The 60948-nt window shown below is 41.7% G+C and overlaps 1 protein-coding gene across 2 annotated transcripts; it reads left to right on the forward strand.

Moving 5' to 3' along the window:
- Nucleotides 1–23089: 23089 nt before the first annotated feature.
- On the forward strand, nucleotides 23090–60287 carry TSC22D2 (TSC22 domain family member 2). Of its 2 annotated transcripts, XM_084847278.1 has the most exons (4): nucleotides 23245–26001; nucleotides 42628–42699; nucleotides 55423–55474; nucleotides 58729–60287. In XM_084847278.1, exons 1-4 carry the CDS (start codon nucleotides 24071–24073, stop codon nucleotides 58987–58989), a joined length of 2316 nt encoding a protein of 771 aa, XP_084703404.1. In that variant the 5' UTR covers nucleotides 23245–24070; the 3' UTR covers nucleotides 58990–60287. The 2 variants fall into 2 exon arrangements, with proteins under 2 accessions (XP_084703403.1, XP_084703404.1); XM_084847277.1 differs by lacking the exon at nucleotides 42628–42699 and having other exon boundaries at nucleotides 23090–26001.
- Nucleotides 60288–60948: the final 661 nt, after the last annotated feature.

Genomic DNA, 60948 nt, shown 5'->3' on the forward strand with positions numbered 1-60948 from the left:
ATGGCTGCCATGGGGGTGGGGCTTACCCATTCATAAAATGTTTGCCATGGTGGGCATGGTCAGTCACAAAACATTCATTTTCCAAAGACAAACTGGTGAGTCTAAAAGAAAAGTAACTTGCCCAAGAACCTAAATACAAGGCACAGGTGAGTAATGAGCTACAAAATACAAAGCCACTCTTTGGAACCCAAATAAAGATGGTGCTGGAGGGCAGCCCTTCAGTTTGCAGCATGCAAGCTTCCCAGTTAAAAATCATATTTAAAAAAATATTAGGAGATAAAATAAATATCAGAAGGGGATTAAGAGAGGTTGAAGACTGCAGTGGCAGAGGGCTGCAAAAGGTGAGATGTATAAAAATAGAATTGAGTGGGGTAGTATTCACACAAGGTAGGGTGGATACTTACGCACTGCCCAAAAAGAGGAAAGGCAGCTGAGATACCACTAACCCTTGGAGAGTGGACAACACCACCAGAATGGATGACTATTCACAGAGAGTCAGGAGCTGCTAGATCTGTGAGCAGCTGCCCTAAATGATAAACCATCAGGGCCAGCCCAAGACATTTTTCTGCATGAAAAATGATGGCCCTCCCCACAAAGTCAAGGTGTACAGTGGCCAAAGCCAATCAAGTTATTTTGGCACCTGAGGTAGAAAATCCCACAAGTGCCTCTCTCCCACCCTGGCATATGAATTAAATGAAATGTAAATGAAATGTAATTAAATTAAATTAAATAACTAACTAATTTGCTGGCCTTTCAGGACACCCCAAATAAGCTGCCCGAGACATCCGCCTCACCATGCGTAATGGTAGGGCACATCAGCATGGTTAACGACTGAAGACCAGGTAGCAGCCTTCTCAGTGACCCTTCTGGACTGAACACTGAATCTTTCTGTGCAGGATGGAGTTCCCCACCTCTGTTTTACCACATACTCAGCCCAGAAGCCCACTAGGTGACTGTAATAAACAAACCTGATATTCTGATGTAGATCACCATTGCCCCCTAGAGTGTCTGGTAAGTTGGCTCCATGCCTGGACACATGAATGGGCTTATCCCACCTCTTGTTCTCTGATATGCAGCCAAGACTTTACACTCTTTTTTTAATAATAGGCTAACTGGTTCAAACAGGTTGGCTGTTTTGGGATGTATGTTTAGGGTCATTAGGAAGGTGGGTCCGGCCACTGAGTAATTTTCTGATTTGTTGGCTACACCACTGACATCAGAAACAGAGGGTATCACATCGACTGGGTTTGCACAATCAGCAGGGGGAAAGAAGCCACCATGGCTTCCTCTCCCACCCCCGTGTGTGCCACTCGTGTGCCCACCATTTGCCTAATTACCCATGATGCAGCGCAGGTTATTGTGTCATCCGAACCTGTTGCGGCACACAGCAGGGGTGGCTTCTAAACCACCCCACATCCCCTACAAGCCAGGGGTTGTGGGGTGGCTTAGAAGCTACCTCCGCTGTGTACTGCGCCGAGGTACAGATAATACAATAACCTGCGCCTCATCGTGGGTAATTAGGCAAATGGCAGGCATGTGAGTGCAAGGGGCAGGGGAAGGAGCCATTCTTTTTCCCCCACTGATCATGCAGGCCTGGCCATTATTAGACAAAGCAACAATCAGTCTCCACTAAGTGGCTTACTTTTCCCATAAAAGAGTTTGCTCGCTCCTCATTGGAGGCCAAGTTGCTCTCTCTGAGACCATCCTCTCCACAATTATCTCTGCACATGCTCTGGAAGCTGACTCTACTCAAGTGGGTAACATATAACTAGCTAAGTTAGATGTACTTTATTGACTGTTTGGAATTCTGCATGTGATTGTTGCCTTACTTGTTTTTTCTTCCCCCCACCAAAAATAACCACTTCCTTTTTAATGTTTGGATATTTGGCTGTGTTGTTTTAAAAGGGGACTCTCTTGCCCATGTGACAGGGCTGGCCTTAGAGCTAGGTGAAAATACCTCCAAAATATTTCCACCTTGTCTGGATTAAGCTTTCATCCCAAAACCACCTCCAACCAAGCACCTATTCAGGAGATCCACAACCTCCCTCAGAGGTAGAGCTGCATGTCATCTGCATATTGGTTACACTGCAGCCCAAACTTTCCCTAGCAGGTGACTTCCCCTAGCCGTTTTATGTAGACGTTAAACAGCACGAGGGACAAGATGGTATCCCACAAGCCAAAGGCCACGATGGAGAGCAGAAGGCCCCCAGAACCACCTTCTGAGACCGACTGGCCAAGCAGGATCAAAACCGCTGTAAAACCGTGCCCTTTAAACCCAGCCCAGCCAGGCAATCCAGAAAGATACCAGCTGATGGTATCACAAACCGCTGAGAGGTCCAGAAGAACTAACAGAGTTGTGCTCCCCCTGTTAATTCCCTGGCATAAGTCTTCCACCAGACCGACTAAGTCTGTTCCTGCTTCATAACCATGACCGAGGCTGGATTGGAACAGATCCAAATAAACAGTATCTTCTAAGACTACCTGGAGAGCTAATAAAGTCTTTGCCCTACCAATATTTTTAAAAGAAATATATGTTTTTGTGTGAATAATTAGATTGGAGACTGGAGTGTCAGTCCTGTAGAATACGTGGGCTCATGTAGGATACAATTAGTAGATGAAGCTGATGCTTTTAGTACAGGAGGAAGAATGTGGATGGCCTTTGAGTCACTGGAGAAAATAATTAGACCTGGGAACTGAAGAGAAGGAGTATGAAACATTTAGGAACTTTGATGCTGTTAACTACCTGATTACAGGTAATTATTTTCAAATGCATATCGTATGTTTTGTACATCTTACACACACACACACTAATGGAATCATATTTTTAACGGCTGCATAAGTTGTTGATTGCTTTTATTTTAAATAACTAGCTCAATAAACTTTTTCCCCCCAATTAGTGATATTTTTAAAGTTCCATACGAATATCCATACTTAAGCAAAGAGGACTGTAGTTCATCCATAGGAACTCCCATAAGTACTGCACAGTTAACAGTGCGATCCTGTACATGTCTACTCAGAAGTAAGACCCACTTAATTCAATGGGGCTTATTCCCACATAAGTGTGTATAGGATTGCAGGCTAATTATAGAAGATAAGGAGGATAAGGCTATATATTGATTTGATGGCTATATATTACCTCCGGTGTCAGAAGCAGTATACCTCTGAATACCAGTTGCTGGAGACCATGAGCGGGAGAGGGCTACTGTACCCATGTCCCACTTATGGGCTTCCCATAGGCATCTGACTGGCCTCTGTGGGAAGAGAATTCTGGACTAGGTTGGCCTTTGGTCTGATCCAGCATGGCTCTTATGTGTTTAAATATACAAATTTAAATACATTTATTGTTTGGCAAACATGGGTTTATTTTTTGTTAATTCATCAATGGAGTCTGATAAGGGAAGCTGGCATCAGTGGCTGGCACTGTTTCTAGACAAATGTAAGAATGTGCAGATGCATTTTTTGAGAAGGGAGATGAAGTTTCTAAAGTAGGGGTATTACTCACTATAATTACACCAATATAGAGGCAATGTAATATATTGGGCTAAATGCAGATGAGAATTGCACCATACTAAACAGTAACATACATGAGAGAGTAGTATCAATAGAACTGCCAGATCCGTACCTAGACCTGATATATAGCTGCTCTCTCACACACACCTTTATTTATATAGCTATCATTCTTTGCTTCTGAATGCATCCTTATCAAGAAAAAAGGGGAAGTCACTGTATGTGTGCCAAACAAAAAAAAATGTAAGGGAGAAATGTAATAAAGGCCTACCTTTGACCCTGAGAGTAAAACAGGGGTGAGAACTTCTTTCAGCCTGAGGGCCCAGTTCAGTTTGGGGGAGGCTCCAGTGGCTGCATTTCAGTGGTGGGTGGGGTCAAAGATAAAAGAGTGGGATTAAAAATTCCTTTAAAAAAACCCAGAGTATTATAGCTTAAAGCTTTTACTGCCAGTAACTAAGCCTTAGGAGAAGGATGTCAACCTTTTAGAATGGGGGTGGGGGAATTGGCGCACAAGCTGGGAATCCATCAAATGATTGGTGGGGGGGGGGAGGAATGGGGCCAGGGGAAGGGGCAAAGCCATCTGGGGAACCCCAAGGGGCCGGATTGGGGGAGGGCTGGATTTGGCCCTTGGCCCTGAGGTTCCACATCTCTGGAGTAAAACAAACCACCAGTGAATGTTGCACCCCATTAATGCTTCACAGTATTTTCAGAAGAGGTATCAGCCCCAGGTTGGCCCAAATGTGTCACTGCTCTAAAAGAAGCCCTTCCAAATGTTTGTATTATAGATAAGACACCAAAAACGGAGTAAATGAGTACTGAGATAGACAGGCTTGAGATGGCATTTCTAGCTTAGATCATCAGTGTAATGTCCTACTATTAGTCACTAGTATTACAAGTAATGCTAGGATTGACATGCTTTACTGCCATTGTAGAATTTTACACCTAAAATTGAACTGAAGTTGAGCCAAGTCGAATGGAAGGGTCAATAATACGAGATGGCAGAACACTTATTTGTTGATTATTGTGTAAACTGAACCAGATATTTGAGTTTACTACTAGCTAATAAAAGCAACTGTGTCGGGATAGGCAACCAGTTGCTCTTCAGATATTTTGGATCCCAGCTCCCATCAGCCACAACTAGCATGGGATAATGGCAGTTGTAATCCATACTATGTGGAGGGCACTTGAACTTGACACGTGGAAACATGATCATCCGGACTAGAGGCTCCGCCAACTCTAATTCTTAATAATTAATAATTATTGTGCGCTTGTGATTCCTTGCTCACTGTTGTTTCCAGGTTCTTTAGATGTCATCATGATCCTCCAGTTTCACTTCTGTTTTTTAAGAGCACTTTTCTGGGGGGTTTTACAGTAGGGAAAATGGGGTATTATTTCTGAAAGCCAAAGAAAGGTTATTTTCCTACTTGTGTATTTGCACTATTCCGCTATAGCAGCGGAAAAGCAGGAAAAGAAAAGCTCTTTGTATAGAGCTCGGATCTCAATTCTGTGATGAACCTGAAAGTAGATATAGCGATTAACAGCCTCATGTAGAAAAGCACCACACCTGTTCTTAAAGTGTCTGAAACAATACCAAAGGTAGAATCGCCACTACCTTAACCTGGTAAGGTACGTGCAGTCCAGCCTTTCATTAGTACAACAGACTGCAGCCACATTATCATCATGAGTATTTATTCACATCATTTAAATTATTAAATATGGAGTTGGAAAACAGGTCCCTAATAGCTAGTGGTCATTATAACCCCGTATTATCCTACAGAGCAATTTCTGTTTTCAGAGTATGACAGGCAATTATAAAGTACTACCAAATTAACCTATGAAAAACTTTCAAGTAAACATGCACAGGATTGGGCAGTTTCAGGGAAATACATTCCGCTGAACTCCCTGGGCTGACTTACAAGCAAAGGTGTTGAAGATCATTATAAAATAAGTAGGATAAAATTTGGTAAGAAGTCAGCTGCAAGTGAAACCAGAACAGAATAATAAATACTAGTCTTACCAGTGGTGATAAAGAGCGTTTTTTCACTTTTTTTTTTGCATATGTTGAAGAATACGATTTAAGTAAGTGCAAAATGTGTGGCCTAGTTTAATTAGCTTTGCTCTCATTTGATACTGCAGGAATTAAAACATCCACCCAAGGGATGGTAGTGTGATAAGGGGAAACTTTAAAATATGAAGGGAAATACTATCCCATTAACCTAAGAAAAACTTAACAGCTGATAGGCAAAAGCTAGTATTTATAGAGACAATGAATGAAAACATGTTCATTTCCCAGGAAAGATGGATTTACAAAATCTTGTAGTGAGTCACAGTCAACCTGCATAGGAACATATTTATGCCATGGTACAGGATCTGTAAAGTCTACCAGAAATAATGGGATTTTCTCAAATCTTGCCAATTCTTAGTAAATTCTTAGTTACATGAGACGCATTTGCTGCTGGTTTGTATCTGGGATATCTGAAAATATTTCTATTGCTCTTTTAACATGGACTACATTAAACTTGATCTGGGATTCTATTTGATCATAGGATTGGAATGCTGAACATGCTCCAAGCTAAAATAGGTATGAATCTCAGTAAATAAGAAAAACGTAGGCTTCATGCTACTTCAAAGACTGTATTCTTTCTTCTCCTGTGTATGTTTTGAAAGAGCTTCATCTGAGAAGGGGCTTATACATTCAGGCAAAGGGTTTCAACTGAAAAGACAAGGTCTGATTGCTATTGTATGATAAATCTCACCACAGGGAAGAGGTCCATGTGCACCACAAACACCACCTTCAAACAAACCTACCTTGCATGCCCTCCTTACTACAGTCTAAAGCAGGGGTGCAGAAGCTCTTTCAGCTTGAGCGCCAAATTGGTTGTTCTGCGTTTCCCCCCTGCTTTTCCTATACTATTTCATAACAGGGAAAATGTGGCATTTTCTCTTCTTGTGCCATGAAAGCACCAGTGCCAGCTCGTGTACTTGTGCGATGGTGAAATTAGGCACTGTGTGTGGATGGTTGCAGAGGGTGCAGTTATGATGATTACAGCAGTGACGATAATGGGGTGGGAGTGTCACCCTGCTGTGCCTGCACCGTTCCACCTCCTCGTCATTCATTACTGTTTGGCCGCAGAGCAGCAGTGTGGCATTGCACTACTACAGCATGGCTGAGAACACATATCGCTAGTTGTCTGCCAGCTGCCACTCTGCCTGCCCGCAATGTCTGTAGGATTTCTTGGTGACACCAAGTGGTTTCTTGGCAGCACCATGGGGTTTCTTGGTGGTAGTGAAAGGGGATCCAGAGGGGAGCTTGCAAGTCGCCATGGTGCCCTTCCCTTGCTGTGACAATGGGCTAGTTGCTGAGCACAGAGAGAGACTGCTGGGCATGGTGGCACACACAAGCAGGTTGGCGTTAGCACGGAAATGGGGAACTACTTCCAGCCCCACGGTTGGCAGTGGTTTACAGTACAATTCCAAGGCACCATCACTTTTGTCCATATTTCCTCAGGTTGATGGGAGCAGAATTGCTAGGCATGCTTGGGGATTTCTGGGCTGGGCAAATCTCTTCCATAGAAAGGAGTTAAAAACACGCCGGAGACACAAATCGCCTATTCTGAGTGAGAGAGCATCTCCCTTGGTGTGTTATTATCCTGATGACCTGTGAATAAAAGGCTTGCTAGCTAGTTGTCTTTGAGCATAAGGTGGGCTTGAATGGCCCAGTATTGGTTCCCCCCACCCCAAGCAGAAGTTGAGCCCTCTGCATTTTCCCCTTTGTCCCTGTCCTCACCATCTGAACTCATTTCATTTGCTAATACCAAAAAAGATTTCCTACGTGAGCATTAACCGGTCACTAGGGGCAACTTGATTATGTATACTTGTCAGTATTGTAATTTTAAAGGAGGGAACAGATAGGGCGGGCATGAGAGAGTTGGTTGGGCTGCAGGAGGGGAAGATTAGCTCTAGGAATCATATCATGATGTTCCTTGACAGCTCCATAACCTGAGGAGCCAGCAGTCAATGTATGGAATTTTGCAGAAGAGTACTGGGCATTGCTGTTGTTACCTACTCCCTCAGCAACCTCACTGAATTCCCCCCCCCCAAGACATGGCTTTTGGTTGACTGCCAGAATGCCGCCATGTCAGCCATTCCGTGTTGCACCATTTGGCTGTTTCATGATCATGGCATGGCAGCATGCCACTCTGCCACTCTTACGAACTCCCACCACGTTGTGCTATGCTGGCAAATAATATGGAATGACGAGGAGGCGGATAGGTTCAGGCGTGGCCGGATGACACTCCCACCCCGTCATAGTCACTGCCGTCATCATCATAACTGCACCCCTGCAACTGCCCACACACAGCAGCTCATTTCACCATGTACAAATACACATGCTGGCACTGGCACTTTCATGGTGCGACCAGGGAAAATATTGCATTTTCCCTGTTTGCATTTTGCAATATTGCATTTTCCCTGTTCTGAAATAGTACTGGATAAGTAGGGGGAAAGTGCGGGAAAGAACCCAGAAAATTCCGTGCTTGAGAAATGACAAATGCACAACAAAACCCAGGTGTAGAGACGCCCCTGGACCATGTTCCTCTGGCTGGCTCTGCTCCACCTGGCCTGGGAGGGCAGGACCCCAGCTGACTGCAGCTACGAAGGCTGTTCCTGCTGCTGAAGGTGCATCAGGGTAGGGTCTTGTTTAGGCTTGGTGGCTGGGATATCCTTTAGCTTTAGATGAGATAAATTATTTTTATTCCTATTGAAATTGTTTTGTATTTCACTTTCATTATTAGTGGATTGTCTAATTCTGGTGTATATTTACTGTGAGCTCTTTAGCCTATTTGTATGATTATTTAAATATTGTTATGATTTGTAATTGTTAGTTATCTGGAAATATTGCAGTATTTTATTTATTTTTCTTGATGTTGCTGTAAGGCGGTTTGAGCATGGTTTTACTGCAGAAAAGCAGCATACAAATAAAATGATGATGATGGTTGGGAGTCAGTATAACAAACCATTTCCAGGGCCACAGTCATAAAACATCAATAAAACAGTAGCAAGACCAATAAAATACTTCAGTTAAAGGCATTCAAAACAGGTAGGTTTTCAAAGGGTTTTTAATTACTGCAATTGAGGGGATGGGCCACAAATCCCTTAGGTGTATCCAACATTAGTCCTAATTAGAGTAGACCACTTCAGGACTGGCGTCAAGGGTAGACATGGCTGGGCACCTGCCAAGAGCCCACAGTCTAGCAGGAGCTCAATGACAAAGGCCTCCTGGAGTTGCTCATCCTCTTCACCGCTGCAATTCTTAGGCAATGAAGCTGGTGGGCAGCTGCAGGCTGATGCTTTCCTCTGCAGCGTACCCAGCCACCAAGAAAAAGAAGGGAGGAAAGAAAAGGAGATCCCTGTCACTGAAGCCAGGTAACCTGGAGGGGGGGCTAAGGAGAGCAGTGAGGGGGCTTGGAAAGGGGGGAGCTATGTCTGAATGAATGGGTGGGTGTGAGAGAGAAAGAGAAGGAGAGAGAAAAGGGTTGGGGTGATCTGGAGAGGGGGGGGGGATTTGGAAGGGATCACAGTTCCTCTCCCCACTCTTTCACTCCCATTGGAACATGCTGTCTTACATGGAGTCCGGCCGTTGGTCCATCTAGCCCAGTATTGTCAACATTGACTGGCAGCACCTGTCCAGAGTTTCAGACAGGATTCTTTCCTAGCTCTACCTGGAGATGCTATAGATTGAACCTGAGATTCTGCATGCAAAACATGCACTCTACCACTGAGCTAAAGCCCTCCCAAGGTGGCTTACATAGCAAAATCGATTAACACCAGCAATAACAACAAACATCCAGCCCAGACAGTACTAAAATCTAACACACAATTGCAGCTAAAAGCCAAGAACTGTCCAATACAACACAATAAAGAAAAGGTCAAAAAAAACCCTGGAGCATTCACAAAAGCCTGTAATGATGGGGCCTGACAGACCCTAGATGGCAATCCATTCCAGAGGTGTGGGGCCACTGTGGGGAAGGCCTTCTCCCTTGTACTTGCCAATCTATTTGCCTTCAAAGGAGGGCAAATGAGAAGGGCTTTCGCTGTTGATCATAAAGCGTGGGTCACGTTCCACCTTAAGACTATAACCAAACACTGCAGAACCATGGCTTTTAACATCCACCCGCATTTTTCCCTTCCCTGCCCTCTGCTTTTTAAAAAAAAATGACAGCTTGCTCACTATTTTACAAAACCATCCGTGCATATTTGTTTAACCCTTTACTGATCATCCCCAACTGAAATCCATCCAGAGTCTGTGTGACTGAATTTGTTCACAATCTACATTTTTCAGTTCAGAGTGTGTGACTTACAGCACAATCCTATGCATGTTTACACAGAAAAAGTCCTACAGTTCCCAGCATTCCCCAGCCAGCCACACTTAAGGACCTTCAACACCTTTGGGGTGCTTCCAGATAAAGGGCTCCTAGTGCTACCAATTAGAAGGCATTAGACAGCTAGTCCGTCTTCCTTAATGGATTTTCTGCAGTGACAAAAATAAAGACAGAAGTGGTGGGAAAACATGGGAGGGTTATGAATAGAAGATGAGGTTGTCTGGACCCACATAAAATTCTGTGAAAGAGGTATAGTGATGGTGTGATAAAAACCTTGTCTAGGAGCACCCTTACAGGCTGCCTTGAAGCTTTCTGTTAAGAAATTAATCACAGTCAAAGTGTAAATCTTCCTGCTTAGTATGGACAGCGTACAAATCTAAACCAGCTGTTCTCTTCCCATTTTACTTCAGTTTCTCCTAAGTGCCAAGAATCTACATCTGTCTTTTTTTTGCCTGTGAAGTTGCAAGTATCTCAAGCTGAATTGAAAAGCTGATATAGCAAGACAGGACACATATTTGTTGATAATTGTTGTGTAAACCGAAGTAGATACTGGAGTTTATTACCAAATCTATAGGCCCACTCAGACAGCTTTGAAACAATTAAAAAACAGCTGGCTCAACTAAACAGTGGTTGTGACCCTCAATTCTCTTGCGCCTTGGTCAACATGTAAGGCCACTCCTCGAATAGAATATTTAGAGACAAACCCCTGAGCGTTTGTGATTACTTTTGTTTTATTTCTCAACCTATAGGCTGCTATTCACCCTTTGAAATCCATTATTTTTGCATTTAAAATTCAGACTGAGAAACAGTGCTCTGTGTAATATGCAGAATGGCATGGTAATCACTCTTGCCTAAACTTCCCATTTATGGGCCATAACAAGCAGAATTCTAAAAGTTCAAAGCATTGTCAGGGCTTTTCAATCACACCCATGCGTATTTTCCCCACTTCAAAAGGTAAAATTCGTCTGATTATAATTGTTTGTTTTACCTTTTGAATAAACTGTTAAGGAAGGGCATTGCTAGAACACCAAACAGTGACAAAGAGCTGACAACACAAAGGTAATTATGTTTTTGTATCTTTGTAGTACTGCTTCAGAATACATAGTTACGGTTGCCAACATTTGAACAGGCCCTTGTACCTGTGTCTTTAACAGCCATTTGATCTGCAGGAATTAGCAGGTGAAGCTGTCCATGGTATGGAGATAGGGTGAAAAAATGCAATATCCTGTAAGCCAATGTCCACTTGCATGACAGGACTTTCTCCTCCTCTCCTGTCCCCTGTAGCCTTCCATAGCCCCCAAATCTGCTCCAAATCTAACCCTCCAGAGCAGATTTTGAGAGTGCTTGTGGGGGTTGCAAGGGAAGGGGGAATCACTCCTCTCCCCATTCTGCTGATGGAAGCAGTTCCATCAGTGGGAAGACATAATTGGATGCCATCCAGCAATTGCTCATTGCTGCTGACGCACAGCAACAAGGGTCGGTTCAAAAGTTGGCAATCTTATAAGTCAGGGGGAGGGAACCTTTTTTGACCTATGGGCTGGATTGCCACCTGGAGAAACTTTGGGGGGGGGGTGCATGTCAGCAGTGGGCATGGCCACCTCATTCTCACACCTCATTCTCAGACACACACATATGCACCATCCATATACCTGCACAGCCCTCTCCCAGCTGACCCATTATAGTATAAGTAAATAGATGATCAGAAGAACATTTTCTAAAACAAAGAGTCTAATGGTAACAATATTTTGCATTTACGTAGCTCATTTCAACTGTTCAAAGCATGATCTCAGTAACCCCTACAACAGTCCAATAAGGTAGGGTGGTGTTATTATCCCCACACTGCAGAATGAATTCCAGACAAATGGTGGGAAGAGAATCAGAATAAGGAGTGCTGCTCAAGACAGCAAAGCATCATGATTGTCAAGCCACAGTTTGTTAATGAATCTGATATATTGATTTGATTTGGTTGGCAATGAATGGAAAAAGGAATTGGGCAGCCCTGTTAACTTTGAATAAACATCTTCTTCAAAATGACTACCTTCTAGTAAGTATTTCTGTTTACAGTTCTTTTAAAAATATGCATTGCTTGGGCATGTAATTTCAGCATAACCCCCCCCCCCCAGTTCATATGTTTTGTCCATAACTGATTGTGCTCACAGACAAACATAATAATTCGGGATTATATTCTGGTCAAAATTGGCCCAACTGAGCCAGGCCACCAGACTGGTATGAATTCGGTAAACCATTTCCTGTTGACTATGGTACACAATGACACTTCAGTGCTTCCTTAACTTCCTGTCTGACAGTGCAATCTTGTGCATGTCTAATCGGAAGCCAGTCCCATTGAGTTCAATGGGGCTAACTCCCAGGGAAGTGGCTAATGATTGCTAATTGAGTACCCTTATTATAATTGCATGGACTACTGGCAGCCATTCAATAATATACTTGAACGCATAATTTTTAGGGATGCAATAAATGCTATAACTCATGGGCCACCACATATCTAAATTCATGCGCTGAAAATGTTTTTCTTTACTAATAGTTAATAAGGATGAGCATAACAGAAGAATGCTCAGCCCAAGAATAGGTTGCCCCCACTTTCTGGCGGGACCAAGACATGAGGAAATTAATTGCAAGCCTTTTCTAATGCTGAGATATGGCAACAGGAAAAAGACTCACCTGTACCATTTCTGCCTGTCATGCCATGCAGAAGCTTGACTGTAATAAAGGTGGTAACCACACATGGGAAAGGCTGCAGACTTGACAAAAATGGGGTGGGGACTAGGGTGGCCAGATGCAAAGGAGGACAGAGCTCTGGCATCTTTAATTGTTGTGTGAAGAATGGATTTCAGCATCTTGTCATGTACCTAAAGGGGACAGGATGCACAAAAGCCTGGGTTTCTTGTCTCTGCGCTACTCTGTCTCATGTAAAACAAAATTTAGCATCTTCCTTCTTAGTTTTCCCAGTGGGAAACTTGGATTGATAGCTTGCACATCTCCCCAATGGAAGAGATGCAGAATATCTATTTCAGAGAAGGAGATTTATAGGAACAGGAAGTGCAACATATATGCATTTCTTACTCCCTTTGCATTTGTGTCACATCTGAAGCCTGAAAACTTCACAGTAATCTTTCTACAAACACCATGTCACCTCTTCATGTTTGTGTGTGCATGAAGGCATCTGTCTCATCCACTTCAATAATTACTCCCAACATGAAGATGTTATGAGCTTAAAAAAATGAGGCACCATTTTGGGTTTCCTCAAAAGATACACTTGGCATAGAAAGTCAGTGGTATTGGAATTCTCTAAAACATACATATTCATATGCAGTTTAAGCTGAGGGCCTACGTAGATCATTGGCCCACATATACATAGTCAAATGTGAGTTACCTTACCTGGAATTTTCTGCTCATTAAACAGCAGTAGTAGTTCATGCCAGGAGCAAAAAGAAATACATGCGTGCTTAACACTGAATAACAGTACCGGCATGCTTGTTTCCAGCATACTGTAATTCAACTATAGCTGTCTAACCTTTCAAAAATATTATCCCTGTCATGTTGCCAAGGCCATTGTATGGGTTATTTATGAATTTCAGCCAGCTTACCCAGGGGCTGTAACTACACAGATACTTGACTTTTCATAAACCTTTCTGTTTTGTTAATGAATCAGTGCATCTTGTTCACTCTGGTTCCTCTTCCTCCCCTCCCCCTTCCATTTTTCCATTCTTTGTCCCGTTCCATTGCCCTTCCTTTGGCCAAGACAGATTTCAGCCAAATAATCCATGTTGATGAACACTCATTAACTATAGCCTGCTTGAAAGGGCCTCATTACAGGGCTGTTTCAAGTTACACCAAAATCCTTGTGCAAACAGCGCTCTTGAATGGAGCATTTAGTGATTAACTCTTTCAAGCTAGGATTTGGAATTTCCTAATGTAAGTGCCAAATGCCAATGTGTTTTGCAGAATGCCGGTAGCGCTATGTTGAATCAGGATGTTTTGCATTGTGCACCACTTGAGCACAGTTTTACAACTATTGTCCTTCCAGAAGCACACAATCCAGTATGTAATACTTGGTAGCTTAGTCTTAAACATTTGTGTTGGGATTGGAGTGGATCGGTGGTTTGCCTTCTGCTCTAAACACACATCCTGTAGTCCTTGTCACCACTACACTGGGAAACAGCCCACAGGAACAAGGGAGGGGTTAACTGGGAATCAGGTAGATGAGTCAGGGAGCCACACAGTAATTTAGCTCAGGATTAGTTTATGTTCCGCACTCTGGACAAGACTGGTGTCAAGGACAGCAACAGAATGTTCAGCCCAAGAAGCTCCATATTTTCAGGAGGTATAGCAGGGCCAGCCCAACCATTAGGAAGAGTAAGGCTGCTGGCTCAGACAACTGACTATGTCATGAAAGGGCAACACACTATTAGTTATTTCGATTGTTGTTGTATTTTTACTGATAGGGAGGGAGAGAGGCACTTGTGGGATTTTCTGCCTCAGGTGCCAAAATAACATGACTGGACCTGGGCACTATGCACCTTGACTTGGGGTGAGGGTGCCATTTGTTGCTGTGGTACAGGCAGCAAAATGTCTTGCGCCAGCCCTGAGCTACAGGGCAAATTAAATACAGTTTTGCCCAAAGGAATCTTGCTAGTTACTTACAATACTGCATGTGAAGAACAAAACCTTGTTGACAGTTAGCCTGTGAGCTAGTTATCAGCCTGTGTTGAGTGATTTGGGTGAATCTGGGTGTTGCACAGCAGTCTGAGAAACCTTTGAATCTAAGTGGGGTAAAGGGCTATGTTTAAGGAGATGCCTGCTTTGCTTCATGAATTGAGTGGGCTTTAATGGTTTCTTCCTGGGAGGAGACATGATCAGCACCAGAGCCCAAGCATAATTTTTTCCAGGCCCAGTACATACAATCTCATGAGTCATGAAAACAAAAATAAGCTATTTTAATTCTGAATAACATTTTCTATATTTCTGAAATTACACCATGGCCCACATCACCCTGTCCCAAAACACTATCTCCTTTTGCAATTTGTATTTAACACAACATCCAGTCTAAAGAAGAGTCTTACAAAGCTTTCCAACTATTTTATAACTTTTTGGTTGGGCCCTATAAAGGTTGGTCCTATGGATGCTTTAATTTTTAAAAAAATTCTAGTGAACCAGCTAAATTCTAGAGCCATTTATAAATAGACCAACTCACTTTAAAGCTTTATTTTTATGACCTTTTTCACTGCAAAATCATTATCGCCCCAAAGTCAATGGCCCAGGTCACACAATCACCATGGGTTAAACAAACCACAGTGGTTTGTTTAAGCCACACAACTTTCGCCTAACCACCCACCTGAGCACAGCTTGTTGTGTCACCTGAACCTGGGTAGCGTGGCTTGTTGGAGGGGGAAACAACCCTCACATAACCAATGAGCTGTTGTTGCATTATTTGAGGGCTGAACCCAGGCAGCATGAACCCATGCTGCCTGGGTTCAGTCGACATGACAAGCCACGCCAGGGTGGATCATTAGCCAAATGGTACCCAGCATGTGCTGCGGCTTAAACAAGCCACTGTGGTTTGTTTAACCCACAGTGCTCATGTGAACCAGGTCAATGTCTCTTGCAAGTTCACACTCGGTACACAAAATAAGTAGGTGGATTAACTGTTCTTGTCTCATACTAGAAGAAGGCCTGCAGTTTTGATGAGTGATAGCTTGTTGGAACTTCTTTCAGCTTCTGCCACAGTAACTGGCAGTGTGCAAAAAAATCCACACTTCACTGAAAATCAGTTACAGTTGGTTTTTGTAAATCCCATATATAAAATAAATGATAAACAAATCATTTTTCATACTCTTCTCCAGTAGACTTGAGGTGTTGTTTTTTTTTTCAGATGCAACATTTCCAAAGGAAAATTATCAGAAAGATCTGTAGGCTAATTGTGAAGTAGATATTTACTCACATATATTTGGGGCCTGTAAATTCTACCAGCAACAGTGTCTCTCACTGTCCTTGGGATCGATGCCCTGATTATTATGACCCACCAGGCATCCCTACCTCCTGCCTATGCACAAGGAATTCTGGGACTGGGACTTCTTCAAAGAACATATCACAAGTCTCTCTGTTTCAAACTACAGGTCATAATTTAACTGGACATACACACACACTCTTCTAGAGAAGGACCTGGGCCAGTGACTCTCTGTTCAGAGTGTTGTTTGTTCTCCTCTAACACTGCTTCTGAATGGCTTCAGCAAATCTCACAAGATCTCGACAATAGGTAAATAGATATACGGAAATGTTTCCAAAAATATCCTCAAGCATAAGCTACAATTTAGCCTCAGTTCTTTTCCTCATGCGAATGGGATTGTAGCATGGGCAGCCGGGAACTCTGGACCCCGATAAAGTAGAATGCTTTAAAGCTGAGAATGCTTCCATTAAGGCCAATTGAGTCATTGAAGATGAGTCATAGCAGCAGCCTCTAGGAGCCAACTGCGTATACACTCCAAGATGGCGTTCGCAGTTCAAGCTAGACCCTTGAGTCGTATTGGCTAAATCACAGACAAGCAGGCCAACACATCCAGTTGGAGTGTGCCGGGCAATCATAGAATCGGAGGGGACCTCAAAGGTAATCTAGTCCAATCCATGCCAATGTAGAAAAGTTACTGGTACAGTACCTCAATATCTGGCCAGCCAGCTTCTGCTTAAAAACCTCTAATAAAGGAGAGCATCACCTTCCGAGATAGACTGTTCTATTGTCGAACAGCACATATAGTCGGAAAGTTCTTCCTAATGTTTAGCCTAAATCCTTATAATTTGAACCCATTGTTTAGGGTCCTACCCTCTAGAACAACAGAAAACAAATTTGCTCCATCAGCTATGTGACTTACAGTGGTGTAGGGCAGACAGGGCTCACAGGGTCAAAGTACCAGGACTTTTTGATTAGGAAGGGACAATGATAGCATCTGCTGCCCTCCTCAGACTTCCCTGATTGCTCTGAGCTTTGCTCCAATCCTCACAGTAGGTGAGGCAGGGAAATGGATTTTCCAAGCAACAATATTTTGTTGTGAGCTATCCCTGTTAGAATGCAAAGTATTTAGGGGTGGGTTGGTCTTGAATGGGCAATTAAGTCCCTTTAATTTTATAAAAGACCAGCTCCTGGTAGAGATGAAAACTCTTAGAACTAGTGGGCGAGTTCCCAGATCATGGAGGGAAAATAAGCCACAGTGGCTTATTTTCCATCCCTGCGTGCCGGTTGTGAGCTGCCTAATTAGCATAATTATCAGCAGGCATGGGTTGTCATGATGTCTAAACCCAGCGAGGGTGGGTAGCTGGGTAGTTTATAATCCACCCTGAAAACCAAGAAGAAACCATGGGTGGTTTATTTTCCCTCCGTTTTGCACCTAACCTGGTCAATGTTTCTCCCTGGTGCTGGGAAAAGAAAATCTTGGAAACTCTTGAGCTTGTGTGTGTGAATATTCTCTCTCTCTCTGTGTGTATGTATGTGTGTATGTATGTGTACATATATACATATATACACACATACACATACATACACACACACACAGATGAACACAGCTGCCTGCATTTTGGACTCTCTTTCAGGGCGTGGCTATGGCGACTGTCATGATGAGTGTCTGCACTTCAAAATTTACCACTATAACACTGGTGACAGCCCTTCGAATATTTGAAGATGGCTATTATATCACCTGCGAAGAGAAAACTCTCTGGAAAGACCCTGATGCTGGGAAAGATTGAAGGCAAAAGGAGATGGGGACGGCAGAGGATAAGATGGCTAGATAGCATCACCGATGCAATGAATATGAATTTGAGCACACTCCAGGAGAGAGCGGAGGACAGGAAGGCCTGGCGTGCTATGGTCCATGGGGTCACGAAGAGTCGGACATGACTTAACAACTGAACAACAACAAAATTATATCACCTCTTAATTGTCTGTTCTCCAGGCTAAACACATCCAGCTAAACACATTCAGCCTTTTGTCATAAGACCTGGACCTGGTTCACATGATCACCATGGGTTAAACAAGCCATGATGGCTTGTTTAAGTCGTGACGCATACCAGAAGCCATTTGCCTAATCACCTGCCTGGACACGGCTTGTAGTGTCATCTGAACCACGGTAGCATGACTTGTTGGAGAGGGAAACGATCAAAAAGCCTGTGGGCTGTTGCTGGTCTCCAGGCCCCTCCCATCTTGGTCACCTTCCTCTGGACACGTTCCAGGAAAATGGCTACTGGTCCTAATGGCTATGTGCTACCTCCAGTATCAGAGGCAGTATGCCTATGTATACCAGTTCCTGGGGAACATGCTCTGGAGGGTGCTATTGCACTCATGTCCTGCTTGTGGGTTTCGTGTGGGCAGCTGATTGGCCACTGTGTGAACAGAATGTTGGACTAGATGGACCCTTGGTCAGATCCAGCATGGCTCTTCTTTTGTTTAGATCTCTCCTGCCAAGTCCCTTTAGGGTGACCTGCCACACACATGCTTCAAATTGTGAAGTGTGTCTTGAGACAAATACTTTGAGATTTATTTTACATTTTCTGAGCTGCAAAGCATAAAATACAGATACAATGTTGCATTATAATTGCATTTTCATCAGAACAGTTAAAGGAAGCTGTGTCTTCCCTTTCAATTTGAACAGTAAAAGATTGGTATACCATGCAAAGTATTCAAACCATGCATAAACAGAATTAACTTTGTTAATACAAATTTGGCTTGTACATTTTCACACATCCCCCCCCCCCTCGAATGTATCTATCTTTGTAACCAGGCAGAATTTTCACTTTCACCTGTCATAATGTTTCAGTGGTGGGAGAAGATAAACCTAGTGAAATTTCCCCTTGTATAGAATCATAGAATCATAGAATAGTAGGGTTGGAAGGGGCCTACAAGGCCATCGAGTCCAACCCCCTGCTCAATGCAGGAATCCAAGTCAGAGCATCCCTGACAAATGGCTGTCCAGCCTCGTCTTGAAGGCCTCCAGTGTGGGAGACCCCACCACCTCCCCAGGTAATTGGTTCCATTGTCGTATTGCTCTGACACTCAGGAAGTTTTTCCTGATGTTCAGCCAGAATCTGGCTTCCTGTAACTTGAGCCCATTATTCCGTGTCCTGCACTCTGGAATGATCAAGAAGAGATCCTGGCCTTCTTCTCTGTGACAACCTTTCAAGTACTTGAAGAGTGCTATCATATCTCCCCTCAGTCTTCTCTTCTCAAGGCTAAACATGCCCAGTTCTTTCAGTCTCTCTTCATAGGGCTTTGTTTCCAGTCCCCTGATCATCTTTGTTGCCCTCCTCTGAACCCTCTCCAGTTTGTCTGCATCCTTCTTAAAGTGTAGTGCCCAGAACTGGACACAGTACTCCAGAGGAGGCCTAACCAGTGCTGAGTAGAGAGGAACTAGTACTTCCCGGGATTTGGAAGCGATGCTTCTATGAATGCAGCCCAAAATAGCATTTGCCTTTTTTGCAGCCACATCACATTGTTGGCTCATATTCAGCTTGTGATTGACAACAATTCCAAGATCCTTCTTGCTCGTAGTGTGGTTGAGCCACGTATCCCCCATCTTGTAACTGTGCATTTGGTTTCTTTTTCCTAGGTGCAGAACTTGGCATTTATCCCTATTAAATGCCATTCTGTTGTTTTCTGCCCAGCGCTCCAATCTATCCAGATCACTTTGAATTTTGTTTCTGTCTTCCAAAGTATTAGCTATCCCTCCCAATTTTGTGTCATCTGCAAATCTGATCAGCATTCCCTGCACCTCCTCCTCCAAGTCATTAATAAAAATGTTGAAGAGCACTGGGCCCAGGACTGAGCCCTGCGGTACCCCACTCGTTACCTCTCCCCAGCTTGAGAAGGTCCCATTGATAAGCACTCTTTGAGTCCGATTCTGTAGCCAACTGTGGATCCACCGGATCGTTGTTTCATCTAGCCCACTTCGAGCTAGTTTGCTCATCAGGATATCATGGGGCACTTTGTCGAAAGCTTTGCTGAAGTCGAGGTATATGATGTCTACAGCATTCCCACGGTCTACAAGGGAGGTTACTTGATCAAAAAATGAGATCAGATTTGTCTGGCAGGACTTGTTTTTGACAAATCCATGTTGGCTTCGAGTAATCACGGCATTGTTTTCAAGGTGCTTCCAGATGGATTGCTTTATGATCTGCTCCAGACGTTTCCCAGGGATTGATGTCAGACTGACTGGTCTGTAGTTCCCAGGTTCCTCCTTTTTACCCTTTTTGAAGATAGGGACAACGTTAGCCCTCCTCCAGTCATCTGGCACTTCCCCCGTCCTCCATGATTTCTCAAAGAGAATAGACAGCGGTTCTGAGAGTTCTTCTGCCAGTTCCTTTATGACTCTAGGATGTTCTTGTAAACAAGATCCATGTCCTATATTAGACCTTGCAATATACATCCTCATGAGATACAAGCGGCTGAGAATGTTATATCATTTAGGGCCCAATCCTATGCATGTTTAGACAGAAAAGTCCTACAGCTCCCAGCATTCCCCAGCCAGACTAAGGGTGCAGTCCTATCCGCACAGGCAGCCACCACTGATCTCAGAGGCAACCACCTATCCAATGCTGGGCAGGAGCAGCACGGACAGGATCTCCTCCATGCTTCAGCTGCCCTGCATTCACTGCTAAACAGCCAATTTCAGCTGTCTAGCCGCAGGAAGTTGGAGTGGGGCGGGGAGGCAGAGGCCATATGACACATAGAAAGCATCAGAAAGGCACTTCCACCCACCCCGCCCCGCCCCCAGGAACACCCTGTTTTTGCTGCTCCGCGCTGCTCTTATGAGCGCGGGGCCTATCTGTGCTGCATACAAGGCGGCGCGGGAGGAGGTGGAGGTCAGTTCTCAGGGAACCAACCTATCCTATGGCCGTCTAGCCGCTGAGAAGATTGCGCCTTAAACATGCATAGGATTGCACCTTTAGGCTGCAGTCTTATACAGATTTACTGGAGAGTTTCATTGAACTCAGTAAGGGTTGTTTCTGAGATGTATAAGGTTGCACTATTAATTAGATATGAAAGCTGTGTGCACTATATCCTATGTAGTACACAAAATATTTGAGACTTAGCTTTTTAGACATAACATGGTCAACTTGGATTTGCAAGATTTGCCATGCACAATAGGAGAATACCGTTTCTTAGGACTAAGCAATAACACCACAAAGTAAGCAACCTTTTGAATTCCCTAGAACTCTTTTTCAGGCTTTGAATTTCCTAGAACTATTTTTCAGGCTAGACCTTCAATAAAAACAACAAAAATTGAGGCTACTAGCTTCTATCTTTTCAAATAATAAACAGCCATTCCTTCTCTGTCCCAATAACTCTTGATACAACCTGAGATATGTTTTGCACCTAACACACTAACCTAATGTGCAATGCATTCCCTTGCAAGCTTATGTAGATAAAAGTCCCATTGTGTTAGATAGGGCTTACTCACAATAAAGACGGATAGGATTGCAACCTTAGGGTGCTTCCAGACAAGGCTTTTTCATTGCACCATCACCCTGCATCATCATGGAATTTTACTGGGAGTCCAGATGTTGTCATCTTCTACTTGTAACCCTTCTGGGTTTTCCCTCTGCTTCTTCGATCTTTTTTCTTACTGTGGAAATCCATTAAGAATGAAGAGATAGAATAGCTTCACAATGACTTCTGATATTTAGCACTTGGAGCCGTCCATCTAGAAGCACCCTTAGTCTGCTTAATATCTCTTGTACTCCATCTTACTTCAAGCTTCAGTGGCCTGACTTTTCCATAATTGCCTGAAACATCTTTTTTTCTCCCCCAGTCACCCTTCTCTCACTAGTTTAATTGAACATCTAACATGATGAAAAGTTGTTGGAATGTGAAAACTTGGTCTTTGCTTGATGTTTTATTTAATTGCTCCTTATAAAGGGTTTTGTGCTGTTTTACTAATTTTATAGTTCAGTCTCAGTGCTAGGTAGTGGGGATTGTTTTAAGTATGCACATTCAGGATAGTCTGATGATTAAGTATTTGTTTCTCCCCCTGGCCCTGGGCTCCCCATGAGGTACTTGTGCAGATAGGTTACCCATTACAACACTTTTAATTGCCTTTGTACTAACAATCAGGTTAGTTTAAGTGTTGTAAATGCACACACCCACTTTCTAAGCAAACTTCATTTTAAGCCAGTTTTGTTCAATTGTTAAAATCATTCATAGTACCCTATACAGAATGATGGCATGGCCCTGAGTTTATTTTTAATATTCAAATACATTTATTAATTTAAAACTATTCTGAGGCTGCCATCCTATGCACTCTTACATGGGGTAAATCCCATTGAACCCGGGGGGGGGGGTGTCTTACTTTTAAGTGAACGCACATACGATTGCACTGCAAACTATTAATATGGCCAGCAAAGGGTGTGTGCGTGCGCGTATACACGTGTGTTTGAAATATATGTGACTAGCTTCTAAGGGTCATACTCTGTAGGCTCTTGGCTTTGGATAAAAGTGTACTGTGGTGTGATTTCGTGTGCTGTTTGATAATTTATTTCTCTATACTTGGCAATAAAAGTGGGCGAAAGATTTGCAGATGGCATGAGGGCCGTAAACTGAATCAGTGCCTATGTCACTGGAAGAAAAGGCCTGATCGTTAATCCGGATTAATGACAGTGAAACACAACGGCGTGGCCTTGTTGTAAACTCAGCTGGCGAGCGGGGTGGGGGGCGGCAGAGAGGGGTTTTTCCTATTAGGAAAGCCACCAGCGAGACAGGGGGCTATAAATAATAGGGCGCATCGCGTCCAAAAAGTAGAAACCACCCCCATGGACGCTCACAGGCCTTCTGGGAACGCAAAACGATTGCGCGAGGGCTTGTTCTCCCCCTGCGGTGGCCTCGAGCGCGGCCCAACTGAGGTAAAGCCCCTCAGCGAACTCGAACAAAATGAAGGGCGTATGAGGGTATCGCATCATCGCCTCCTCCCGGAAGATACCAACGCTGCGCTCAAGAAAGAGGAGAGGGGCAGCGCCGAGCGAGTGGAACATTCCAAACGGTTACAATGACGATCGCAGTGGGAGGGATTTCCCCCCCTCAGCGAAACCCCGCCCCCTTTCCTGTGCCCGGCCTCCGCCCACCGCTTTTCTAGCCAGGGCATAAATTCTCGTCGTTTGAGCCGCCCGAAGGGGGGGGCGTGTCCGACGGCTTGACGTCAGCGCGCTTCTGCGCGGGGGCGGGGTCTGTGTCGGCGGCCGCAGCAGCAGCAGCAGCAGCAGCAGCAGCAGCGGCTTCGCTCCAGCTCCCAGGCTGCCTCGCGGCTCCATTTGAGCCCCATCTTGAGCGAGGGGAGTGAGCAGTTTGAATTTCAGCTCCTTCAGCAGCGCTTGAGCGAGCAGCGCGCCCGGAGTGACAAAAAAGGGCCCGGCCCACTCCAGTCCGCCTCGCTGGGCAGACGGGAGAGCTGGTCCGTCGGCAGAGAGCGAGCCTGGGAGGCCCGCCCGCCTGCCTGAGGGGGCCGCTGTGAGCCGGGCTCGTTCGTCTCCCCCGCCCCCCTTTTCCCTCCTCCCAAGAAGATGCGTCTGGTGCTGATCTCCAGGTAGAGCGCGGAGGCAGGGCGGCCTGCGCCTCGGTTGGGCTCGCCGGCTGGTGCCGCCGCCCCTCGCCGGAACCGGACGGACGGACGGACGGGCCTGTGGCCTTGGGCCCGCCTCGGGGACCCCGGGTCTCGCCGGAAGCTCAGCGGAGCGGCTTGACGGATATCGCCACCCCGGCCTCGCTACCCTAGAACGGCTGTGAAAGGAGCCGCGGCTGCGAAAGGGGACAGCGGAACTCCACGGAGAGGAGGAGGCGGCGGTGGCGCCGCCCGCCCGCCGAGGGGCCCGCAGCTTTACTCGGGGAGGAAGAGGAGGAGCCCGGCCGCCGCCCCCCTTCTCTTTTCCCTCATCTCCAACCCCAGGCCTGGCGGCCGCCTGCTGAGCCGGGGCTCCGTCGTGAGGCCGGAGGAATGTGCGATACCGCCGGCGTCTGCGCCGTAGACAGAACGTGATCCTCCCCCCCGCTACGCCAGGGCCGGCTCGGACTTCGTTCCTTCGCCGCTTTCACCCAGTTTTTCGCCGACTCCAGCGAGGGCAGGTGGGCGGAACCCCTCCCCGACCTCGTTCTTGTTCTTCTTGTCGTCCTCGCCCCCTTCCCTCGGGAAGGCACCATGTCCAAGATGCCGGCCAAGAAGAAGAGCTGTTTCCAGATCACCAGCGTGACGACGGCCCAGGTGGCCAGCAGCATCACCGAGGACACGGAGAGCCTGGACGACCCGGACGAATCCCACACCGAGGACGTTTCCTCTGAGATCTTCGATGTGTCCCGCGCCACCGACTATGGACCTGAAGATGCCTGCGAGCGCAGCTCTTCCGAGGAGACTCTCAACAACGTGGGTGATGCCGAGACTCCCGGGACAGTCTCTCCTAACCTGCTTCTGGATGGGCAAGTAGCCGCCGCCTCAGCCTCTGGAGGGATACAACCGCCGCCGCCTTCTCCTGCTGTGCCTGCCACCAACGGGGGAGCTGTTCCCAGGAGCATCGCTGTGCCCCCAGCGGCTGCCACCCAAGCCTCCGTGGCGACAGGAGGCAGCAGTGCGCAGGCAGGGGCTGGTCTTGGAGCCATGCCTTTAACGGCTGCCGTTGCATGCAGTTCCCGCTTCAGGGTGATCAAGCTGGACCACGGTACTGGAGAGCCCTACAGACGGGGCCGATGGACGTGTATGGAATACTATGATCGGGACTCGGATGGCGGGGCTGTTTTAGCTAGGACTGGGGATTGCATTAGACACAACAGTACTTTTGAACAGGTTGTTCAAGATAGGGACAGTGGCCTAGGTGCTACTGGCAGCTCATTGATAGTGGCCACTTCAGTGCATGGCCCCGACTCCCTGGCTGACAGCTCTCTTGCTGCTGTGTCACAGCTACTCCAGCCAGAGAAAATAAACCAGCCCTCTCCACAGCAACCTAATTTTGTCATTGGGCAGCAGCCCATAGGTGGGGCTGTGCCTCAAAGTAGTGCTCAGCCAATCTATTCAGGAGCTACAGCAGCAAGCCAGCAAATGATGGGGCCTCTGCTGCAGACCCAGCCGCAGATAAATGCACAGAGCATGGGACAGGGTGGGCCCAATGGGAAAGGCATGCCACCTTCAAATGTAGCAATAGCCCAGACGAGTTTGCCCATGCCACAGCAGCAGGTACAGCAAGTTAATGTACCAGTGGCTCAGCCTCAGCAATTTGCTTATTCTCAGTCGCAGATTCAACCAGTGCATTTGGTGCAAACCCAGACTCCTAGCCAGACAGAATACATTCAACATATGACAGTAATGCAGTCTCAAGGAGCTACTCAACAGGCTGCTTCAGGCTCTGTCCCAAGCACTGGAGCTTCCAGTCTTCCAGCAGCACAAGTAGCTGGTCAGAATCCCTCACCTATAGTGCCAGTGATGGGAGTTTCTTCACAAACTGCTGAAACAGTAGGACAGGGATCTGGGCTAATGCAGAGTGGCCTGACAACTCCAATTCAGACTGTCATTCCTCAGCCAGGAGGTGTGGTGCAGCAAAGCATTGGACATGCAGGGGTTGTGCAACAGAAATCTATGACTCAGCAGCAAATGGGTGGAAGCAGTCAAGTGGCTGGTGCTCCTCACAGTGTAGTCACTGGAGTTCAGAATGTGCCTGCAGCTGTACCTGGTACTAGTGTGCCTAGTGTGTCTACAACTTCTGTTACTATGCCAAATCCCCCTGTTACTTTGGTCCAGTCCCAGCTGACTAGCCATACATCTGTCAGTAGGAGTTCCAGTGTTGTCCAGCAGCACGTTGGCCTTCCGCTAATGCAAGGCACAACCAATGTACCTGCAAATCTGCCACAATCTAACATTGGACAGTTTCAGACTCAACCTTTAGGCAAGATTGATGATACTAGAAGAAAATCTGAACCCCTACCTCAACCACCACTTTCTCTTGTTGCTGAAAATAAACTTGTGAAGCCACCTATTCCGGACACTTTAACAAACCCTCTTAATTTACCTGCAACTACTCCTATGAACAGTCTTGCCAGCTCTGTCTTTGGCATATCTATTCCTGTTGATGGTGATGAAGACAGGTATTTATCTTTTATATATTTTCCTAATGCAGGTGCTTAGTTGCAAATGCATCTTGCCAGCATTTCTTTATCAAGTTTAAATATATTTCAAAAGTCAGTTCCAAAGGTACTTGCTCATAAGAGGTGACAAGGGGAATACATGTTAACGTATGTGGTTTATTACTTGTGTGGAAAAATATGTGTAAAATATAAGGAAGAATGTAGGAAATGAGACCATGAATATATTAAGCTGAATACTAATAAAAAGCACTACTTCTTTAGTCTTGAAGAACAATCAAAATGACTCTTGAGTCTATCAAATATAGTTGGGAACTTGAAGCGAAGGAAGGTTACTCTCCATTATTTAAGACAAACTGAAATATAGTTAGTCTCTATGCACTTATTTAAACTTAGCCATGTGAGCTGGATGCCACTTACTCTTTTTCAAAGTATTAGTTATACAGATACAAAGCAGCAATGGAAATGTAATTATCAATGGAAAGTAAGATGATAATTGAGAAAATGCATTCACAAGGCTCTGTTGGATTTTTGCTACAACAGACTAGTACTGCTACCCCTGTGGAAAATGTTTCCTCCAGCAGTTTCAGTACTGCAAAAGTTTATTAACAAGAGATGCTGTATAGAAAAAGTAAGCAAGTTAGAAAAACATGTCTTCACATTGACTTGCTCTTAAACAAAACCACTGCTTTATAACTGTTAGAAGAGTGTGGTTACTCCATAAGGAAAATATTCTTGATCACTCAGTGATTAACATTACTATCTTAAGGATGTTTATTCATTGAGTTCAATGGGACTTGTTTCCTGGTAAGGAACTGCTTAGGATTGCAATTTTATCAGGCTTACATGTAAAGGAAACGGATTATAGAGACAGCCTGTTTTAGTTTGAAGTAAGTTACATAGGCCTTTCCCTGTCTGTAGGGAAAGTTCTGTGGATAAAACATGTAGTCTTTAATTCCCTTTTTGTGGAAAGCACCAAATGTGGAGATGTAGTGCTCTCATATATTAGAAAGTAATTGAAAGGCTTTAAGAAAAGACAGTACACTAAAAATGTGTATAAGAAAAGTAGGCTGGGCTAAGCAGAAGAGTAGTCATGAAGAGAAAAGGGCAGGATGTGTGGAAAAACCTGACAACTTCCTCTGGTACTGAACTTTCTAGGAGTGAGGGGGCTGACCTGTTAAGAACTTGTGGCCTAGCTCTGTATGAGCACCTTTTAGTAAACTTAGACGCATTGGGTTGGAAATAGTTTGTCATCTAAAGTTGCAATCCTATACTCATCTTTGGGTAAGCCCCATTGAACTCAAGAGGACTTACTTCTCATAGAAATGTATAGGATTGCTCTGTTAATGTTACTCTAAAAGTGTAGAGTAATTTCTCCTAAAATGTATTTATTTCCATATGCATCTTTCAAACATGGTATGAATTTTCCATGTGCATCAAAGTACTCTGTTACATTTGAATTGTAAGTATCAAATAAAAATTATCCACCTGAGGAAATATAGGTATGAGTTATAATTGTCAACAAATCTACTTATTAAGCATTTCTTTAGTACAGTATTCTAGTTGCTTTGTATATGTGAACAGCCTATGGCATGCTATTAAATGAGCAAACGAACAAATCTACTTATGGGTAAATAGAAAACAAAATAGGCTTCTGTGGCTTTGCAGAAATTGGCAGCACAGCGATTGGGTATTACATTTAATGCAGTGTTGCTATGGTATATTGAATATATATCACCAATAATAGAGGTATGCATTTTATTTTTTCTTATTATTCCTTCTTGTTATTCCTCTATATATAGAATTGAAGGAGAAGTGCAATAAAAATAGAAAATGTTGGTAGTGGGTTTGGTTGTTATACTGATGCAGGATTTTTTAAAGCAGATGTGCTAAATGTTGATGGATCTGATGTATCAGTATGAGTAGGTCCTAAACATATTTACTCTGAAGCACGCTCCTCTGAATTTTTGCTCCTTAGTAAGTGCTTAGGATTCCAGCTTAGTTCTCCAACTGGTGGTGCTTGTTAAAGGGCTTTGTGCAAAGCACGTTTGTTATGATATCCTGGAATAATATGTATAAGTAATACTTGAAACCAAGCTTTATTGAGCTGATTCTCACCCCACCCCCACCCCGTTTCGATTATTTTGTGAATGTCAAGCATAGTATAAATCCTTCAGCTACAAGGGTGTAAGGGCCAAACTATATTCCTGTGTATTGCATACAAATGAAGATGTCTGTGGGACAGCTGTTCTATCACAGGCCTCTCTCCAGAACTGACATTATTAGGAGTGTGTTCACATGTGCATACTGTTCAAATATTCCCCTCTTTCTTCCTCTTTCCACCACTTCTTTTTTATAGTACTGAGATCTACCATAGCAACAAAAAAGTGGCTTGTTCAGCCTCTTTGGGTAACTCCTTGTGTGCTGAACAGTGAGATAAAATGCACAGGGAAAATGTTAAGGTGAAACATTTTGCAGAATGCAATGAAGGGTGGGGGAGTTGTTGTGCTTGGATTTGAAGTTGCTACTTGTATGGGTAGCATAACATACACTTGTCTCAAGTGAAACCATTCTAGACTAGGCCTCCATGAGTATTCTACTAGCATGGGGTGTAAGGAGAAACCTGTTATCTCAGCGTGAGACCATTTTTATTGATCTTGTACTTGTGTAAAATAACTATATTTCAGTTAGCCTCTGAGTCATAAAAGGTGCTAAGCTAAGTATAGAACACATAAGACAATACTGAACATATCAGCACTGGATATTAGTGGAAACAACTTCAGGTTTTTTAAACCATACTGTTAACACTTCTACTAGTACGAATACCTAAATTTTTTACATTAGAACAGATTGGTTCCTTGCTCCAATTCAGAAGCAGTTTGTATCTACTCTTGTCTGGGTTGGTTCTGTTTTTTAAGATCAGGGATAAAAGAGGGGTTATGCAGGAACTTCAGAATGAAATATCTTTGATTTGTGGATTGGTATGAAGCAGTCAAAGGCCCTGGCCCTGTTGAGAGCATTTCTGTTACGTGATGTGGTAAGCATTATTGGTAGTTCTCCATAATATTTGTTTGTAACAAATCACCCAGCAAAATATTTTAAAGCTACAGTGGGAGATGCTGTAAGTGGTGTCTGCTCTATTGGTCTCCTCCAGAATTTAATGTGGCTATTTTTCCTGTTGATTTAAATGATAATTACATTATTAATTGGTGTCTATGTGGTATAAAGGTGCTGAATTAGTAATATGCTGGCAGAACTGTCATAATCTATAGAATCAGTTCTCCACATTGGTTTTGGCATCGAAATAACCCACAACAAATGAGACCTATAGTATAATATGTTATATTAATAGAATATGTATAACTTACACTGTACTTAATTTTTAAAATTTAGTAAATACTTGATTTTAAGGTTCAGATGACAAAATACCTTTAGAATTATTTTTCATGACAAAAACTGGCACAAATCAAAATGCTAGAAATGAAATCCCAGATACTTTAATATGTTAAATCCAAGCATCTGCTAGGCTTTGAAAAACATAATTCGCTGAATACTACACGTTTGGCTCTTGAGAAATATGCTGCTACTCTTAAAGGAATACATCACTGGGAAAGCTTATATAAGCCTCCTATATGTTTGATAGAAACTTGGTGCGAATATTATCAGGCTGCTTAGAAAAGGCATAGATAGCTGACCAATATGAACTGTGCAGGCTTTAGTCCAGAACTCTGATGAATGGCTGCAATTGTGAATTCTCTGCAACAGCCACTAGGTGGTTGAAAACCTGATTGTAAGGATTTCTTCATAGACTATCTCTCTGTGTTCCATTAAAAAGTGTATTTGTGTAGTGTCCTAATTGTTGCTGATAGTGTTATGAATGGCAAAAATGAGCTCTTGAGACCTCTTTCATCATGGAACAAAACCTTGCATTAGCATCAACATTGATAAGGGTCTTCTAATGCATTGCAAGTATGCACTATATGCTCTATTTCAAGAAGGGGAAAAAGGATTATGCAAATGGAAAACAGTAGGCATAGCTCAGATCCTGCTGTTGCTGAATTTTATTTTCATTTTCAAGTTGTGTTCTTAAGCGGCTCACAAATTTTTATGTTTTCGGAATCTAAAATAGAATTTTGCCATGTTGAAGTGATTTGTGGATGCGGTCCAGGAACAAATGCAAGCAAGAACTATGTCTAGCCCCTGAGTGTCCCCATGAGATTCAGTGATGTTTCGTTCTTGTTTCCATAGCTAAAATAATAGACTTAAAAAATAAAAAGTGCAATACACTCTGTAGTGGACAACAGATTTTAAAGTTTACTGCACCAAATCAACTGCATATTTGCTAATCTTGTGTTAATCTAAATAGAGCCACATAGGAGTTAATGACTGTTTCTATTAAAACCTTAGCCTGAAAACCACTGGCTGCATTCATAATATATGTGGACAACACTGACCGCTGCAGTCCCTGAACATTTTCAGTATTAAATACAATGGTCTGAAATGTTCAGGAACTAAAATTTAAGGTTCTGTTCTTCAGTTCTACGGCCTATGTTGAAGGACATATAAAATACAAGTAAAATTATTGTATACCGATCTTGTGTGACCATTTCTAGAAGTTTTTTGTTTTGTTTTTCTGCCTTTCAGAAGTATACAAGTTTTTAATGGAAATAAAGCCTGCAAGAAGCAACACAAGGAAGTCTTAATATTATGGTTTCGTTGCTAAAGCCGTGTCAAATTTCTTTTTGGCAGGGAGAAGTGTTATCTTCAGGTTATTAGAATAACATCATCTTGTGCAGCTCAAATGCACACATTGAACCTTTTATTTTAGGTACATCTAATAATGTTTAGTGCCAGTGCCATAACTATGTAGCTGTTCTCTCCCAGACTTCATTCCTAGCTAGTGTTGAGTATCAAGAAAATGGTGCATGTATTTATTAAGTATATTTATATGCTGCTTTTCTACAGTAAACTGTACTCAAAGCAGTTCATAATAGACATGGATGTATGTCTAGGACTTTCCAGAATTTTAGAAACAAAATACTACTAAATACCCTTAATACTCTATTTCATTTGGGAGTCCACTCTTTCTACTTATCTTTCATTGAGACATGAAATCTAGGGAGCCAAAATGCGTAATTTCAATAAAGGAGGGTATGCAGGCCTGCCACTGAATCCCAGTACATTTTGAAAGATTCCAGCCATGTTTATAGCACATACTTGGTTTGTGAGAGGCATGATGTTGCCCACTTGAACTGATTGTGCCCTGAGCAGGAAACACTGTCCTGCAACTGCACATTGCAGTCTATAGTGGCAGGTAAGCTATATTTTAGCTGTATTTCAGAGATATTGCTCTTGAGCCATTTTTGATCAGCTTCTGAGGAACCTTGGAATTCCCCCAACAGAGTTTGAATTCCGTTGGCTTGAGAGCATTAACCCTTTAAAAAAAATTAATCATTTTTGTTTATACTTCATTTTTTGCCTGCTGATTTCATGCAAAAAAGCTTCACTATCATTGACTAATCATTTGGACCCCCCCCCCCCCCGTTAGAGAAAATGGAATGGCTTTGTCTACTATGTGGTGCATTTTTTGGAATGGATTTGTGAGGTTGGATGGGGACACCTTATTGGGTTTCAAGCTCTAAAGGATTAAAACTAGGTATTCATCTGGAAAGACCTGCCTTACAGTCGTAGATCACAGGAGAAGGGAGAGGCTTTGCTTGGCTTCTAGTGGATCTATTGCACATCATCCTTCGGTCATGACTCCATGGCATATGGGTAGGATATAATGGCCTTCACACTGGCTTGTCAGGGCCCTAGAAGAAAAGGGCTGTTGTACTTGTGATTAGGAATGCACTCACTGAAGATGTGTGTGCTTTCAGAGTAGAACAGTAGGAGTATCAGGGGCAGAAGCAACATGTGAAAGGCATGGTAGGGCACAAGCGAACTGTTTGCAGAAAAAATCCAGAGCTAGATGAAGGAGGAAATGAAACAGTAACAGTACCACCGAAAAGTTTGATCTGCTTTCAGATCTCGTTCTGTATAGGTGGTTTGCAGGGAAAATCTGAAGCCCAGGTTTTGCTGAACAAATGCTTTGTTGGTGGGTTTGAGTCTGTATGCCTTGGCAAGTATGCAGTTTATATGGTTTACAGCCTTTTCACAATGCTAGAGGTTTAAGTGCCCAACAGTAGTACTACCGTTGGGCACTTAAAGCTCTTTAGGGTGCAATTCCATGCATGTGGAGACAGAGGAGAGTCCTACAACTCCCAGCATGGGGAATGCTGGGAGTTGTAGAAAGTTTCTCTGTCTAAACATGTGTATGATTGTACCCTAAGGGTGCCATCCTATGCATGTTTAGACAGAAAAAAGTTCTACAATTTCCAGCATTCCCCATGGCTGGCTGGGGAATGCTGGGAATTGTAGGACATTTTTCTGTCTAAACATGCATAGGATGGCAGCCTAAGCCTCTTAAAGCAGGATGGCCAAGAGATTTTTAACCCTTTCTTGAAAAGAAAAACCTTTAAAATGTTTGTGCACACACTTTTCAGGATGTTCCTGTTTAAGTAATGCCAAAAAGAACTTTGCTATCATCTAAACTCAAGTAAGGTTTGCAACAAAATATTAGTTTCCTATAAGGTCTTCTTGGGGTTCCAGGCAGCCAAATACTATAAGCTGGAAGGGCTGAAGCCAACCTCCCTCCCGTTTCTGTTTTCTGACACTGAACATTCTGTGGCTACCGAGCCACAGTACTGAGCCTCTGTCTTCATTGGGCTGCTGCCCCCATAGGATTTTCAAAAGTTCTTCAAACCTCAGGGTTCTTCTGAACAGGCAGATAGCTCCCTTTAGTTTCTCCGTGGCCTGTTTCAGCTCTGGTCCTGTTGGCACTCCCCCACCCCCGACTTCACTGTTGGGGGGAGGGGATATTGATTTTTCTTTTGAGAGAAAGTTATACCATTTATTTTGTTTAAATATTTTTTACCTGATCCATCCTGAAGGCACAGGTTGGGTAACTTAAATCATTACTGAAAGCAACAGGACACCATGTTTTCTCTCTGCACTGGCCTGTGCAGATTTCCTTCTAGCTACCAAAACCCAGCCCAAATAAGACAGATCCGCTCTCTTACTTTGCAAAGTCTCATTAGAAAGGACATTTCATAGTTGTGAGGTAAGTAAAGAAATTTCGTGGTTGTGAGGCACCCATTATGCTATATCCCTCACTTGGAGAGGATTGATTAGGTTTTCTTCAGGAGTTCTATTACCAAGTCAGTTAGCTGTGAACCAGGAGCTTGAATCCTTTGCCATAAAAGTTCTAATCACCTGAACCTCATGTTCAGGACATAATAGTTTATTGAGGATCTCTCATGTTATTGGTCCTTCTAAAGCTGTAGCTGCCCATTCATCTTCAGATTTTATGAAAGACGCTGTTGTAAGAAAAGTAACTAACGTCTGGCAATGGACAATGTTTTGGCATTGGACTTGTTGCTTTTGCTCCCGCCCCTTACAAGTGGTTCATTGTTGAGTTTAAGGAGAGAGCACATAATTTAGAGAAGTAATGCTACCTCTTCTGACATTTTCTGCTGATTGTTTATGAAGGTACAACCAGAAGGATGATGCTTTTTCAATCCCTTGATAAGTGTCAAGGATGAAACTAGAAGCACATCTGGGATCTAATGGGAACACAAATCCATCTGTTTTCATTTTAATTTGAGATGGCATACTGAAATAACATTCTGACTTTCTGTAACAATGCAGTGAGGAGCAGTTTATCTGGATAGAAACTAAACCTACCAGCTTATGCCTATAATTAGTTTAGCTTTCTCCCATTTCTCATGAATCCATGACTTTCTGCTGGAAGCATAAATTATCTTTTTTTCTAGCACCTTTGGTGGCTATTTTCCCAGCATTTTCATTAATAACTAGTAGTGGAATCATTTGTGATGGGGAAGCCACCTTCTCAAATCAAGAGATGGCAACTGAGCATCTGGCTTCTTTAGTTGTGCTTTCACAAAAACAATAGGACGTTCAGCCAGCTGGAAAAGAGACCGCTTTTCCTAAGTGCAGACCCTAGGGTTGCAGAAAATGAGACATGGATAGAATACTCACTATCCACCCGTATTTAACATACTGTAGGATGCATTGAGCATTTTAGAAAGAATGAAGACATAGGTTGGACCCAGACTAAGTTAATTGAACAAGTTAGTCATGATTTCAGCCCCATTGAACTCAGTGGAAACCAAGTGCTGTAACTAACTTAGTCTGCATCCAATCCATAGAATTCACAGATCATTCTCTGGGGGTGTGGAGTTTTAAGACAGTGGAAAGGAGACAACATGAATGTCTGAATTGACCCAGTGTGTTACCTTCAAATTTCAGTTCTCATGAATGTAGATTCTCTCAGGTTAGTATAACAAGAACACAATTTGAGATGGCCTTTAGAATTTTGCTTGTTAACAGTCTTGGTATTAAAATATGTAACCTGCACCTGAAGATGATTAATTGTAGTTGATTTTGAGCTTGGCTCAAATTTGTATGCCAGGCATCTAAGCCAGAAAATACATGAGTTTTTGTTCATTTTCTGGTCAGAAATATTCAAACATCAAGCTTCTAGGATGGAGAGGATAACAATGATATAGACAGGGCGAAACAAATAAAGATATCTGAGGATCTAGAAGGCTAACAGGAACTGAAGTTTTCAGCTTGGCACAGAGTTGGCATCAAGTAACTGCATTCTTTTAGCTATGTGCATAGACATTAAATTAGCATCTACACATGATGACCATCAACTGAATATAAAGCTAATATTACTATGTCAGAAGAAAACTATTAGAAAGGCATGATTGAAAATCTGGCTCTGTATTGTAGTATTACCCAACGGTAAGTTTTGTGTGGGTGCTGATTGCCTTTGATTTGCTGTAAGATCTGTAGTCACCCTGGAGGCTCAAAATGTCAGGTATTTAACTATCTGTTGTATATAATATACAGTAATATTGCTGCTTTTCGAGTGCTCAGATTTCATATATTTGAAAATATATATGCTTGGATCTAGACTAAAGTCCCACTTATTTAATTGGGTCTACTTTAAGTATGACTAAGTCTGCATCCAACTCATATTTCAGAATGTAGTGAGCTTCTTATATACTGCCTTCCTGTCAAGGCATTTGAAGTGTTTTACAGTTTAAAACACCAAATCAAAATAAGTTATGAGAGATAAAACGGCAAAGGTGTCTAAGGATTCTTCAGTAGCTGTTAGTATGAGTGTCCCGGGCTGGGCTTCCTCTCAGAGCACACAGGTCTTTAAGCAGCTCCTCCCCAACTTTCCTAAGGGCTATCAACAATTACTTAAGGCAGCTGGTGGTTTCTTCAGGAACTTATGACATGTACTCCCTCGCCTGGGCTTCTCTGCCAAGATTAACATATATGCGAAAGATCCTGTGTCTGAGAAGAAAAATGTTAACTCCTGTCAAAATTGGTTTTAATTCTCAAGGCTAGTGATGATTTATATAAACAACAAAATACTGTCAGGAAGATATAAACAGAAATCTACAAACTTGAAATTCTTTCTTTTAGCATTATAGCTTTTGCCATTATAAATAGCTTTTGCCATTACTAATTAAGGGTGCGATCCTATGCATGTTTAGAAAAAAAAGGTTCCACAACTCCCAGCATTCCCCAGCCAGCCATGCTTGCTGGGAAATCTGAGACTTGTAGGACTTTTTTTCCATCTAAACATGCATAGGATTATGCCGTAATTCTCTAACTGATATACTTCTTTGTATGTAAAAACCCATGCTGTACTGCAGAAAATATTAGGTGCTCTTAAGTCATCACAGAAAAGAACCAAACTGCTCTCAATATTTTGAGTAAATATGCTGGTCAGAGCATGAAACACATAACTACTTCAACTGCATATTTTAAATTGAGAGAAAATACTGGATTCTAAACACTATTAAGTCGTATTCAGCCTTGGAAACTTTTGGTTGTGTCATACTTGGTATGCTGATTTGAGAGAGTATTATTGGATGAACTGTTGTGTCTGTAGGATTTGTGCAGAGCAGACTTAAGCTACTCAGTTTCCCTCAGGTGTATTGATAAAAGAAGGCAAACATGCCCCAATATTATGTCTTGGAATGAAAAATCAAAGAAGAGTGTGGAATGAATCTAGTCTTGTAGTTATTGTTTCCAAAGATTCAAATTTTACATTAAAAAAATCTTCTGAAGAAAGTAACACATAAAGTTTTCAAATGTAAAAACCGTAAAAATGCTGTTGTGCTTTTCACAGGAATAATTTTAGTGTGTTGTTAAAACTTGTACACCTCTTGTTTGAAGGATTTATAGTTAAAACAACTTGAAAGAATAAAAAATAAGAAGCCAAGCACTTAGATTGCCCCCACTCCACCCAAGTCATATGCTTAAGCATAGCTTCCTCCTTCAATTATGTCTCCAAGTGTAGGGTTTTTTGGCACTGCATGTACTTCTAATTCACATATTTGATGGCTCTAACCAAACTGCAGTGTGCCCTTAAACAAAACTAGCACTCCTCAAACCTAGAAGGTTAAATATAGTTGTATGTAGACAAAATGAGGATGATGCTTTCAGCAGCACTTGGAATCCTTTATTCTGACTGAATAGTAGGCAAACACACACACACACACACACCCCTCCTCAAACCATGTGTCTAATCTCCATATCCCCATTTTCCTTCAATTCATTATGGCTCATTAATAGAAAAAACTGAGAATGAACATCAATAAGTACTGCCTGCTTTTAGAATTTCAGTTCTCAAACTTTCAGGTGCCTCTTAAGAAGCTGTAAGCAACTTCAAAGGAACAACATGATCAGTATGCTGTCTCACTTACCTCATCCACGAATCATTACAATTAATGGCTGTTTGCTTTGCCGACTGGTAGTTCTGGCCAATGGGAATGCAGTAAACATTTTCTAAAAATTATGCAAGACACATAGCTGTCTAGCAAGGGCTGAACACATCGCATAAGAATGTAGCAGCCAGAGTTTTGACCGGCACTGCTCGTTCTGATCATACCTCACTAGTTTTTAAAACTTAACTGGCTGCCCATTTGTTTCTGGTACCAGTTCTTTTTTTCAAAATCCAAGCTGTTTTTTTCAAAACATCTTGGGACCCAAGTAGTTGAAGGAGTGCCTCTTTCCATATCAACCTACCTGCACATTAAATTCATCTGCTGATGGCCTTCTCCAAAAATCATCTCCGTCAGAGGTGAGGTTTACATTTACAAGGGAGAGGACGTCTTTGGTAGTAGCACCAAAGTTATGGAAAGCCCTCAACAGGGAGGTAAACCTGATGCCAACTTGGTTATTATTTAGGTGCTAGAAAAGTTTATTTCCAAACATTTTAAAACTGTTTTGCCACCTTAAATATTTTAAACTCTTAGTAATGGTTTATCTGTTTGGTATTATTTCTTAATTTTTATAAACATTGAAATCCTTGATATTGTGTTAAATAAAAAAGCAGCAAGTGGGTGGAGAAAAGTAAGGAGATGTGAAGCCACTTGAGCAGTTAGTAGCCAAGTGTAAGCTGGGATCTAAAAGCCTGTCTGGAGTAGGGTAGCTAGAGGTTGAAAGTGCCAGCCAGGGAATCAAGGCAATGAGATGCACGTTCAGATGAAAATAAAGGACAGTAAAGAAAAGCGCAAAAAGGAGAAAATGATGTAGGTGGGAAGGGAGACATGTGTACAGAACATGAGGAAATAGGTGAAAAGATAAGACTGAAGCTGGCTAACTTGGTCAAGGGATGGATGAGAGAATGAGAAATGAATGGAAGAGGCAGGAAACAATGGAAAATGTAACTGGCTTTGGTCTGATCTCATCCAGTTGAGCACTGACCGTAGCATGGCTCTTAATTTAAATTAAGAATTGTCAGTAGCATACTACTCATGCTTCTTGAACTAAGTTCTGAATGAGTTTTCTTTAATCTAGTATTGGAGAATACTGAATGTACTCCTATTAAAACATGGGCTGTTAAACCTGCTTTCTGGAATAATTTAAAAAAGCAAATATGCCAGGTGAATGCTAATGGGGGGAAAATGAGATTTGGCTAGCTGTTGTGGATTCCTAAGCTGCCAGTTTTAAAGTACTATGCGCCTAGTTGTAGAAATACTTTATTAAAGAGTCAGGTCTACTAAATAGGTTCTAAGCTGGTACAAGAAAATATGCCAAGTATTTAAGGGTGGTAGTAAATTCTTACATAGGCTTGAATCCTAAGTATCATGAGCATAAGAAAGTTTATGTCAAGGGACTTTCCTGACCCCTCCTCCTCACTTCAGTACCCCCGAAAAACCTCCAGATTGGCACGTCCTGTGAGGAGTGAGTTTATGCAATGTGCCTATTCTGGATTTGGGGTGAGCCCCCATCCTCCAGCAGCCCGCTGCACCCCATTCCACAACTTATCGTCAAGAGAGACTTTTGGATGTTAGAGGGGTGAGAAGGGGATGGGCAAAATGCTATCCTTGTGCGAGCTTCCTTCTGTTCACAGTAATTAGGATCCAAGCCATTGGGCTGTTGTCATGTAACAGTGACAAATCATAGATTAATTAACCCACGATTGCTGCGGTACATTCCTCAGCCTCTTTGAATATTCAGCCCCCGTTTGGGCCAATTGGTTGCTCTGTGATGTCCAAATCCAGACACTTCCAGTTAATCATGCAAACTACTAATTGTAGGTTAATTGTGGTTTGCTTAACCCACAATTAACCTGTAGTGTCCAGGTTTGGACATCACATAGCAAACCCAGTCGGTGTTGAATATCCAAAATGGCTGCAGAATGCTCCTGGCACACACCATGGCAGATTGTTGTTGCAAATTGGATCATTGGCTCTTCAAAGACAGGATCTCCCCTGTCCACTAGAGGCAACATCTTGTCACTATGCTACTGAAATATGAAGTTTGTTTTCAAATAATTCTGTATCTAATAGTGTTCTTCCACATTAGTGTGGCATTTCTGGCTGCTTATTTTGTAGCAAAATGCTGTCTAAAGTTTAAACTACAGTTGTGCTCATGTTCTCATTCAGTTCCAAAACATATCACTTCAGAATAATCATTTTAACAGTTAGAATAGGGTCTCCTTTTTGGAAAGGAAGTATGCTGACCTCTTTCTCTAGAATGCTTGATAGAATCATGAACAAAGGCATCTTAACTGTATTTCTTTTAAAGCTTGATATACAAGTACTTGAGGAGGCATGCCCTTACCTGTTTAAATATATTTAAAATGTCATTAATAAAAGCTATTCCCATAGTCATTTTTCATATTTTAATCACGTGAATTTAAAATTCAGATGCAGTTGTGATCCAAAAAGCTACTTGAGGCATGCCCAAAGCTTGAGCATACCCAGTGAGATTTTTTACTTTAATCAGAAGAAACCAGTGATTTGGAATATAAAATTTTCAGCCATTATATTTTCCTGTAGAATTTTGCCCTTTCTATAAATGCGTTCTTGAAATAGAAATAATCTAAAGGTAAGTGTATGCTATTGCATTGTCATGACTTAACTATTTACACATCTTCCAGTAAAAATAATCTTTGAATTTGTTTTGAATATAACTACACTAAGTGCACTGTATTGATTTTGCCCAATGAAATATTTCAGTTAAACTACTTCTGAGGAGGGGGGAGAATTTTCAGATACATATATAGCACATACAATTAACGGGTTTTTTTAGTGTTTACTAATGCAAGTCAAACATGCTAAATCAAAACTCCTGATATTTGGAGCAGCAGAAAATTTTCCAGTTCAAAATTTTCCAGAAAATCATCATCACTGGTAAAAATCTGTACCTTATTACAAACTGCTCTTTTAAGTCTTCAGTTCCAAAAGCAGTTTACCATGTTGCATGGTGAGCTTCTGTTTGAAAGCTTCAGGTCCAGGAGGGTTTGGGTCTTGTTCAACTAGCTGTTGTATAGATCTCAGCCATTTTATAATGCTCTTTGGAAGCAACCCTAATTCAGTCCTTCATTAATATTCTTAGCTTACTTGGAAAGGATAACAACCATCATATTCCATACATAATAAAAATACAAGTATAGTTGAAGAAATTGGCAGTAGTAGCTGACATTGAGGAAACAAAAGTTTTATCTCTTGTTTCTGCTGTTGGTTGGCAAGAATTTTGGAATGAATCTGGATAGCGGATGAGAGTACAACTTGGAAATATTAGCAGCTCATGAAAATAAGGATTTATCAATTGTGTAGAATCTCTATTATGGGTGAAAATTAATTCTGTTTTGAGTTATACTTCATATATGGATAAAAAATTATGCATGTCTGCAGGCTCATGTGCTAACCATATTTAGGGCACTCTTCTCTCACCTCTACCCTTCTCCCTACTGTATTCATCCCCCTGCCTCCTGCCTGGTTAAATGCTGGGGAAAGTAGTTAAAGCTGCCCTGTTAAAAACTAGTTTTCTTTGGGAGAAGTGTGAATCCTTCAGTTCATTGTTTTAGAATTCACAGCTTTGGATTTCCATTGCTTTGTCACCCTAACTTCATAACTTAAAAGACTACAGATCACTCTCATAATGCTAAACTATGGTTTAGCCACTGTTTCTGAACCAGCTCATTAAGAACTGGGATATGAGGAAAAGTGTATTGTTCATGTTTTTCCAGACTTAGATTAGTTTTGTTCAGATACATCAGATATTCATTTCGTTTTTGCAGGCCTTACATATATGTGAGGAGTATATGGATATGGAAAAGTAAAACTTTTAAGGAAGGGTTTCTTGACATGGCTCCTTTGGGAAAAGATACTATGAGAATTGCTGATATAAACTTTTTTTCATGGGCCATTTGAAAATTGGTGGTGGTCTCAATGGACCACTTAAAAAATTTTGATCTACAAATCAAAGCACAACTCATATTTAATACCTGATCTTGCCTTTCTAATGCAGTGGATGTGCCTGTTTTTATGAAGTTTTATTAAGTTGTGTGTATTGTCTGTAAGCTTTACCCCCAGGTGAGGCCTATTATTATATTTCTATTTACTTATATCCCACCTTTTCCCCAATACGGGGCCTCAAGGCGGCTTACAACATTAAAAAACTTGTACAGTTAAAACCTATAAATAGAAATATACAAAAGTTAAAAATAATTAAATCAATCATATTAAAATTGTATAAAAGTTAAAAAATTTAAAAAGCCAACAACAATATAAACAATAGTATCAACCCATCATATTTTCAGAGGCCCAGACTATCTCTCCCCAAAGGCCTGCCAGAACAAAAACGTTTTTGCCTGCCTGCGAAAGCACACCAAGGGGGGTGCTACTCTCGCCTACCTGGGAAGGGAGCTCCAGAGTCTTGGGGCAGCCACCGAGAAGGCCCTCTCCCACATTCCTACCAGGCGAGCCTGTGATGGTGGCAGGACCACAAGAAGCACCTCCCCTGAAGATCTCAGGGCACAAGCAGGCTCATTGGGGAGAATACAGTCTTCAAATAACCTGGACCCAAGCCGTATAGGTCTTCATAGGTCATGACTAGCACTTTGAATTGTTCCCGGAAACAGACTGGGAGCCAGTGAAGCTGTTTTAGCAGGGGAGTTGTATGCTCTCTGTAGCCAGGCCTAGTCAACAGTCTGGCAGCAGCTCTTTGAACTTGTTGAAGTTTCTGAACACTCTTCAAATGCAGCCCAACGTAGAGCGTGTTACAGTAATCCAAATGGGATGTAACTAAGGCATGTGTCACCATGGCCGAGTCAGACATGTCAGGGAGTGGGCACAGCTGGTGCACTAGCTTTAACTGTCCAAATGTACTCCTGGCCACCACTACAACCTGGGCATCCAGACTCTGGGCTGAATCCAGAAGTACACTGAAGCTGCGAACCTGTATTTGGAAGAATAGTGGCTGTCAACATTTCCATGGACCATTCTGAATGGAGTTTATGGATCACCGGTGTTTTGCAGACCGCAGTTTGAGAACCTGGGCTATAAACGTAACTTTTCTAAGTCCTTCTTTCTCAAGCCTGAACTTGATATTTTGTGAAAAAGACTTGTGAAATGTGCAAATGTGCTTAAGGTTGCGAACATTCTTTGTAAAGTTATCACTGTGACTGACTTGTTTCCTCATTAGCAATGTGAATCCTTCTCTTCATGGTTTCAGATTTCAAAGCTTGAATTTCCATTGCTTGTGTTTTCCTAACTCCATAGTTTAAAAGTTGTGAAAAGCTACCTTGTAAGAAGTTCTGTTAAGGAGGCAATGCTATCTTTTGTGAGCCATGGGATGTAAAGGCCAGGAGCCACCCTGTACAGAGGTTGTACCATATCATCAGATGCTAGGTGAAACAGGAAGGCCATCTTTGTGTCCTGCTTGTGAGTATCCAGAGGCATCTTGGCTAGCCACATTTGGAAATGGAATGCTGTATTAGATTGACCTTGGCCTGATCCAGGCAGGCACGTCTTAAGATTTTTCCTGTCTTGAAGGAATTCTTTTTTACACACTTTTTGCTACATGTACAGTTGAACCTTTTAGGATGCTTTTTCAGTTCCATAGTCTACAAGCTATTGCTAAACCTTGGGCCTAGGGTCTCTAAATGTTTAAACCTAAAAACTCATTTTTTCCTCCGAACAAATTGCTACACGTTCTCAATCTTGTTTCATTTCCTGGCTCTCATAGGAATCCTTCAACTACTTTCTACCAAGTGTTCCATTCGAATAAGTTACGGGAATCAAAGAACCTCTGGGATAGGTATGAATACTTAAGTATGGAAAGCATATGTGCTGAGGTATGCATGAACAGCTTTGCACTGTGCAGGTTTCTTGTCATCAAGTAGTATTTTCACTTCAACTTCTTCTGCCTTTCTCCTCAGTTTACCTACTGTGATTTGACTAGTCCACCCACGGTATCCAAAAGCAACTTGATTAAATGGTGGTTCTTTTCTAGACCTCATGGAGTCTAGTCCCATTCTGTGCATTGCTGCCTTTTGCTTTTGTAGCTGTGGGAAGAGTAGTAGTAATTAGGTGCTCACTAGTGCTAGAACAAGAAATGCTGCTGGTAGTAGTGATGAGCAGCTCCAGTCTAGCTTCTGAAAACTAGCAGTAGTGATCTAGCATCACTAAAATATTTTTTAAAAATCAAGTCATTTAAATTGTGGAATGAAAGTAAATATAAGGTCTACTTTGATAGAAATCTCTTACAAAATAGCTATTACAACTTGAACAGCTATAAATTGGGACATGAATGGGGAAAAACTTTGAAATTCAGGCACAGCCAGGCACTTGGTGAGAAACTGCAACAAATCCAACTTTGAGGATACCACTTGTCAAAGTTGCATTACTAATTCAACAGCTGCAGTTTGGCTTTGCACAATATTAATAATACAGATTGAAATCCTGATGGCTTTTCTGACTTACAGTGTTCTTGTCTGTCTTAGGTTTTCTACTGCTAATTGGACATTAAGCACTGTCATTTGTTTGCATTTCCCTTATTGAAGCAAAGAAAATGTAATGGCTTGCTTGCTTGCTTGCTGACTTTAGAAGGAACACATTCTACTTTGAAGAATTATAGGATTTAAGATCACAGTAGTCTGAAGTGCTGTCTTAATTCTAAATTAAATATAGAAGAGCTCTTAACTTCTAGGAACTCTGTTTTCTGGACTGAACTTCAGTTCAAATACTGATTCTCTACCACAGTTCAGGGATATTGCCTCATCATTAGGATTTGACGAGAAGAAGAGAGATAACTGGGTGTCCTCAAAATACTGATGCTGCTGCGCTCCAGAACCTCTGCTGACCTCTCCTACTAGCTTCACGTAGATGTTAAACAGCATAGGGGGCAGAGTTGAACCCAGTGGCATCCATCCCACAGGTTCATTCCAATGGGATAGAGTAGAACTCTCTCAGCATCAGCTTTGGAAACCTACCTGACAGGTAGGAAGAGAACCACTGCCAGTCACTGCCATCTGCTGCAAATCAGTGCCAGGCAGTCCATGATTGATGGATGCCTGGTGTCTCCAATTAAAGGATCTCTAAGAGTAGGCCTGGGAAAAGATGTTGCCTGAAACCTTTGGGAGCTGATGCCAGTCAAAATAGATAATGCTGGTTTAAGGCAGCTTCTTACATACATTCAGTTACAGGTTGCTCTCTTATCAGCTGTCCAAAATTTGCTTTAGCCTCTCATTATTTTCTAGTCCGGTCTTTCCCCATTGGGATATCTGTAACATGTGACACCGTTAAGACCCTCAGTGTGGGACCCTTCTTAGAGAAGTACATATGGCCTCATCAGTAATTACCTTTAAGCAGACCTTTTTTGTTCGCTCAGTGTTTTACTTTTTGTGCAATTAGGTATGTTAGCTGCTGATGTTTTTGTGTTTAGTCTTGATTTGTTTTAATTGTATTTCAGACATTATATATTTTATTTCTTAAACTTTTGTAAGCTTGTGAAATTCATATTATCTTGAAAGGAGGGGCATAAATGATTAAATAAAGGAAACCTAGCTACTCTATCTAAACATGCCACTTAAAAGGGGGGCGTGGATTGTGGAACATAATCTACTCATTATATCTTCCTGTCCCCACATTTTTTGTAGTTTATGGGTTGGATTTTGCCTTCTACAAACGGGCTCCTTACTGGTGGAAAAGGAGGAGAGATAACTTTAGTTTATCTCCCCTTGCAGCCCCCTGTGCCCCCCAAAAGTTGCTCCGGAGGGTTGGGAACCCTTGGACAGTGTAGGAGGCGCTGCTTGGGGCTGCAGGGGGAAGGAAATCAGCAAAAATAATTTCCCACACTCACACACGCATACTCTTTCCACTAGTAGGAGCATTCTGAACAGAGCTCCACTCACGGGGTACTACTGTCAGCGAAACTATGGATCCAACCCATTGACGTCTACTTAAGTTCACCCACCCTTAACTAGAAAACCATTTAATATTTCAGCTAAACAATGTTGGGCTTTCACATATGTATATCCATATATTTTATAACATGAAGTGTTAAGGGATGTAAAATATGCTTTTTGTAATCCAGTTTAAGCCACTGTTTCTCTCTTCCCAATGCTCAGAGGTGAATGCCAGAACTCACATAGTCAAACTGGCACCACCCATGCAGAAGAGGGAGGTATCAGCAGGTTCAGAGAAACCCCAAAGTTTGCAGAAGTACAAAACATCTGGTGAAGAAAATGCCTGTAGAAAAAACATCTCACCCCAACAGTTCAGTGAGGGCTGTCTGCTCGAGGCCATTGAATGCTGATTGAGGAGATGGAAATCAAGTGGGTGGGGTATGGATGGAGTAATTGGAACACTAAACACAAGCACTCCATGCTGCAAAATTTTGTTGCAAGTCCCATTTGTTAATGCTATTTAAGAAAGTATTGTTGTTGTTCAGTCGTTAAGTCGTGTCCGACTCTTCGTGATCCATGAACCATAGCACGCCAGGCCTTCTTGTCCGTAGCACAACCATTTTAAAATCTTGAGGGATTAAGAAAGGTTTGAAAGATAATTTTCAGTTTATCTGTACACTTAGCTGCCTCTTGGCCAATTTATAAAGCAATTATGGAGAAGGCATTGCCTTGGAGGCACGTTTGGCAAGGATTAGATATTTGTACGTATGCCGAAGCTATCCATAGTTTCAAGTATACCTTTGCAGGCTTCCCTGCGTTGTGTTTATGAGAGTTAATGAAGTGTTTCTTTTTGATATGCTTATTATTGGCAGTCTGAATATGTACTAGAGCTTTTAAGTCAAACAGGTTTCATCTGTGTTTATTTCTGGCCATTCTGCATGTTATGCGGCATAGCTGGATTCTAGACACTATCTGGCCCACAGAGATGTTGTCATGCATGAAAGCTGTCCCATTGGCCAAATCTGCTGTTAGAGCAGCTTTGAGCAGAGCTCTGTTGGCACATAAAAACAAAGAGAATAACATGATTTGTGTTGATTGTGCACTTTACTGGCTGGCATGACTTGGAAAACCATAACTGAACAGAGACTGAATGTGTGGGAGAACTGAGTGATGAATAAAACCCATAATGGTGGAAGTTGTATGGTTGAAATCTGCCAAGGCTATCTACTGGTCTTATTTTGTTTAGTCATCTGTTTTGATCTCATCTTCTGGAACAAATGGAGAACTTTTGAACACATGTTTGGGTGTTAAGCATGACCCATAAATTTGGGGTATATTCAGACAAGCTTCTGTTCACAATAACAGCAGGGGACCATTAATATAACAGAAAATGTCTTACGTTGTAACTTCAACTGAAAAGAGGTCACTAGCAGCAGATAGCAAATTCAAACAGGCTGCTGCTAGACAGTGCACTCTGTGAAGTCACTAATGATGGGATGTTGGCAGTGGAGGCAGGTATGCAACCCAATATTCTGCAAAAGAGGTTTCCTAGCTGTTTTGGCTGTGGTGGGCTAAACAGGAGCTGGTTTAAAAGACTGCTGCTTGTTTTGGGGATCTGGTTGGCAACTACATTGTTTAGTTCCAGGCTGGCCCACTGGATAATGTAACACCTTTTCTTTGCATGCAGAAGTTTCCCTAACTTTGGGGTGGGACTCTCCCATACTTCACAGTTGCTTTCTGCTTGCCAGAGGTTCTGCTGCAGCTGTTATACAGCTATAACATTACAACAGGCTTCATGAAGCTATTCCTTGGAAGGCTGAGGAGAGAACGTGGGGGTGTGAAGGTGGTTTGTTGCTTACTCACCCAAGTCTTCTTTCAGGGGGATACATGGGTTGCTGCCTAGCAACTATCCAAGAAGCTCCCAATTTCCACTTTTTCCACTGCCCTAAAACACAAATGGGCAAAAACTGGGCAGTGGGGAAGAGTAGAAGCTTGGTCTATTGGTCTACTAAACCAATAAACATTTGGTTTGGTAGACCAGTTGGTGACTTTCACAGGCTGGTCTTGTCTTAATGGAAGACCTCTAATAGAATCTATTCCTGAATGGATATTTCAACATTCCTTTAGAAGAGAGATTTTCAGCAGCTGTAAATGTGGTACAGTTTCCATGAGGATGTCATTTGAAGCTTCTGCCAGAACTATGTTTAAGTCTTACAGGCCTCTGTGGTTGGCTACACTGTGGTACTGTAGTTTTTAACACTTTCTTATAGTCTAACATATGAAGTATATTTTAAACAATTAATTATGCTGTAGCATCTTACATGATATGTTTCTGTTTTGGGACAGCTAGATGTCCCAAAAAGATGTCCTTCAGCTATTAAATAAGGATGGCAAAATGATAACAGATGACAAAGAAAAGGCAGAGGTGCTCAATTCCTACTTTGGCTCAGTCTTCTCCCAAAAGAGGGTCTATGACCCCCCTGGCAAAGGCGAAGTACAGGCTGAAGGGGCAGGATTGCAGCTTGAGATCGACAGGCATATGGTCAAGGAACACCTCATTACTTTGAATGAGTTCAAATCTCCAGGGCCAGATGAACTGCATCCTAGAGTAATAAAGGAACTGGCAGAAGAACTCTCAGAACCGCTGTCTATTCTCTTTGAGAAATCATGGAGGACCGGGGAAGTGCCAGATGACTGGAGGAGGGCTAACGTTGTCCCTATCTTCAAAAAGGGTAAAAAGGAGGAACCTGGGAACTACAGACCAGTCAGTCTGACATCAATCCCTGGGAAAATTCTGGAGCAGATCATAAAGCAATCCATCTGGAAGCACCTTGACAACAATGCCGTGATTACTCGAAGCCAACATGGATTTGTCAAAAACAAGTCCTGCCAGACAAATCTGATCTCATTTTTTGATCAAGTCACCTCCCTTGTAGACCGTGGGAATGCTGTAGACATCATATACCTCGACTTCAGCAAAGCTTTCGACAAAGTGCCCCATGATATCCTGATGAGCAAACTTGCTCGAAGTGGGCTAGATGAAACAACGATCATGTGGATCCACAGTTGGCTACAGAATCGGACTCAAAGAGTGCTTATCAATGGGACCTTCTCAAGCTGGGGAGAGGTAACGAGTGGGGTACCGCAGGGCTCAGTCCTGGGCCCAGTGCTCTTCAACATTTTTATTAATGACTTGGAGGAGGAGGTGCAGGGAATGCTGATCAAATTTGCAGATGACACAAAATTGGGAGGGATAGCTAATACTTTGGAAGACAGAAACAAAATTCAAAGTGATCTGGATAGACTGGAGTGCTGGGCAGAAAACAACAGAATGGCATTTAATAGGGACAAATGCCAAGTTCTGCACCTAGGAAAAAGAAACCAAATGCACAGTTACAAGATGGGGGATACGTGGCTCAACCACACTACGAGCGAGAAGGATCTTGGAATTGTCGTCGATCACAAGCTGAATATGAGCCAACAATGTGATGTGGCTGCAAAAAAGGCAAATGCTATTTTGGGCTGCATTCATAGAAGCATCGCTTCCAAATCCCGGGAAGTACTAGTTCCCCTCTACTCAGCACTGGTTAGGCCTCATCTGGAGTACTGTGTCCAGTTCTGGGCACCACACTTTAAGAAGGATGCAGACAAGCTGGAGAGGGTTCAAAGGAGGGCAACAAAGATGATCAGGGGACTGGAAACAAAGCCCTATGAAGAGAGACTGAAAGAACTGGGCATGTTTAGCCTTGAGAAGAGAAGACTGAGGGGAGATATGATAGCACTCTTCAAGTACTTGAAAGGTTGTCACAGAGAAGAAGGCCAGGATCTCTTCTTGATCATCCCAGAGTGCAGGACACGGAATAATGGGCTCAAGTTACAGGAAGCCAGATTCCGGCTGAACATCAGGAAAAACTTCCTGAGTGTCAGAGCAATACGGCAATGGAACCAATTATCTGGGGAGGTGGTGGGCTCTCCCACACTGGAGGCCTTTAAGACGAGGCTGGACAGCCATTTGTCGGGGATGCTCTGACTTGGATTCCTGCATTGAGCAGGGGGTTGGACTCGATGGCCTTGTAGGCCCCTTCCAACCCTACTATTCTATGATTCTATGATTCTACTATTCTATGATTCTATGTGTAAACTTGGTGTTTAAGATTTTTAGTGAGGTCTAAAAAAATTATATTGCCTTGTAACTACACTTTCTAAATGGATATGGTGTGCTCTCTTGTGACTGGCAATTTTCTTGGGAGTATTTTGAAGCCAACGGAACTGTGAAGAAGTAATTGCAAGGGACCAAATACTACTATGTAATGCATGGCACACAACAGAATGAGCTAAACTCTAGTATTTGAAGAACCCTGCATTTTAATTCATCATCTATGTATATATGTGAGGGTACTTGTGATAGCTACATAATTTAAGGCTTTTTTACATTTACATTGAAGTTGATCACACTGTGGAGGCTTCCTTTTGGAAGCCTCCATGTTTTTTCTTGCTTACCGCTTGAACATTGGTTGCTAGGTGCATTTATCTCGGGAGACGTCCCCTTCTTAGATAACTCAAAATAGGAGATTAGGGAGGGGCATAGAGTAGATGATTTGAAATCAGACTTCTCAAACATTTTTAACAAATCTTATTAAGACATCTTTACATCTACTCGTTAGCAATCACAAGATTCGTAAAAATCATAGGACCTAGTGAATGATCTTGGGAATGTCTGAATCTACAGTGTTGGACCACTGGGAGCTCTGTGCAAAAGCAAGATAGAAGTTTAATAAATACAACATTTTTTAAAAGTCAACATAATGCATTGCGATTACTTCCTAATGATTTATCAAGTCTTTGTCAGAGTAGGCTTTTACTATCATTTTGAAGAACAGTCCTTTTTATAGCCTAAAGTAGATCTCTGAAGACTCACTTTTCAGTTTCTTCCAGTGTGAAATGAGGACCTCATTTGAGAGCCTTGCACCGATTACTACAGGAACTATGCAGCAAACAGCGGTCCTGTACAGATGAACAATGATTGCTCCTATTTTGAGATGAAAGTATTACAGATATTGTGATGGGTCTTTGTTACTATGAATTCACATACATTTCTTGTGAATCTGCCATGGGAAGTGTCCCTGACATGATGAAGTTTGCATTATGGCATTACATTTGAATGTATTTTTATATTAAAAATCCCACATTTATTGCAAGCTGAAAAATGTTCAGTTTCCTTGTTCTTTAGATCCAGGTTTTTCAATAATGATGAAGTGAATGTAGTGTGAAATGCATTTAGCCTTTTAGTATTGCTTTATATGTAGTACGTTTGCTTTTCATGCAGTTATTATATATTTATTTTTCTCCATGTTGCTTCAGTGCAACCCTTTTGTTGGATAACACATTCTTAATCAGACCTGACTCCAGTTGAGAAAATAGTTAACTGTCAGCACTCTGCATTATTTTAATATATAATTTCGAAAAATCCATTTTGTGACTTGCCTAAAATTTTGCTTCATTGCTATTCAATTGATTTAAAGTAAATTATTCTAATGACTGTGGAGTGCTTGTGGCAATGAGTGTGGAATTTAGTACATACTTAGAAAACCTGGAAATCTTCCACTTTTCCAAAATGACCTTTTGAGGTGGTTCTCTTTACTTGCCACATTTTTATACCACCCTTCAGTACATGTTCCCATGGTATGTTCCAAGAAAAAATTGCTTTTGTAAACTGTTGTTTATAATGGGCGGGCAGAAAGTAGATCTCCAGATGTTTTGGACCTCCAGCTCTCAGCATTCCTAGCCATTGGCTGTGCTGGCAGGGGCTTTGGGGAGTTGAAGTCCAAAACATCTGGAGATCAACCTTTTTGCCCATCCCTGGTTTATGGAATTGATTTCTGAAGAACTGAATTACTTAGAAAAATATGCAGTCAGTACCACCAGGATGATGCATGGACATACTGTAGTGCTGGATGAGGATGTGATCTGTCTGTTCTTGCTTTAGAAGAATGCTTTCCATTTCTTCATTGCTGAAAGCATACTACCAGTTTCAAGGGACTGATTATAGCTTCATATTCATGTCAATGACCTGGTTTGCATGTAACAGCAATCCAGAGTATGGGTTGAGTACGGGTTGTTGTTGAATCGTGGGTTGTTATTATGTGCAAACCCTGAATTGTGATTTGTTAACCACAAACAACCCAGAGTTTACAGCCCAACAATAAACGATGAGCGCTTTTCCTGGGTTATTTGTGGTTAACAGCCCATAGTTAAATAACAACAACCACTCATGATTCAACAGCAACCCATAGTCAACCCATACTTGGGTTGTCATTTTGTGTGAACCAGGCCAATAACTTTTGGGCACATGTGTATACACCAGTTTTCTATTTCTTTATTTTTTGCATTTATATCCCACCTTTTTTCCTCTTGCAAGGAACCCAAGGTGGCTTACATTATCTTCCTCCTCTCCATTTTATCCTCACAACAACCCTGTGAGGTAGGTTGGGCTGAGAGTCTGTGACTGGCCCAAAGTCACCCAGTGAGCTTCCATGGCTGAGTGGTGACTAGAACCCGGATCTCCCGGCTCCCAGTCCAGCACTCTAGCCACTACACCACACTGCCTCTATGACCTGGTACCCCCAGATGTGTTGAACTACAGCTCCCATAATCTCCAGCCAGCATGGTCATTGGCTGGTACAAGCCTTTGCACAAGTTTAAAGTAGTTCTTTGGATTGAGACCTAAATTTGCAACATGTTTTCCCCCACCAGTTCAGTTGGAGGCCAAAACAATTAAGTGGATAAGTCATTCACTTGAAAACCAACTAACAGACAGGCTGGTATAAAAACCCATTTTGAAATTGTGACCTTGTGTTCTTTGTGAATATGTTATTTTACAAAGGAAAAGATTAAGACCTTTGCTTCATAACATAAATAAAATTAACACCTCTTCCATAATTTTTCTCTGCCCTCCCCATGCCAATATATTAAGTGAAAACTTCAAAATACAAAACAAACTGGGAAAATTAAGTTGACAGGATTGTTTTTCAGAATTGTCTTTCCCATATTTTGCAAAACCTTGATATCCATACTTGATTAAATGTGCTGATTATTGGTTGGGGTTTATTTTTGTGTAACAAGAATGTAAGGGCCCTAGGAGATCTGAGGAATGTTTTCTTGACGCTCAAGGTGTGTGAAGTTGAGATGTTTAGGAAGACTGCTTGAACATGTAAACACTTGACTATGTGAAATATTAAGAGACGGCTTTTTATAGGAGTGCGTAGAAACATAAAACCCATTTCCTTTATTGGCTACATTTAAAGGAGATAAAATTCACAGTTTTGTTTCCAAATTCATGTTAACCTCTTTTGAAAGACTTGTTAAAAGTGTCCAAATTTCCACATGAATATTTGAATTGTTTGCTTTTGAGAAATATTTCCATCTTAACATGTTATGTTGGCACTTCCCAGCACTATATTTAATAAATACATCCCACCTGAAGATTATAGCAGTAAATAGTAAACATTTAAAGTTACGACATGATAAGAAGTGAGAGAGGACCGTGAGTAATCAGTTAACAGCAAGAATAGTATGGTGTTGATTCATCTGTTCAGTCACTGTTCCTGCTGGTGTGAAGGTTAGCCTAATCCCGCTATTACCCCTGCAGTGGATTCAGGTTGATTGTTTTCTGGACTTCCAGTTTGGATATTTATGTTAATGAAAAGTCCATGTAGAAATGCCCAGAGTAATTGTACCAACTCAAATGAAAGAACGTAACAGTTGGTTCTTAAAGTATTACATCTTTTCTGGAAATACATAAGGACACTTAATTAAAACTACTCCATCCATTATAACATTCACCAAAATTCTCCTAACCTATTGCCCTCCAGATACTTGGACTTCTGCTGCCATAAGTCCCAGCCAACGTAGCTAATGGTCAGGAATGTTGGGAGTTGTAGTCCAAAACATTTGATCTCCTTTCTCAAGCAGTGCTCTAGCATGAGGTGTACAATAGCCCTGCATGAATGGAAGACCTGTTCCAATGTAGAAGTGCACTTTTAGGTCCAGTACATAGAAACAACTTAAACCATTAAAACCAAGACCCTTAGTTTCTTTACTAAAAGTTTGAGTGTAATTACTAATTGCATCCTTTTAAATATATTTGATTGAAGTAGTAATACTAATACTTTGTGACTAGTAACCTGTCTTAGTGTGCAATCTTAAGAGGCTTACGGCCATCCAAAGTAGAGTGGGAGGAGTAGCGGAGGCAGTCTTTGCCTCTGCTCTCCCCCTGCTCTGCATTTTAGCTAGACAGACATTTTCACCTGTCTAGCTGTTGGGGAGGCCTGGTGATACGGCATAAGCTCCTGCCCACTGACACACACCCTTTCCCTTCCCTCCGATGTCACCGGTTCAGTTCTCTCCGTATTGGCTGTGAGAGGGAGGGGAGCTCAGGCTCCTGGGTCTGAGGTCAGAGCACTGTCTCCAACCTCAGATTGAGGAATCTGTACTATCCTGTGGCCCTCCAGACTCCATAGGATTGCTGTCCCCATGGTTTTTAAATAAAGGGGAAATGCAATATATGAACATTAGTAAAATAGTCAAAAACCAGTCATTAGAACTTGTGTAGTGAAGTTCAAATTAATTTTATTAGTCATGACTCAACTGTAGTACATTAAACTTCAATCTTCCTGTAATACAAGGAAATGAAGATCTTCATAAAATGCTTGATAATCTGAACTTCTTCATGCATCACATAGTCAAAACTATGGAATTCACTATCATAAGATGTAATGGTGGCCACTAATTTGGATGGCTTTAAAAGGGGATTATACAAATTCATGGAGGATAAGGCTACCAATGGCTATTTGCCATGATGGATATATATTACTGGTAGTATGCCTCTCACAAGGCCTGCTGCTAGGAAAAACAAGTGATGGGTGCTGTTTTGCTCATGTCCTGCTTATGGGCTTGCTGTAGGCATCTGGTTGGCCACTGACAACAGAATGCTGGACTAGATAGGCCTTTCATCTGACCCAGCACCGGTCTTATGTCCTTACATTCTTACCTGTGTAATATTGCTTGTTTGAGCTTAGTCTCTTTAATTAAAAATTTCTCAGTGTTGAAGCATGCTTAAATGTATCTTCTGCTTGCATGCTGGATTATGAAAAGGGATGAACTACATGTAAACCAACTTTCTGCTGTGGAAAAGTAGGGTGGATTCGGATATCAAATGACAAGTAGGTGCAACTTGTTTGAGCTGTCTGGTGTTGGATACAGAATACTTCATTTAAAATATGGCAAAATGGGTTTAATTTCCTCCACAGCATGGCCAAATGTTGTACTTAAATTAAGTATTGGTAGTTTTTGAGTTGCAAAGCACTTTTCTAAAACCTTTAGACACAATTGCTTTATAAAAGTAGGGTTTAAAAAACTACTAATATTAAAATAAGTTACAAATCCTGTTCTAATTGCAGAGAAATAACATTTTGTTCATCCTGGCCCAGGTTGACAGTTGGTGCTTATACGACATGAGCACAAGGTCTATGGCAAGATGAAATTCTTATTGTGGTGGTGATGGTATGAAACTTGCTGATTCTAAACTAGGTATTTGCAGTGGGGTTTTGGAGAAAGGTGCTCACTGACCCAGCTAACCAGGATTAAATATCCTTGAATGGATGCAAGAATTCTCTGTTCTAGATAAGCTAATCATTTAGTATCTCTTAAACTGCAAGTCTAAAGTTCCAGCGCACAATCCAGCCTAAGTTAAATTATTGAGACTGATTGGCTTCAACTCTCCAATGCTTAACTTAGGCTGGGTTGTGCCTTTAGTGTTGTACTGAAAAACTGGTCCTAAATACACCCTCCCAGTTGCTTGAGAAAAACACCAGCACCACCTGTCTCAACATTTTGTGTGAGTTCAACAGTGAGTTGGGAGTATCCAAAGTACAGCACACTTTATTTACAGTGTGGTTTTACTGTAGACAAAAAATGTCTGATTTTGCCATATTAGATAATATCTAAGTTGGCTGCACATACTGCCATATTGGACAAACCAGACTTGCATCAAAATGTCACTTCCATGCACACAAAAGGGCCTGAGTGGTTGGCTTGGTTATGATTGTGAACTATCCTAGCTGTACTTCAAGGGTACTCAAATATGGCAAACCATGACAACCAGTAGGACAGTGGCAATACTTTTATCCTTGTACTCTTAAGAGTTGTGTGCACAACTTAAACAAGGGCCTTAGACTGCATAGATTCACCTTGGGCCCAGTCTGGGAAGAACTAGCCATGTTTAAGTCCCATTAAAACATTAAAATGCTCAATTCCCATTGATTTTGCTGGGAATTAAATATGTTTCACTTTGTCTGGCATATAATCATTGTTGTTTGAGGATATCATTCTTATCTGCTTGTTCTTGAGTATATGGAGGTAAGACTGCCAAGCTTAGTGGCTTGTAATGATCACTAAGATATACAGGAAGCACTTGGAACACAGAAAAGCACTATATAAATGCTAAGTTCTGTTGTTAAACATGATGGAAGCCATTATAGGATGCACAAAGAATGTCTGTCTTTCAACCAGTTTTGAGCAACATTCCACTAGTCAGTGAGTTCATGTATATGTGTTCTGTCTTTTCTTTTAAACAGTGGATCTGGTGCGAGTGTTGTAGCCATTGACAACAAAATAGAACAGGCAATGGTAAGTAAAGAACTGAACTGTTTATTCTTCCTACAACTCTGCTGATTGTGTAGTCTGATACCTTCATCTCTGCATAAGCTACATTGATGGACTGTAAGGCTGTTATCAGAAGGAGATTTTAAGGTAGAAAATCCTGAAACAGATACACAATTATTTGTCAGCCCAGAGCTCCACATAGGTGGAGAATAGCAGCTAGTTTACATAAGAATAGTATTTTGTCCTTGTGCAATGCCATTTAAGTAATTCTATTATGAGCAAAGTAGCACCAATTTTAAAGGCATTTGAGAGCTAATGTAGTGCCAGTCCCCAATATGTTCAGGAACTTTCAGCAAGGAAAAATGTGTCGGTAAAGTGATATACTTAATGCAGTGTAGTTAATATTCATCATCCCAAGTTCTAAATGTTTCGTTTGCACAAAGGCAATCCAAATCCTCCAGTAGGACTGCTATAACTTTGGTCATCCAAAACTTTGTTGCATGAAAAACTTTGGTATTGCTTGCGAAAGTCTTCTAATTGGGCAGGGTCTCACACACTACATAGTGGGGTGGCTTGCACAATCACCCCAGCCCACTGTGGCTTATTTAAGCCACAGTGGGTTGCAGTGCATGCTGGCAGCCATTTTGAATATTTAACCCCTGGGAGCTGGAGATTGCCATGGTTTGTCATGTTATCCAAACCTGGGCAGCAGGAGTTGTTTGAGGGTTAAACAATCCTCAAATAAACCTACAACCCCTGATTCCTGGGTTCAGATGACACGACAGACCATGGCAACGCCCTACCACAGCCTGCATATTCAAAATGGGTGCCGGTACATCTTAAATAAGTCGCAGTGGGCTGCGGTGATAGTGCAAACTGTATGGGTTGTTGCTGAATGATTGTTGTGTTGTGTGAACCCAGCCATGCTAACAAACCATGGTTTGTTAACCACAAAAAAACCACAGTTCACAATCCAACAACAAACCATTTGTGGGTTGTTTGTGGTTAATAAACCATGGTTTGTTAGCACAGCTGAGTTCACCCAACACAACCCTGCGGTTCAACGACAATCCACACTCAACCTATACTCAACCTTGAGTACAGGTTGTCATGTTGTGTGAACCAGTCATAGGCATTTATAATCAATTTTGAGAGCATTACACTTAAGAGCCTTGGTGTACTAAATTCTCATGCTCTCCAGCCATCTTGGTTTGGAAAGAAAAATTAAAACATGCCAAAAAAAAGAGCTAGGGTGAACCATGGATAGGCATGTATCCTTTTCTCTCCTTGGAGATGAATATCTCCAATATTCATATCTCCAATATTCATCTAAGTGAATATTGGCCAGAATGATATAGAATCATGTATTCCATTGACCAGCTGAATATTCTCATGCCATTTCCTGGATGTGTTGGCTCTCACCAACATTTATGTGAAGTTACTTATGGGCACTGAAAACAGTGAGATATTCCAGGTTATTTTAGGTATTCTTATTTAAAACATTTTATCTCCTGCATTTACACATATGTGCTCAGGTCAACTCACAGTATAAAATGTACAACAAATCACTATGGCAGTAGTAAATTAATTTGTTTTTACTTGTTTACAATGGAACTTAAGAACAAGCATCCACAAAAGCCTAGGAGAATAATGTATTCACCTGACACCTGAAAGATGGCAGCATAGGAACCAGTGGGCCTCTCTGGGGAGGGTGTTCTCAAGATGGGTCACACCACCACTGTGACCATTTGCCACCTACCTAATCTCTGAAGGCTGGGGCACCTAGAGCAGGGCCTTTGAAAATGTAAGTGAACAGTCAGATTCATATAGAAGAAGGCTGCCCTTCAGACAGGATTTTCTGATAAGATAACTGTTGCCACTTAAACACCCAGTTCAAGATGAACAAGACTAGCAAATCCCATATTATTAATCAGTATTTATAGCCTTGTGCTATTTCACAGAGAGCTGTTGGGGATCCCTGTGGTACAAGTAGATTAATTTCCAGAATACCAGTTCTGTAAGCCTCACTGTCACTGCTGCAAATAAGAGTAGACAAAGACTTTATTCATGCATAATCATAAAGAATGGACAGAATTCAAAGCCAAACACTATAACAAATTTGGGGATGACTTCAGAAGCACTAAAGAATCACTCTAGCTTTATTGAAGAATAAAAGGATTAATTCATACATATGAGAGAGGTTCTATAAATCAGATCTATGGAAGAGATCCTCAGAATTAAAGGAACTGCCACAAAGTTAGTCAAGATGGGAAGTTCAGCTAATGACAGTTGCTTTCTTACATTGGCTCACATGTACCTGTGATGGTTGGCTGAGGAATACTGAAAATATATAAGAAACAATTCTCATCCAATTTACAAAACCTTTCTTTCAGTGTTGCTTACTTGTCCCAGAAAACAAGTTCTTTCTCTGTCCAGACTGGAAGGTCCCGCTTTGTGTAATCTACTTCATGGGGATGTTGAGGCTAAAGTACTGTCTTGCGCTCCTTGATAAAGGAAATGTGGGGTGCTAATGAAGTAGTAACTTTGAAAGACCTGTGTGTCTTCAGGGGCCATTTTGGAGATCTCTGAACTAGAGCATGACCTAGTATATCTACAAAAATGTTATGAAGGCTTTTGGAGAGATCTTAATTTTTGAGAGGTAGGGTAAGACCACACATAGGCTCAGGCCTGTAGTGAATGGGAAAGAGAGGTATAATCCTTGCTTCCATAGCTGCAATCCCGCTCCTGAAATTCCCCCAGTCACAGCAGTTACCAGAAGTAAAAAACATTGGTACCAATGGGGACTTCTACACTATCAGGAGCTGCTGTGTGTATGGGGGGCGAGGGGAGATTTCAGGGGAGTCATGACTGGGGAGGGAAGGATTAAATCTCTGCTTGCTGTGGCCCCAATGTGGATCAGGGCTGCCATGCTTGCTTTGGAGTAAAAAAAAAAAATTACTGCATACTGTGTATTTGATGTAACATGTAGTTTGACCTTAATAATCTCTATACTTGAAACAAGTCTGGCTTCCTAAAAGCAACATATAGACTAGTGTTTTGTTTTTTAAAGTAGTTTGGGCGTTGGCTGTCTTATAGCATCATTATCTCATGGCAGCGTGTGTATGTAGTTAATCCTTCGGGTTTCATTTCTAGATATTTCTACCTTACTTGTGTTGCTAGGACCCAAATTTAAATGACAATGAAGTTATGCCCAATTTTTTTTTAGGAAAGTTAAGAGTCTGCTATGAAAAACTAATTACTGATTTTGCCATTTACAGGATCTGGTGAAAAGCCATTTGATGTATGCAGTCAGAGAAGAAGTAGAAGTACTGAAGGAACAAATAAAAGAATTAGTTGAAAGAAACTCATTACTTGAACGGGAAAATGCACTGTTAAAATCTCTCTCAAACAATGATCAGTTATCCCAACTTTCAACCCAACAGGCCAACCTTAGTAGCACTTCTCAACAGCAAACAGCGATAGCACAGCCTCCGCAGCCAACGCAACCTCCGCAGCAGCCGAATGTCTCCTCAGCATAAAGCTTTCTTGCCTCATTAAGAAACTGAAAGCAATCTGTCCTTGTGTGCCACTGGTGTTCTTTCCACTTTATATGAAAGCGAGTAGCCATGCTTCAGTTGTGTGTTTTGGCCTTTTCAGTATTAGACAATCATTCTACAAGAGCTTTCCTTCACTTGAGATGTCATACAGCACAGTTGGTGTCCAATTATGCCATCAGTGCACAAGGGAAATGATAGAAGGAGTTATAATGCAAAAGTCTGCATTGATTTGGTGCACATGAGTGGGGTCTTTAAGAGCTTTGGTGAGGCTCTTCAAGGTTTCCATTGTTCATGGATTACTTTGAGCCTTGCTTTTTCACATAGTAACAATTCATTTTAGAGCCACTGTTCTTTCAATTGCAAGTAACATTTGCCTACATTAGTTTCATTTATTTGTGTTTTATTTATTACAGGGCTGCTATTCATAATGTACATGAACAATGTCACAGAACTTTTAATTTTTTAAAAAATAAATGTAAGTATCAGTAAAATTGATAGACAGGATTGAGTTTAATAGATAAAATGTTTAGGCAATAATTGAACAAAAGAATCCTGGCATATTTCTAACACTAATGGCAATTTACCTTTTGGTATTTATTTTCAGTAGTTAAGACCCAGCTTGAATGTAAATTTTTGTATAGTGTAAGTATGAAGACCATAGTGCATCTGTACAGGTAGTCGCCAGTCATTGTGATATAATAATTGATGGGCTATTTTGATGAAGAAAACTTTGCTCATTTCTGTTCTACTTTCTAATAGAGAAATTGCCATGATTCCTCTGCTTTTTGACATTTCGTATGATTTTTTTTGGGGGGGTGGGAATAAAAAGCTGTGAAATTGTTCAACCTACTTTGTAACCAAAGAAGCAAAGCTGTGTAATTGAGTTTTTATTTTATAATGCACATTCTTTATGTATTTTTATTTAGTGTTCTCATTCACATTTTTCTTTGCTGTCTAGCATGATCTGCATGACCTATAATCTTTGAACCACTTTCGTACCTCATGTTTTATCCAGCACACTTATTGTGATATGTAATAGTCTGTGAACAATGTCAAATAAAAAAGAAAGAACAGCTAGTGTTGGTGGAGCTGAGCTGGTGTGTTACGCACTAGTTTAAAAATGAAGTGAGCCATCTTTTGTTCATTTAAAATGGTGTTTTGAATTTCGTATGCAGAAAACGTTTTGTTACATTGCAGATTTTAATGTATTTAATAAATGCAACATGCAGATTAAGTGCAGTGTATACTGAGTATTTAAATTAAAATGTACATTTCATAAATACAGTTTCAAGAGACCATTTGTGTATACTAACGTAGTATGTCAGAAGTTGATGTACAATATATTTTAACACTTTCTGAAATTAAACTGCAGTTTTGTTGAAAGATCTGGCTCTACATGTGTTCAGAATGTGAAGAGTGCTTAGGTCAGTATTAAGAATTAGTTTGAAAATAATAGATGAAACATATTTGGGCTGCAATCCTATGCACACTTACAGGGGAATAAGTCCCATTTCCCACTGAACACAGTAAATGAAGGTTGTGCTACACATTTTTCTTAACCAGTTTCATAGGCTATAGTTTTGTATTTAAACGCTTTAGAAGAGAGACATATAGGGCAGCAGAGCATTTTATGATAATTAGCATATATCTTATATAGTTCATGTCTACATTGTACCTATTCTAGTTTCTATGTAAACAAGGCTTAATTCTGTAAAGTAAGGAGTGGCCAACATATGTGCTACTTTGCAGCTGAAATGGAAGTTCAGTTTACTAGCTGATGATGGTTATAAAAGGGGCAGTGCATTCTGATTTTTACGCTATTATGTCACTGCAAATGACCTCAAAAGTGAAGCAGAGGTCATGATATACTAATACGGTAGAACATTAGCCAGGTTTAGAATACCAAAAGCCACTCGTTTTAGTAGGCTACAATCATCTGAT

The sequence above is a fragment of the Heloderma suspectum genome, chromosome 3 (assembly GCF_057233095.1).
Source record: "Heloderma suspectum isolate Gila_16-S chromosome 3, 16-S_ref, whole genome shotgun sequence".
Lineage (NCBI taxonomy): Eukaryota > Metazoa > Chordata > Lepidosauria > Squamata > Helodermatidae > Heloderma > Heloderma suspectum.

Excerpts from the sequence above, each read along its gene's own strand:
- TSC22D2 (XM_084847278.1), top strand. The coding sequence starts at position 24,071 with ATGTCCAAGATGCCGGCCAAGAAGAAGAGCTGTTTCCAGATCACCAGC. Across the intron at positions 42,700-55,422 it reads TCAAAGAACCTCTGGGATAG|TGGATCTGGTGCGAGTGTTG; the intron begins GTATGAATACTT and ends TCTTTTAAACAG. Across the intron at positions 55,475-58,728 it reads ACAAAATAGAACAGGCAATG|GATCTGGTGAAAAGCCATTT; the intron begins GTAAGTAAAGAA and ends TGCCATTTACAG.